General features: G+C 56.4%; 4 protein-coding genes and 1 pseudogene across 4 annotated transcripts; all 5 read right to left on the reverse strand.

The window, feature by feature from the left end:
- Nucleotides 1-3763: 3763 nt before the first annotated feature.
- On the reverse strand, nucleotides 3764-6525 carry LOC141929204 (protocadherin alpha-3-like). Its single transcript, XM_074838385.1, has one exon. It carries the CDS (start codon nucleotides 6488-6490, stop codon nucleotides 3764-3766), a length of 2727 nt encoding a protein of 908 aa, XP_074694486.1. The 5' UTR covers nucleotides 6491-6525.
- A 9512-nt stretch (nucleotides 6526-16037) lies between these two features.
- On the reverse strand, nucleotides 16038-19057 carry LOC141929205 (protocadherin alpha-2-like). Its single transcript, XM_074838386.1, has one exon. It carries the CDS (start codon nucleotides 19035-19037, stop codon nucleotides 16038-16040), a length of 3000 nt encoding a protein of 999 aa, XP_074694487.1. The 5' UTR covers nucleotides 19038-19057.
- Nucleotides 19058-28579: 9522 nt separating this feature from the next.
- LOC141929206 (protocadherin alpha-3-like) lies at nucleotides 28580-31341 on the reverse strand. Its single transcript, XM_074838388.1, has one exon. It carries the CDS (start codon nucleotides 31304-31306, stop codon nucleotides 28580-28582), a length of 2727 nt encoding a protein of 908 aa, XP_074694489.1. The 5' UTR covers nucleotides 31307-31341.
- Nucleotides 31342-41196: 9855 nt separating this feature from the next.
- LOC141929207 (protocadherin alpha-5 pseudogene) lies at nucleotides 41197-44292 on the reverse strand (annotated as a pseudogene).
- Nucleotides 44293-55062: 10770 nt separating this feature from the next.
- Nucleotides 55063-58244, reverse strand: LOC141929208 (protocadherin alpha-8-like). The gene is made up of 3 exons (XM_074838389.1): nucleotides 55589-58244; nucleotides 55266-55411; nucleotides 55063-55083 (listed from the first exon to the last, which is right to left on the reverse strand). Exons 1-3 carry the CDS (start codon nucleotides 58242-58244, stop codon nucleotides 55063-55065), a joined length of 2823 nt encoding a protein of 940 aa, XP_074694490.1.
- Nucleotides 58245-60948: the final 2704 nt, after the last annotated feature.

Raw genomic sequence — 60948 nt, forward strand, 5'->3', positions numbered from 1 at the left:
TGAAAAGCTGGACATGAGCCACCAGTGTGCACGTGCAGCCCAGAAGCCAACCGTGTCCTGGGCTGCATCACGAGAAACATGAACAGCAGGTCAAGGGAGGGGATTCTGCCCCTCTACTCTGCTCTGGTGAGACCCCACCTGCAGTGCTGTGTCCAGCTCTCGGGTCCTCAGCACAGGATAGACACGGACCTGCTGGAGTGCGTCCAGAGGAGGATCAAAAATGATCAGAGGGATGGAACACCTCTCCTATGAGGACACGCTGAAAAAGTTGGGGGTGTTCACCCTGGAGAAGAGAAGGCTCACGGCAGACCTTATTGTGGCCTTGCAATACTGAAAGGGGCTTATCAGAAAGATTTGGAAAGACCTTTTAGTAGAGTCTGTTGAGATAGGATAAGGGGTAGTAGTTTTAAACTATAAGAGGGCAGATTTGGACCAGATATAAGATGACATTTTTTACAGTGAGGATGGTGAAACACTGGAACACGTGCCCCAGAAAAGTGGTAGATGCCCCCACCCCCCACCCCGGAAACATTCAAGGTCAGGTTGGACGGGGCTCTGAGCAATCTGACTGAGCTAACGATGACCCTGCTCATTGCAGAGGGGTTGGACAAGATGATCTTTAAGGGTCCCTTCCAACCCAAACTGTTCTACGATTCCCTGGACACCCAACACATCTACTCCAAGGAAAACATCAGGGGCCTTCCTCTACCCGTGCTTGCTGCCACCTGTCCCAGCTGTGCTGGGAGCAGCAGGAAAGGAATGAGAGCAGGCAGTGGTGCTTTGCTGCTCCAATACAGTCAACATTCGGTCAATCCAGCATTAAGTTACCTCGACTAACCAGGAACAAGAGTACACCTGTCTCTCAAACACAGCCCCTTCAGGTACGAGCGACTTTCCTGAGTGACAACCATCACTGGTGGCTTCTTGAGAAAAGAAACATTTTGAGGACAGGAGAGTTGCTTCTAAGGAACTTCCTGGGAAGATGAGCAGAAAAAAAATACTGAAGTTCCCCAAAAGCTTTGAAATTTCTGTACATGGTGTCATGCTCCCTCGGGGCACCCAAGAGCTAATGATAGTCTCACAATGTCACCCTCAGCTTGGTATAGTGGAGAAAACCATCCCCCACACCGATGGCCAACCACCCAATCCTCTGCAACCCGAGAGCTGACAGAATTCTGCCATCTGCATCTCATCCACTGGTACCAACACCTTGCCAATGTGAGAGAAGGAAAAAGAAAAGAGTGGGAGTTTTGGGTAAGAGCAAAGAAGAAAACCAAGGGGTCCCATTCAGTGTATTGAAACTCCAGCTCTGCCAACATCTCGGATATGCAGAGCGCTTCTTCCCCTCCCTAGCAAGAGAGGGAGCAGAGAGATGACCAAGGAGCGCTTCAGAGAAGGCTGGCAGCGTGGTGCAACTTTGGAAAAGCTTCTGTTTGACCAACAATATTCCAGATCAAAACCAATCTCTCAAAGGCAAGTATGGCAGCTGTCATCACATCGGGCAGGAATATCGCAAAGAACAAGAGTGCCCCAAGATATGCAGAACTTCTGGAGGGCCCGAGAGGATCGCGGGCAAGTACCACTGTGATTGGGGACATTTCTCAAGGTTTTCTGCTGGCATCCTCTATTTCGTGCCATGGGGAACAGAACAGCTAAGCAGCTGTTGTCCGATTCTTCCCCAATGACACAGATCAGGTTCTCTCCAGCATCTCCCTTTCCCTCAGGCAACACTCTTCCCTGCTCAAGGTCACACTCCCCATGACCCATACCCAGGCCCGAGTCACTGCCACTCAGAGCCATCACTGCCACAATACCCACACATTGCTCCAACACAAGAACATGCCCCAGCTCTAAACCCCTTTCTGAGCATGACCCAGGCCTTTGCACGTCCTCACCTTCCCTCACCATTGGCACAAGGAATATACGGAGCAATGCAAAGGCTCTCTCTGACTCTTAGACTCTTCCCAGCTGCCTGGATGCTTTGTGACTTCTCAGCAATTTCAAAGAGAAATGGAGTTCTTAAAGATTCTGTGATCAGAGCTGTGACTGCTCCCATCTCAGTCCACACAGCTCTTATTCTTCAAGAAGACCACACCAAATGCTGAAGTGTAATTGCACTCACGGTGTCAGCTCGGTGGGAGAATTTGTACCACAGAAAACCAGAGCTGGGCTGCTCTGGATGGTTTGGTGTGTCCATTCAGACATGAGAAGGAGCCATGCGTCATAACAGGACCCACCACCTCTACTGTAACCGGGTCTGTAAGCACACACCTAAGCGAAGATGTGTGCACAAAGACTGCACCCACCTCCTCGTGTGCCCTTAAAATCCTGCCTGAGGAGGACCAATGAACCATCATGGCAACATCGACGGCTGTGGAAGCTGCTATGGATGCCCACCACCACACAAGGACAGCAGGCTGAAGCGCTACCCTCCCACCACCCCCTGCCCAGAACAAGAGGGAAAAGCTCCATCAGACAGTATTCAGCAGTCACCATCTCACCAACTCTTATCCAGCACATTTCCTATGTCAGGTACGTGCCAGCACAGGGGACTGTCTCTGGTGGGAAATTGTCATAACCTCAAAAGACTCTGTGGGCATTTCAATACCACACACTATCCCAAGATCCAGAAGGCCTCCAACTGCAGAAACTTGGAGCCTGGGAAAGGATCCTGGGCAGTAAGACTCTGTGCCCTTCCTGCCTCATGCTTTCCTCTGGGCAACTGCCACTCCCCACTCTGGGACATGCGTTCTCAGGACAAGCACAGCATCTCCCATTCTTGTCTTCTTATGACATGGCCCATGGTCTCCCCAAGGATTTCCAGTTCCCACAAACAAGTCATCCCCCTGCACAAGGTCACCCTTCACATAAGGACACAGCCAGGCCCTGCTCAGTGCCACTGCCACATTCACCTCCACAACATGCCACAATTTCCTTTCCCACCTCAAGGCTCAACCCGACTTTTGCTTGACCCTTCCTGTCCATGAGAGCACCACGAAAAACCATAGAGATGGCATCTCATGGACGGAGCCCAGCAAAGTCTCTGCAGCTGACCCTTCAGGTGTGGCAATCCTTCAGAAATTTCAAAGGGAAAATACTACAAGTCTGAGATCAACACTCAGTAGAAGTGCTGTCGGGAACACGCCAATGACAAAGGGCACTGATTTCATGCTGAGAGAAACCAACCCACATGTTGACGATCACACCAGTACAGCGAATGCTATCTGTTGTGTAGCAGGATTTGGTTGAGGGAGTTTTTGTTGTTGAAAAAAGGATTTCCAGGGAATTTTCTAATGCAAATATTGACAGATTATCAAAACACTTCAGGGCACATCAAGCCACGTCTGCAGCAAGGAATGCAACTTCACAACATGGGCAGGAGAGTGGGAGCAAAAAACATATTTGTCCAAAAAGCCTCTTATAGAGAAGAATGAAAGAAGAAGAGGACAGAGAAGGAACTACAACTCATAACCACACAGTCACCAGTCAGAAAAGATAAAAAAGCAGTAGATAGGGCCTGGGGGACCATCACCACTTCCACAGCCGGCGTGTCCTGCACTCCTTCAGCAAGCTCGGGTGCAAATGCCACACATCAGCAAGCAAGAGCGGCCCCAAAGCCCACGTCGTGGCACCTCTCCCCGCAAGCGGCAGTGACTTTACTGAACGGGACGACAACTGCCACCCACAACAGCAAAGCCCAGCGGAGGATGGGAACTGCTGATGCTGCTGGCGGCGGCAACACCTTCACTTCCCCCCCACACCCTCAGCCCCAGCAAGAGCCCCGGGGCTGCGGGGAGGACGCGAGGGCAGAGGCAAAGGTGCCACCACCACCCTTCAGCCCCCGCCACGCACCCACCGCCCGCAGGCCCCGCGGGATGAGCCCGGCTCCCACCAGCGCCTGCCCACGGGACGCGCCAGAAGGGCGGCAGCGGGCAAGGGGCGTCGGGGGAAGGGCCGGCAGGCGACAGAGGGACGGAGAGAGGGAGGGAGAGAGGGAGGGAGGGAAGGAGGGAGGGCCACTGACCGTGTCCAGCAGAGCGGGCGGCTCCGGCTGCGTCTCCTTCGCCGCGGGGCCGGGCGGCGGCGGGAAGTTGGGGCTGAAAACCATCAGGTCGCTCTTGCCCGCGCCGTCCGCCACGCACAGGCTCCGGCTCTGCCGCTGCGAGTACGACCAGCTCCCCACTTCGCTGGCGCACACCAGCGTCGCCGGCCCGGGCCCCGACAGCACGGCCGCCCGCGGCGCCCACCGCGACGCCCCGTACAGCACCACCGCCAGCAGGAACAGGCTCGACACCGCGCAGATGGCCACCACCAGCCACACGTTCGTCGCCGCCGCCGCCGCCGCCGCCGCCGCCGCCGGGCCGCCCTCCGCCGCCCGCAGCCCCGACCCCGACGAGGACGACGAGGACGAGCCCGCGGCCGCCAGCGCCGCCTCGGCGCCCTCCACCAGCGACACGCTCAGCGTGGCCGTGGCCGAGCGCGCCGGCTCCCCGTGGTCCCGCACCACGATCACCAGCCTCTGCCGCGGGCCGTCCGCCTCCTCCAGCGCCCGCGCCGTGCTCACCTCGCCGCTGTACAGCCCCACGCGGAACGGGCCCTTCCCCCGCGGCTCCCACAGCTCGTAGCGCAGCCACGCGTTGTAGCCCGAGTCCGCGTCCACCGCGCGGATCTTCGCCACCACCTGCCCCGCCGGCGCCCCCCACGCCGCCCACGCCCACCACGCCCCCGAGCCCGGCCCCGACGCCGCCGAGCCCGCGGCCCCGGGCCCCGGCCCGCCGCCGGCTGCCGGCAGCAGCGCCGGCGCGTTGTCGTTCTCGTCCACCACGAAGAGCTGCACCGTGGCGTTGCCGCACAGCGGCGGCTCCCCCGCGTCCACCGCCCGCACCTCGAACTGCAGCACCTGCACCTCCTCGTAGTCCAGCGGCTGCAGCGCCCACAGCCGCCCGCTCTCCGCGTCCACCGACACGTAGCTCGACGCCGCCCGCCACCCGCCGCCCGCCGCCGCGCCCCCGCCGCCGCCCTCCCACACCGAGTAGCTCACGCGCCCGTTGCCCGCCTCGTCCGGGTCCCGCGCCCACAGCCGCGCCAGCTCCGCGCCCGCCGCGTTGTTCTCCCGCGCCAGCACCGTGTACACGGCCTGCGCGAACGCCGGCGCGTTGTCGTTCACGTCCGACACCGGCACCCGCACCCCGCGCCTGGCGCGCAGCGGCGGCGCCCCGCCGTCCTCCGCCCGCACCTCCACCTCGTACTCCGACACCCGCTCCCGGTCCAGCGCCTCCCGCAGCACCAGCGAGTACGAGCCCGCGAACGTCGCCACCAGCCCGAACGGCGCCGCCGGCCACACCGCGCAGCGCACCCGCCCGTTCGCCCCCGAGTCCCGGTCCGACACGCTCAGCAGCGCCACCACCGTCCCCACCGGCGCGTCCTCCGCCACCGGCACCGACAGCGACGTCACCCACACCTCGGGCGCGTTGTCGTTCACGTCCAGCACCTCCACCACCACCTTGCAGTGACCCGACAGCGGCGGCGTCCCCTTGTCTCTCGCTTCGATTTGTATCTCGTATGACCGAGCGTCTTCAAAGTCCAGAGCGCCCGTCAGACGGATCTCCCCCGTCATCGGATTTAAGAGGAAAAGATTTAATCCCTTTGCAGGAAAGGTATTGATCGCACTGAACGTCATTTCGCCGTTTGTCCCCTCGTCCGGATCCGTCGCGTTCACACGCGCCACCAGCGTCCCCTCTGCAGCGCTCTCCGGCAGCTGCACTTTATACACCGACTGGTTGAACTGGGGCGCGTTGTCGTTGGCGTCCAGCACCGACACCACCAGCTCCATCGTGCCCGTCAGCGACGGCCGGCCCCCGTCACTCGCCGTCACCACCAGCCGGTGCACGGGCACCGTCTCGCGGTCCAGCGCTTTCGCGAGTACCAGGAACAGGGATTCTCGGTATTCTTCACTCCGCTGTAAATCCAGGGAGAAGTGCTCGCTGGGGCTGAGGGTGTAGGAGAGCTGCGCGTTGGCCCCGATATCCGCATCCGACGCGCCCTCCAGCGGGAACCGAGAGCCCGGCAGCGACGATTCCGCGATGCTGAGGTTTCTGCGGGCGGCGGGGAAGAGCGGGGCGTTGTCGTTGATGTCGGTGACCTCCAGCTCCACGTGGAAGACGCGCAGCGGCCGCTCCACCAGCACCTCCAGGCGCAGGGCGCACGGCGCGCTCTTCCCGCACAGCTCCTCCCGGTCCAGCCGCGAGCTCACCACCAGCGCCCCGCTCGCCCCGCTCACCTCCACGCTCGCCCGCCGGCCCTGCGCCACCAGCCGCAGCCGCCGCGCCTCCGCCTCGCCCGCCTCCAGGCCCAGGTCCTGCGCCAGCCGGCCCACCACCGTCCCGGCCTTGGCTTCCTCCGGCACCGAGTAGCGCACCTGCCCGCCGCCCAGCGCCCAGGCCGCCGCCAGCACCAGCACCCGCACCGCGGGGCCCCCGCACACGCCCATCGCCGCCGCCGCCGCCGGCACCCGCCCGGGCCCCGCACGGCTCCCCGCCGCCGCCCGCACGCCCCGGCTCTCCTGCCCGCCCCGCGCCGCCCCCCCGCGCTCACAGCCGGGCTCTCCGCCGCACCGGGGCGGAGCCGCCCTCGCCGAGCCGCCGTTTCTGAGCCTGCAGCGACACCGTGTGCTGCTCCACCGCCTCACGCGACACGGTTCGTCTCTTTCCACCATCGTCCCTCTCCTCCTTCTCTTCGCTCTTTCTTCTCTCCCGTCTTCCTCTTCTCTTCCTTCTCCTGCTCGGGCTTGCCCTGCCGCCCCCCGCTCTCTCCGCCCCTTGCCCTTCTCTTTCCACCCTTCTCTCTTCTTTCCCCCCGATCGCAGCTCACCAGCCGCCGCCTCCGCGGCCGAGACCAGCAGAGTCGCACCCATCGGCGCTAATGACGGGGCAGCAGCGCCGGAGCGCGGGATCGAGCCAAGGCCGAGGCTCTCAGGGACCAGCTCTGTTCAGCGCCGAGAGCTCAGGTCGGTGCGTGCCGCTCATCGCCTTTACGGTTCCATTCTCACTCCTCCGTGTCATCGTCCTCCCTTCCTTCCTGGCTTGCTTTTTACTTGCATAGTGTCGGACCTTCCGTTCTTTTTCCTTTCCATGTGCATTTCCTTCTGACATTTTATTTTTCTCGCCCTTGTTCTCCCTTCCCCTTCTCTTTCCTTCTTTCCCCTGTTTCAGTTTTGCCTACCCTCCTTTTCTGTTTCCATCCTTGTCTCCTCTGTTCTTCTTATTTATCAAATTCTTGCCCAAATGTCTACACCATGCTCGCAATGAAGCATGGACATGTCCCGTGGAAAGAGCTCTCCTTCCTCTTCCTCACCACCCTTCACCAAGCCTTGCAGAGTGCCCCGCAGTACCGAGGATGCCGAGTTCCTCAACTCCATTCAGCATCTCGAGATAACAACAGTGCATGCTGGGAATCTTCCTCAATCATCTCTTCTTGCTTGCTCGCTTGCAAGGAGTCCTTCCTTTCCTTCCTTTTTGTTTGCTCCTCTTTCATATTTCTTTCCTGCTTTCTCTTCTCTTCTCTTCTTTCTCTTCTCTTCTCTTCTCTTCTCTTCTCTTCTCTTCTCTTCTCTTCTCTTCTCTTCTCTTCTCTTCTCTTCTCTTCTCTTCTCTTCTCTTCTCTTCTCTTCTCTTCTCTTCTCTTCTCTTCTCTTCTCTCTCTCTCCTCTCCTCTCCTCTCCTCTCCTCTCCTCTCCTCTCCTCTCCTCTCCTCTCCTCTCCTCTCCTCTCCTCTCCTCTCCTCTCCTCTCCTCTCCTCTCCTCTCCTCTCCTCTCCTCTCTTCCTTTCTCTCTGCCTTTTCCCTTTTGCCCCGCTCTGACCTTTCTTTGTCTCTCCTTCTCTTCTGCTTCCATCCTTGTCTCTTCTCTTCATTTCTTCCTTTACCAAAACGTTTTTAAAAATAGCTGCACCACGCTCGCCATGAAGGAGGGACACGCCCTTTGGCAAGAGCTCTCGTTCCTCTTCCCTAGCACCTTCCTACAGTCCATGCACCTGCAACTTCCCCTCCCCTCGGGAGGAAGGCCACACTCCTCAGCCTCCAGTCCTCTCCGGGACCCGGCAGATTACACAGCAAGGCAATCACATGGCAAAGAACAGCTCCATGACATCCGAACACAATCCACCACCCTCTGAAACACAAGCCCAAGCCCCAGGTACTTCAAAATCCAATAAAACAGGAGCAAACAGTCCCAACAGCCCAGGGGAGTCTCTCAGTTGGGAACTCAAACCCATCACAGCCCACCACGACAACCCTCCAGGAAGGCTCACAAAGCACGGGGCAACCACAGCTCCCCACTGAGAACATCTTCTGGATGCCCAACACATCCACTCCCAGAAACGCATTAAGGTCCCTCCTCCACCTGTCCCGGCTGCTGCCTGCTCCCACCGTGCCTGGAAGCAGCAGTAGAGGAACGAGAGCAGGCAGTGGTGCTTTGCTGCTCCAACCCTACAGGCATTACAACCCAGGCAACCTTCGCTCGATCCAACAGGAAAATGCCGCAGCTGAGCAAGAACAAAAGCACATCTGTCTCTCAAACACATCCACTGTAGGTGTGAGCGACTTACCTGGAGCATCACTGGGTGCTTCTTCAGAAATGAAACACTTTCAGGGGAGGGGAATTGGTTTTAAGGGACATGCTCCCTTAAGTTTATCAGCAATTTCGGGGGATGCTGGACAGAAAAATATTACTCATGTTCTTCAAAAGCTTTGAAAACCCTGGACAGTGTGCACTGCTCCCTCATGCACTTCTGTCACAGGGGAAGCAGGAGGGACACCTCAAAGCTCAGCACGTTCTCTCAACATCAACCTCAGCTCAGGAGACTCAAAAAGCCATTCCCAAAAGTAATGGCCAATTACCTGAAAGTCTGCCACCCAACAGCTGCCCAAATTCAGCAGTCTGCATTTCATCTATGTTACCAATGTGAGAAAAGGGGGGAAAAAACAAAAAAAGGATGGAAGTTTTTGGTAAGAGGGGAGAAGAAAAGCAAAGGATCCCACTCTGCTCTGTTGAAACACAAGTTTTCACAACTTCTTTAACACACAACACTTGTTCCTCTCTGTAGCAGGACTAAGAGCAGACAGGTAACCAAGGAGAGGCTCAGAGAAGGCTGGCCAAATGTGATTGAAATTTGGAAAAGCTCCAGTTTGACCAACACCATTCCCCATCCAAGGGGAGGGCTCCAAGCTGAGTATGGCAGATGTCTGCTCATCTGACAGGAACCGTACAGAGAACACCAAGGCACGAGGACATGCAGCGCTTCTGGAGGTCCTGAGAGGATCCCAGGCAAGCAGCACGGTGCGCCGGGCGTCTTCCCAAGGCTTTCTACTGCAATCCTCTAGCCCAAGCCCTGGGAAACGGCATCTCCACAGCTGAGCACACATCCTCCAGTTCTTCCCCAGTGACACACTCCATGTTCTACACACCATCTCCATTTCCTCAGGAAAGACGCTTCCCCACTCAAAGTCACCCTCCCCCTGATTGCCCCAAGCCCTACTCCGTGCCACTCGGAGGATCGCGGCCACAGTACCCACACATTTCTCCACCACAACACCAAGCCCCAGCACTAAAGCCCACACTGAGCATGACCCAGGCCTTCGCACGCCCTCACCTTCCCTCACGACTGGCACAAAGAACATCTGGAGGGATGCAAAGCCACACAGTGACTGGCAGGCTCTTCCCAGCTGCTGGAACTCCACCACGAATGCCTTGTGCCTCTTCAGCAATCTCAGATGGAAACACCACAGAGCTGCACAGCAGAGGTCTTAACGATTCTGTGATGGGAGTTGGGACAGCTTGTGCTGGGTTTGTGTGTGTGCCGGGGTTTTGATAGCGGCAGAGGCTGCAACAGTGGTGGCCCCTGTGAGAAGCTTCTCGAAGCTCCCCTGGCTCCAAGTTGACCCGCCTCTGGCCAAGGCTGAGCCAATTAGCGATGGTGGCTGTGCCTCTCTGATAACATATGTAAGGAAGGGAATGTGTGAGGAAGAGTTGTGAGAAGGACACCTGTGTGAACACCGAGGTCAGAGGAATAAAGGAGGAGGAAGGGGGGAGGTGAGCCAGTGCAGAGACACCGCCCCTGTATCCCGGGGTGAGATGCAGGGCCCCCCCCCCGCCACCCATGGAGGTCCATGGTGGAGCAGAGATCTGCCTGCGGCCTGGGAAGGACTCTGATTTGTGGAAACAGACTCTACGCTCAGAGAGTTATACAGCAGGTATGGTTACTCCGGCACTGGGGTGCAAGGGGATTTCTCCACAAAGCTTGCACCCCCCCAGCACATTTTACCAAAAACTTATCGAGTGTGCATATACATATTCATTGGTTACATAACACAAATATCCACATGCATGAGTGAGGCTGGGTTAGCTCTAGAGGCTGGTGTCAGCAGTTTATATTCCCTTTGCACCTGCATGTTGCCTCCTGGGGGGCGTCTCCGGGGTCTGTTGGAGGAAGGCTCACAGTCCTCCTCACCTTGTACTTTTCCTCGGAGCATGTGCAGATTCTCTCAGCCAATTTCTTGAATAACAAGAGTGTTTTCAGCCGGTTTACTCATTCGATCTTATCTAAAAGTACCAGTGTATCCATTTCGACCGTCCATATATGGCTATCTTATTCATTACCAAAGACTAAACTAGTTAGAGCACATCTGCTTTCCAAGCACAAGAAGCATATTTTTGCTGAACATGGTAATTCTTGGTAAGTTTCCACAGAAAACTGCTTTGTTTTGATGAACACAGTAGTCCTTGGTGAGCTTCCACAGAGCACTCAGGGCAAGCAGGATTATTAAGCAATACTCAGAAATCATTATAAGTTGCTATAAGTAAATACATTGCAAAGAAGGTGAGCGTTTCCTTGTATCAACTCATGTTGGAGAAACCTCACAGAACACTGTCTCCTGTGAGAGAGACACCACGCACGAGCAGGGGAATGTGAGGTTTCTGCCCTCTGAGGAGGGAGGAGCGGCGGACTGGCTGTAAACCCCCCATTCCCTGCCCCCTGCGCCACTGGGGGGGAGAAGGTAGAGAGGTCGGGACCAAAGCTGAGCCCAAGAAGAAGGGAGGGGGGCAGAAGGTGTTTTTTAAGATGTGTTAATGCCTTTCACTGTCCCACTCTCTCTGTTAAGTGTTGTCATTTTTAGTGTTTGAATGCAAGTGATGGTTTTTCTTCCCCTAACAAGTCTGTCTTTTGCCTGTAACCATAATGGTCGAGTCAGCCCTCTCTGACTTTATCCCAATTCCCGAGCCTTTCACTTTATTTCCTCCTTCCCATTCCTGAGGGGGAAGGGCTGAGTGAACAGCTGCCTGGTGCTCAGTTTCCCTCTGGGCTCAAACCATGACACAGCTCTGATTCCAGTCCACACGGGTTTCATTCTTCAGGACAACCACACCAAACGCTGAAGCACCAGCGCACCCACGATGTCAACTGGGTGGGGGAATTTGTACCACAGAAAACCAGAGCTGGGCTGCTGTGAAGGATTTGGCACCAACGTGCACATATCGGAGTTAAGCATGACAAGGGGACACACCATCTCTGCCGAGGCCGACTGTGCAAGTGCAGAAGGAGGGGAAATCAAGCACACACAGATTACACCCACCTCCTCCTCACACCCGCTTACAAATCCTGCCCAAGGAGGAGCAAGGAACCATCACGGCAACATCAACGCATGTGGAAGCTGCTATGGATGCCCACCACTACACAAGGACAGCGGGCTGAAGCGCTGCCCGCCCACAACACTCTTCTCAAAACCAGCAGGATTTGTTCATCAGACAACAGCCAGTACTCTGCATCTCATCTCCTCTTACCAGGACATTCCCTACGGCAACCACGTAGCAGCACGAGGGACTGTCTCTGGTGGAGATCTTCATAACCTCAAAGGACATTGTAGACATTTCAATACCATGTAACCTTCTCCAGATCCAGGAGGTCTCCAAGTCTGCACCTTAGAGCCTGGGAAAGGGTCTTGCAAAGGAACACTCTCTGCCCATCCTGCCTCATGCTTTCCTCCAGGCATCCTCCATTCCACAGTCTGCGACACGCGTTCTCAACACAAGCACATCATCTCTCATTCTTGGTTTATGTCATGGCCCATGCTCTTCCCAAACATTTCCACTTCCGTCAGGGAACTCTTCCCACTGCTCCAGGTCACCCTTCACATCAGGAGATGCCCAGGCCCTACTCACTGCCACTGACACATTCACCTCCATGAACATGCCACCGTTTCCTTTCAGTCCAGCTTTTGTGGGCCCTTTCATCAATGATGGCACCACAGAAGTACATACAGCTGGTATCGCATGGACGGTGTCCAGCAGACTCTCCGCAGCTCACCCTTCGTGTTTGGCAATGCTTCAGTAATCTCAGATGGAAATCTTACAGGGGTATCTTACCAGGGGAAAAGAGGATGACAGCTGTGGGGTTGGCTTTAAGCCCTTATAAGGGAAATTTATTCGGGTTTGATGTGTTGGCAGTTAAAAAATGGTATTTACCACATGGTAGAGTGTGGAGTTTTGGAGGAAGAGGAACAGGGGTGACTCCTGTAAGAATTTTGCAGGTTGCTCCTTTACTACCACGATCTAAAGTAACCTGTGTCTCTCAATATCCATTGCCAACTGCTGCCAAAGTGGTATTTTAGAGGTAATTACAGATCTTGAGAAAAGAGTGTTTATAAGTCGCACCCATTCCCCTTACAGTTCTCCAGTTTGGCCAGTCTGTAATCCAGATGGGCGGTGATGGCTAATGATTGACTACTGGAAATTGAGTAGTTACACCCCACCTTTAACAGCTGCTGTCCCAAATATAACATCACTAGTAACAGCAATACAGGCAGCAGCTCGCCCATGGATGGCTGCTGTAGAGGTTAAAGACATTTTCTATGATTCCCCTAAGGGACGAGGATAAGCCCCAGTTTGCCTTTACTTGGGAAGGGACACAATACACCTTTAATTGCCTCCCACAGGATATAAACATTCCCCCACTACTGCTCAGAACGCTTTGGCCAAACTTCTCGACACGGTGGAGATGCCATTGGGTGTCCATATATATCTGTATACAGATGACATTTTGGTTGGTGGAGATAGTAAAGAACAGGTAGGGCAAGTGGCTGAAACCATCTGGGACCTGTTAACTAAGAAGGGACTAGATATTCTGCCCTCTAAATGTCAAGGTCCTGGGCAAGCAATTACATTTTAGGAGCTTGGTGGGTGGCTGGAGCAGTTGCAGTACCTGATGATACCCTATCAGCTATTGAAAAGGGGCAAATTCCAGGTAATAAGGCAGAATTACAGCACCTGCTAGGTACAGAATCACAGAATCACAGAATCGTCTAGTTTGGAAAAGACCTTGAAGATCATCTAGTCCAACCATTAGCCTAACATTGACAGTTCTCAACTACACCATATCCCTAAGTGCTATGTGAAACTGACTCTTAAATACCTCCAGGGATGGGGACTCCTCCACCTCCCTGGGCAGCCCATTCCAACACCTGACTACCCATTCTGAAAAGAAATACTTCCTAATATCCAGTCTGAACCTTCCCTGGCGTACCTTGAGGCCATTACATTGGGTTACTGGAGAAAGCATATACTGGGGTTGTCGGTGATTGCTCGTCCTTTATATGTTCTGCTTTGAAAAAATAGAGAGGGACTGGACTCCACAACATACAGAGGCCCTGAGTATTTTAAAGGAGGAACTTAAGACCTGCCAGAAGTTGCGGCCCTTATACCCACAGGATCCGTTGAGGGTGGAGTGGGGATTTGCAGAACATGCCTCCTTTTGCGGTGTGTTTCCAAAGGGACTGTGGGGACCAGCTAGATCTTTGCTATTTTCTTCCACTTCGTTTAAGGAAACGGCAGTTAAGGAAGCAGAGAGGTTGCGTACCATGCAGGATATTGTAGGGTATTTTCTTCTTTTAAGTTTGAGGGGTCGCCCAGGCCGCCACAGCATGCTTATTTAGAGGGAGATAGTCAGTTACTGCCATTAAGAGAGGGTCCAGTCAAAATCTCCAAGCTGCAACAGCCTATAAACCCAGATTTGGGTTTGTTAGGCCAACCCTGTAAACCTTCCCCAGTCAAGGAGGCACCTGAACTGACTGCAGGTTCAGGGACACAAGGAGTGTGCTTTACTGAGGCCTCCACCTGCCGAGTGGGATTAAAATGGCAATATAAAGCAACAGCCTTGGAAACTGGTACAGTAAAAAGAACACAGAGGAGGGAGAACAGAGCGCGCAGGCGCGAGAGTTGCGTGCCCTCTTGCTGGTGGCAGAGAATGGTGCCGCTGTGATTTACACCAACGCCTGCGCAACTTATAAGGGTGCTACAGAGTGGATATGCTGTGGGAATCTGCTCGGGGGGAAGTGGGCCGAACAGAGGTTTGGAGGGCCAAGGACTGGCAGCAGTTGTTAGAAACAGGTCAGTCACAACCCCTAAAGGTGGGGTGGATAAAGGGCCATGCAAGACATGGGACCCTCGCTGCAACATGGAAGCAACGGGTAGATCACTTGGCCCAAATTAGGGTAGTTGACAGTGATAAAGAAGATTTAGATCCGCTGGCTGAGGGGCTACATATTAAGCGAGGCCACTCAGGGAAATTAGATCTGTTATGGGTGTCGGTCCCGGGGACGGCCTGTGTCATGAGAACATGTGAAGCAGTTCTTAAGGCTTGTCCACAATGTCGAATGAGGCTTAAGGCTAATCACCCAAATCAAGCGCTGGCCCAGCATATCAAACAAGGCAAGGGGCCCTGGAGCACCTGGCAAGTTGGTTATATCGGTCCTTTGAAGACACCTCATGGAAGGAGATATATCTTGGTAGGAGTAGAGGTGGTGTCAGGATTAACTATGGCCACAGCTGTTAGCACAGCTACTGGAGACCAAACATTCTTCTGCGAGGATGGTTTAGTATGTTGCCCATTCCTCAATGAACTCAAAGTGACAACGGCTCACATTTCATGGCCACAGTGGTGAAACACTGGACACGAAGAGAAGGTACTATGTGCGTGATCAAACACACACAGATTACACCGGCCCCCTCAAACCATCCACTTACAAATCCCACCTGAGGAGGAGCAACGAACTGTCATGGCAACATCAATGGATTTAAAAGCTCCTATGGATGCCCATCACCACACAAGGACAGCAGGCTGAAGCGCTACCCTCCCACAACCCCTTTCTCAAAACAAGAAGGAAAAGGAAAAGGTCAATCACAGAATCACAAAATCATCCAGATTGGAAAAGACCCTTGGGATCATCGAGTTCAACCATCAGCCCTATTCTACAAAGTTCTCCCCTACACCACATCCCCCAGCATCTCATTTAAATGACATCTTGTCAAAGGACAATCGTCCTTGAATGAAGTCAAAGTGACAACGGCTCACACTTCATGGCCACAGTGGTGAAACACTGGACACGAGGGCAAGGTATTAAGTGCGTGATCAAACACACACAGATTACACCGGCCCCCTCAACCCATCCACTTACAAATCCCACCTGAGGAGAAGCAACGAACCATCAATGGCTGTAGAAGCTGCTATGGATGCCCACCACTACACAAGGACAGCAGGCTGAAGCGCTACCCTCCCACAACCCCTTTCTCAAGACAAGAAGGAAAAGGTCAATCAGACAGGATTCAGAAGTCTGAACATCACCCCCCTTACCAACACATTCCTACGTCAGGCAGGCAGCAGCACAAGGGACTGCTCTGCTGCAAGATCTTCATAACCTCAAGAGACTCTGTGGGCATTTCAGTACCACACACTATACCAAGATCCAGAAGGCCTCCAACTGCAGAACCTTGGAGCCTGGGAAAGGATCCTGGGCAGGAACATTCTGTGCCCTTCCTGCCTCATGCTCTCCTCTGGGTATCCTCCATTCACCACGCAGGGACATACGTTCTCAAAACAAACACATCATCTCCCATTCTTGTCTTCTTCTGATATGCAGAGGGAATCAAAGAATGAGATGAGAGATGAGGAGAGGGAACAACAGGAAACCAAAACTGATACCAGCCCACTCAGCACCGGTAACAAGACAGTACAGAGTGCCTGGGGACCATCACCACCACAGCCGGCGTGTCCTGCACTCCTTCAGCAAGCTCGGGTGCAAATGTCACACACCAGCAAGCAAGAGCGGCCCCAAAGCCCACGTCGTGGCACCTCTCCCCGCAAGCGGCAGTGACTTGACTGAACGGGACGACAACTGCCACCCACAACAGCAAAGCCCAGCGGAGGACGGGAACTGCTGCTTCTGCTGGCGGCAGCAACACCTTCACTTCCCCCCCACCACCGCAGCCCCAGCAAGAGCCCCGGGGCTGCGGGGAGGACGTGAGGGCAGAGGCAAAGGTGCCACAACCACCCTTCAGCCCCCGCCACGCACCCACCGCCCGCAGGCCCCGCGGGATGAGCCCGGCTCCCACCAGCGCCTGCCCACGGGACGCGCCAGAAGGGCGGCAGCGGGCAAGGGGCGTCGGGGGAAGGGCCGGCAGGCGACAGAGGGACGGAGAGAGGGAGGGAGAGAGGGAGGGAGGGAAGGAGGGAGGGCCACTGACCGTGTCCAGCAGAGCGGGCGGCTCCGGCTGCGTCTCCTTCGCCGCGGGGCCGGGCGGCGGCGGGAAGTTGGGGCTGAAAACCATCAGGTCGCTCTTGCCCGCGCCGTCCGCCACGCACAGGCTCCGGCTCTGCCGCTGCGAGTACGACCAGCTCCCCACTTCGCTGGCGCACACCAGCGTCGCCGGCCCGGGCCCCGACAGCACGGCCGCCCGCGGCGCCCACCGCGACGCCCCGTACAGCACCACGGCCAGCAGGAACAGGCTCGACACCGCGCAGATGGCCACCACCAGCCACACGTTCGTCGCCGCCGCCGCCGCCGCCGCCGCCGCCGGGCCGCCCTCCGCCGCCCGCAGCCCCGACCCCGACGAGGACGACGAGGACGAGCCCGCGGCCGCCAGCGCCGCCTCGGCGCCCTCCACCAGCGACACGCTCAGCGTGGCCGTGGCCGAGCGCGCCGGCTCCCCGTGGTCCCGCACCACGATCACCAGCCTCTGCCGCGGGCCGTCCGCCTCCTCCAGCGCCCGCGCCGTGCTCACCTCGCCGCTGTACAGCCCCACGCGGAACGGGCCCTTCCCCCGCGGCTCCCACAGCTCGTAGCGCAGCCACGCGTTGTAGCCCGAGTCCGCGTCCACCGCGCGGATCTTCGCCACCACCTGCCCCGCCGGCGCCCCCCACGCCGCCCACGCCCACCACGCCCCCGAGCCCGGCCCCGACGCCGCCGAGCCCGCGGCCCCGGGCCCCGGCCCGCCGCCGGCTGCCGGCAGCAGCGCCGGCGCGTTGTCGTTCTCGTCCACCACGAAGAGCTGCACCGTGGCGTTGCCGCACAGCGGCGGCTCCCCCGCGTCCACCGCCCGCACCTCGAACTGCAGCACCTGCACCTCCTCGTAGTCCAGCGGCTGCAGCGCCCACAGCCGCCCGCTCTCCGCGTCCACCGACACGTAGCTCGACGCCGCCCGCCACCCGCCGCCCGCCGCCGCGCCCCCGCCGCCGCCCTCCCACACCGAGTAGCTCACGCGCCCGTTGCCCGCCTCGTCCGGGTCCCGCGCCCACAGCCGCGCCAGCTCCGCGCCCGCCGCGTTGTTCTCCCGCGCCAGCACCGTGTACACGGCCTGCGCGAACGCCGGCGCGTTGTCGTTCACGTCCGACACCGGCACCCGCACCCCGCGCCTGGCGCGCAGCGGCGGCGCCCCGCCGTCCTCCGCCCGCACCTCCACCTCGTACTCCGACACCCGCTCCCGGTCCAGCGCCTCCCGCAGCACCAGCGAGTACGAGCCCGCGAACGTCGCCACCAGCCCGAACGGCGCCGCCGGCCACACCGCGCAGCGCACCCGCCCGTTCGCCCCCGAGTCCCGGTCCGACACGCTCAGCAGCGCCACCACCGTCCCCACCGGCGCGTCCTCCGCCACCGGCACCGACAGCGACGTCACCCACACCTCGGGCGCGTTGTCGTTCACGTCCAGCACCTCCAGCTCCACGCTGCAGTGCCCCGATAAGGGAGGGGAGCCTCTGTCTTTCGCCTTAACGTGCAGTTCGTAGAAATTCACCGTCTCAAAATCCAGCGCGCCCGTCAGACGGATCTCCCCGCTTTTCGCATCGATGCTAAATACGTCTGAGGCCGAGGGAGGAACAAAGGTATCAATTTCGTAAATCACTTCTCCATATATTCCCAAATCCGTGTCCGTCGCGTTCACCCGCGCCACCAGCGTCCCCTCTGCAGCGCTCTCCGGCAGCTGCACTTTATACACCGACTGGTTGAACAGGGGCGCGTTGTCGTTCACGTCCAGCACCGACACCACCAGCTCCATCGTCCCCGTCAGCGACGGCCGGCCCCCGTCACTCGCCGTCAACACCAGCCGGTGCACGGGCACCGTCTCGCGGTCCAGCGCTTTCGCGAGCACCAGAAACAGGGTTTTCCGATTTTCATCAGCGGTTTTAACATCGAGCGTAAAGTGCTCGCTGGGGCTGAGGGTGTAGGAGAGCTGCGCGTTGGCCCCGATATCCGCATCCGACGCGCCCTCCAGCGGGAACCGAGAGCCCGGCAGCGTGGTGAATTCCGCGATGCTGAGGTTTTTGCGGGCGGCGGGGAAGAGCGGGGCGTTGTCGTTGATGTCGGTGACCTCCAGCTCCACGTGGAAGACGCGCAGCGGCCGCTCCACCAGCACCTCCAGGCGCAGGGCGCACGGCGCGCTCTTCCCGCACAGCTCCTCCCGGTCCAGCCGCGAGCTCACCACCAGCGCCCCGCTCGCCCCGCTCACCTCCACGCTCGCCCGCCGGCCCTGCGCCACCAGCCGCAGCCGCCGCGCCTCCGCCTCGCCCGCCTCCAGGCCCAGGTCCTGCGCCAGCCGGCCCACCACCGTCCCGGCCTTGGCTTCCTCCGGCACCGAGTAGCGCACCTGCCCGCCGCCCAGCGCCCAGGCCGCCGCCAGCACCAGCACCCGCACCGCGGGGCCCCCGCACACGCCCATGGCCGCCGCCGGCACCGGAACCCGCCCGGGCCCCGCACGGCTCCCCGCCGCCGCCCGCACGCCCCGGCTCTCCTGCCCGCCCCGCGCCGCCCCCCCGCGCTCACAGCCGGGCTCTCCGCCGCACCGGGGCGGAGCCGCCCGAGCCGAGCCGCCGTTTCTGAGCCTGCAGCGACACCGTGTGCTGCTCCGCCGCCTCACGCGCTGCCCACGAGCGCCCGCGCCGCCGGCCCCGACCTGCTCAGCCCCTCTCCCGGCCCTGACCGCCCTTCTGCCCGCTCCTTCGCTCTTGCTTTCTCCTCCTGCAGCGCTCTCTGCTTGCACACAGCCCTCGCTCGCCCTCGCCCGCTTTCCTCTTGCCGCCTCCCGCTCCCTTTTCCTGACCGTTTCTTCCTTTCTCTTCCGACTCGGTTCGTCTCTTTCCACGACCGTCCCTCTCCTCCTTCTCTTCGCTCTTTCTTCTCTCCCGTCTTCCTCTTCTCTTCCTTCTCCTGCTCGGGCTTGCCCTGCCGCCCCCCGCTCTCTCCGCCCCTTGCCCTTCTCTTTCCACCCTTCTCTCTTCTTTCCCCCCGATCGCAGCTCACCAGCCGCCGCCTCCGCGGCCGAGACCAGCAGAGTCGCACCCATCGGCGCTAATGACGGGGCAGCAGCGCCGGAGCGCGGGATCGAGCCAAGGCCGAGGCTCTCAGGGACCAGCTCTGTTCAGCGCCGAGAGCTCAGGTCGGTGCGTGCCGCTCATCGCCTTTACGGTTCCATTCTCACTCCTCCGTGTCATCGTCCTTCCTTCCTTCCTGGCTTGCTTTTTACTTGCATAGTGTCGGTCCTTCCGTTCTTTTTCCTTTCCATGTGCATTTCCTTCTGACATTTTATTTTTCTCGCCCTTGTTCTCTCTTTCCTTCTTTCCCCTGTTTCAGTTTTGCCTACCCTCCTCTTCTGTTTCCATCCTTGTCTCCTCTGTTCTTCTTATTTATCAAAATCTTTCCCAAATGTCTACACCATGCTCGCAATGAAGCATGGACATGTCCCGTGGAAAGAGCTCTCCTTCCTCTTCCTCACCACCCTTCACCAAGCCTTGCAGAGTGCCCCGCAGTACCGAGGATGCCGAGTTCCTCAACTCCATTCAGCATCTCGAGATAACATCAGTGCATGCTGGGAATCTTCCTCAATCATCTCTTCTTGCTTGATTGCTTGCAAGGATTCCTTCCTTTCTTTGTTTTTTACTCCTTCTTTCCTCCTTTCTCTTCTCTCTTCTTTCCTCTCTTCCTTTCTCTCTGCCTTTTTCTTTTTGCCCCGCTCTGACATTTCTTTGTCTCTCCTTGTCTTCTGCTTCCATCCTTGTCTCTTCATTTCTTCCTTTACCAAAATGTTTTTAAAAATAGCTGCACCAGGCTCGCCATGAAGGAGGGACACGCCCTTTGGCAAGAGCTCTCGTTCCTCTTCCCTAGCACCTTCCTACGGTCCATGCACCTGCAACTTCCCCTCCCCTCGGGAGGAAGGCCACACTCCTCAGCCTCCAGTCCTCTCCGGGACCCGGCAGATAACACAGCAAGGCAATCACATGGCAAAGAACAGCTCCGTGACATCCGAACACAATCCACCACCCTCTGAAACACAAGCCCAAGCCCCAGGTACTTCAACATCTAATAAAACAGGAGCCAAACAGCCCAGGGGAGTCTCTCAGTCGGGAACTCAAACCCATCACAGCCCACCACGACAACCCTCCAGGAAGGCTCACAAAGCACGGGGCAACCACAGCTCCCCAGCACTCTTCATGTACCTTGGGGAAGAACTCTTCTTCCTCACTCATTTCCCACCTGTGCAATGACTGTCCAGCTCTCGCTTCCCCTTTCAGGCAGGCAGGCTCTGCCAGAACAACACAGCAAGAACCTCCGTACCCAGGGGCATTGGTCCCCACGGAATATCTCTCAGCATTAGCATGATCCACTCATCACACAGCCAAACAAAAACCACCCAGGAAACACCGCGGCATTTTCACTGAGAACATCTTCTGGATGCCCAACACATCCACTCCCAGAAACGCATTAAGGTCCCTCCTCCACCTGTCCCGGCTGCCGCCTGCTCCCACCGTGCCTGGAAGCAGCAGCAGAGGAACGAGAGCAGGCAGTGGTGCTTTGCTGCTCCAACCCTACAGGCATTACAACCCAGGCAACCTTCGCTCGATCCAACAGGAAAATGCCGCAGCTGAGCAGGAACAAAAGCACATCTGTCTCTCAAACACATCCACTGTAGGTGTGAGCGACTTACCTGGAGCATCACTGGGTGCTTCTTCAGAAATGAAACACTTTCAGGGGAGGGGAATTGGTTTCAAGGGACATGCTCCCTTAAGTTTATCAGCAATTTCGGGGGACGCTGGACAGAAAAATATTACTCATGTTCTTCAAAAGCTTTGAAAACCCTGGACAGTGTGCACTGCTCCCTCATGCACTTCTGTCACAGGGGAAGCAGGAGGGACTCCTCAAAGCTCAGCACGTTCTCTCAACATCAACCTCAGCTCAGCAGAGGGGAAAGATCTTCCCACACACAGTTGGAAAACTGCCCAAACATCTGCAACCTGACAGCTGCCAGAATTCCACCCTCTGCATCTCATCCAGCACATCGCCAGTGTGGGAGAAGAAAAAACAAACCGGTGGGGGCTCTCACTAACACCAGAGAAGAAAACCAAAGGAACCCCTTCCACTGCACTGAAACGCCAGGTCTGCCAACATCTGGAACACAGAGACCACTTCTTCCCCTCCCTAGCAAGACTACGACCAGAGAGATGGCTGAGGAGACGTTCAGAGAAGGCTGCCAGAGGGATTCAAATTTCAAAGAGCTTCTCTTTGACCAACAGCATTCCCTGTCAAAACCAAGGCATTAAAAATGCGTACGGCAGTCATCTTCAAAAGCAGTAATACCTCAGAGAACAACAGGGTGCGAGGATACGGGGAACCCCGTGCGCTGGGGCTTTTCTCAAGGTTTTCTCCTGGCATCCTCTATACTGCGCCATGGGAAATGGCATCTCCACAGCTAAGCAGACATTCCCCAGCCCTCCCCCAGCGACACAGACTGTGTTCTACCCAGCAGCTCCGTTGCCCTCAGGCAAGACTCTGCCGCACTCCAAGTCACCCTCCCCGTGACACATGCCCAGGCCCTACCTGGAGCCACTCGCACGATCACTGCCAAAATACTCAGACACTGCTCAGCCCCAACAACATGCCCAGCTCTAAACCCCGCTCTGCGTCTGAGCCAGGCCTTTGCACATCCTCACCTTCCCCCCAGTCGGCACAGAGAACATAAGGAGGGATGCAAAGCCACACAGCATTCGGCAGGCTCTTCCCAGCTGCATAAAATTCTCCAGCAAATGCTTTTTGCCTTTTCAGCAATCTCACATGGAAACACCACAGAGCTGCACGTTAGAGTTCTTAAGGATTCTGTGATGAGGGTTGTGACAGCTCTGATCCCAGACCACACGGATTTTGTTCTTCGAGAGAACCACACCAAATGCTGAAGCACAAGCGCACTCACAATGTCAACTGGGTGGGAGAATTTGTACCAGAGGACAACAGAGCTGGGCTGCTGTGCAGGGTTTGGCGTGTACGTGCACATGTCAGAAGGAGCCATGTGTGACAACAGGACACACCATCTCTACCAAGGCCACCTGTGCAAGTGCACAAGTAGGGGAAGTCGAGAGTACAAAGATTACACCCACCTCACCGCGTGTCCTCACAAATCCTGCCTGAGGAGGAGCAAGGAATCACCCTGGCAACATCAACGCATGTGGAAGCTGCTATGGATGCCCACCACTGCACAAGGACAGCGGGCTGAAGCGCTGCCCTCCCACAACCCCTTTCCCAAAACAAGCGGTTCATCAGATGACATCGAGCAGTGGGCACCTCACCCCTTGTTACCAACACATTGCCTACGTCAGGCAGGCACCAGCACAAGGGACTGCCTCTGGTGGGAGCTCTTCATGACCTCAAAAACTCTGTGGGCATTTCAATATCTCAAGATTTAGGCGGCCTCCAGCTCCAGACCCTGAGAGCCTGGGAGTCAATCCTGGGCAAGAAGACTCTGTGTCCATCTTGCCTCATGCTTTCCTCCAGGCATCCTTTGTTTCCCACTCTGTGACATGCTTTCTTAAGACAAGCACAGCATCTCCCATTCTTCTCTTCTTATGACATGGCCCATGGTCTTCCCAAGGATTTCCAGTTCCCACAGACAAGTCTTCCCACAGCTCATTGTCACCCTTCACATCAGCACATGGCTCAGCCCTACTCAGTGCCACTGCCACATTCACCTCCGTGACATGTCACAGTTTCCTCTCGCACCTCAGGGCTCACTCCAGCTCTTGTAGACCCTTCCCATAGATCAGAGCACCACAGAAAGACATTGAGATGATATCACAGTGTCCTCCAGACTCTCCGCAGTAAACCCTTCACGTTTGGCAATGCTTCAGCTGTCTCAGGTGGAAATGTCATGCACTGGGGAGCAATAATCCTTCTAAAGGTGATGTCGGGACAGCTCTAAATGGCAATGGCACTGGTTTCCTTCTGTGAAATAACAACCCAAATTTTGATGAGCACAGCACTGTAATGGATGATATCTACTGTGTAGGACAAGTTGGTTTGTGGTTTGGTTTGGTTGGTTTGTTTGGTTTGTTAGGGTCTTTTAATCCAACAGAAGATTTCTGAGTTTTCATACACCGCGATGAAGATCTATTCCTCCTGCCTCACTTTCCACCTGCATGATGAATGGCAAGCCCTTGCTTTTCCTTTCAGCAAGACATGTACTGCCAGAGCAACATGGCAAGAACCCACGTACCCAGGGGCATTAATCCCCACAGAGCACCTCTCCTTCATTAGCATGAGCCACCCAGCACCCATACAAACAAAAGCCATGAAAGTAACACTACGGCATTTTCACTAAGAACATTCTCAGGGTCCTGAGGGCATTGGCTGATGTAGTACCAAGTCACCCTCCAGGATTCTGGAAAAGACACAGCAGTCCAGGGAAGTCCCCCATGTCTGGAAGAAGGGAAGCATTGTGGCCATTTTCAAAAAAGGTATCCTGGAGGACCCTGGGAACTACCAGCCTGTCAGCATCACCTCTGTGCCTTGAAGCTCATGGAACGGATCCTCCTAGAAGCTACGCTCAGGCACCTGGAGGACAGGGAGGTGATTGGAGACAGCCAGCACAGCTTCCCCAAGGGCAAGTCTTGCCTCAGCAATGTGGTGGCCTTCTGTGATGGAGTGACTGCATCAGGGGACAAGGGAAGAGCTTTGGGTGTCACCTATCTGGGCTTCTGTAAGGCCTTTGACACAATCCCCACAACATCCTTCACTCCAATTTGGAGAGATATGGATTTCATGGATGGACTGTTCAGTGGATGAGGAATTGGCTGGATGGTCACAGCCAGAGGGTAGTGGTCAATAACGTCCAGGTGAAGATCAGTGACAAGTGGTGTCCCTCAGGGGTCCGTATGGGGACCAGCACTGTTTAACATCTTCATCAGAGACATAGACAGTGGGATCGAGTTCACCCCCAGCAAGTTTCCCAACGACACAAAGCTGAGTGGTGCGGTTGACGTGCCTGAAGGATGGGATGCCATTCAGAGCGACCTGGACAAGCTCAAGAAGTGGGCCCATGCAAAATTCAAGAGGTTCAACAAGGCCAAGTGCAAGGTCCTGTACCTGGGTCTGGGCAGCCCCCTGTATCAACACAGGCTGGGGGATGAAGGGATTGAGAGCAGCCTGGGCAAGAAGGACCTGGGGATATGGGTGAATGAAAAGCTGGACATGAGCCACCAGTGTGCACGTGCAGCCCAGAAGCCAACCGTGTCCTGGGCTGCATCACGAGAAACATGAACAGCAGGTCAAGGGAGGGGATTCTGCCCCTCTACTCTGCTCTGGTGAGACCCCACCTGCAGTGCTGTGTCCAGCTCTCGGGTCCTCAGCACAGGATAGACACGGACCTGCTGGAGTGCGTCCAGAGGAGGATCAAAAATGATCAGAGGGATGGAACACCTCTCCTATGAGGACACGCTGAAAAAGTTGGGGGTGTTCACCCTGGAGAAGAGAAGGCTCACGGCAGACCTTATTGTGGCCTTGCAATACTGAAAGGGGCTTATCAGAAAGATTTGGAAAGACCTTTTAGTAGAGTCTGTTGAGATAGGATAAGGGGTAGTAGTTTTAAACTATAAGAGGGCAGATTTGGACCAGATATAAGATGACATTTTTTACAGTGAGGATGGTGAAACACTGGAACACGTGCCCCAGAAAAGTGGTAGATGCCCCCACCCCCCACCCCGGAAACATTCAAGGTCAGGTTGGACGGGGCTCTGAGCAATCTGACTGAGCTAACGATGACCCTGCTCATTGCAGAGGGGTTGGACAAGATGATCTTTAAGGGTCCCTTCCAACCCAAACTGTTCTACGATTCCCTGGACACCCAACACATCTACTCCAAGGAAAACATCAGGGGCCTTCCTCTACCCGTGCTTGCTGCCACCTGTCCCAGCTGTGCTGGGAGCAGCAGGAAAGGAATGAGAGCAGGCAGTGGTGCTTTGCTGCTCCAATACAGTCAACATTCGGTCAATCCAGCATTAAGTTACCTCGACTAACCAGGAACAAGAGTACACCTGTCTCTCAAACACAGCCCCTTCAGGTACGAGCGACTTTCCTGAGTGACAACCATCACTGGTGGCTTCTTGAGAAAAGAAACATTTTGAGGACAGGAGAGTTGCTTCTAAGGAACTTCCTGGGAAGATGAGCAGAAAAAAAATACTGAAGTTCCCCAAAAGCTTTGAAATTTCTGTACATGGTGTCATGCTCCCTCGGGGCACCCAAGAGCTAATGATAGTCTCACAATGTCACCCTCAGCTTGGTATAGTGGAGAAAACCATCCCCCACACCGATGGCCAACCACCCAATCCTCTGCAACCCGAGAGCTGACAGAATTCTGCCATCTGCATCTCATCCACTGGTACCAACACCTTGCCAATGTGAGAGAAGGAAAAAGAAAAGAGTGGGAGTTTTGGGTAAGAGCAAAGAAGAAAACCAAGGGGTCCCATTCAGTGTATTGAAACTCCAGCTCTGCCAACATCTCGGATATGCAGAGCGCTTCTTCCCCTCCCTAGCAAGAGAGGGAGCAGAGAGATGACCAAGGAGCGCTTCAGAGAAGGCTGGCAGCGTGGTGCAACTTTGGAAAAGCTTCTGTTTGACCAACAATATTCCAGATCAAAACCAATCTCTCAAAGGCAAGTATGGCAGCTGTCATCACATCGGGCAGGAATATCGCAAAGAACAAGAGTGCCCCAAGATATGCAGAACTTCTGGAGGGCCCGAGAGGATCGCGGGCAAGTACCACTGTGATTGGGGACATTTCTCAAGGTTTTCTGCTGGCATCCTCTATTTCGTGCCATGGGGAACAGAACAGCTAAGCAGCTGTTGTCCGATTCTTCCCCAATGACACAGATCAGGTTCTCTCCAGCATCTCCCTTTCCCTCAGGCAACACTCTTCCCTGCTCAAGGTCACACTCCCCATGACCCATACCCAGGCCCGAGTCACTGCCACTCAGAGCCATCACTGCCACAATACCCACACATTGCTCCAACACAAGAACATGCCCCAGCTCTAAACCCCTTTCTGAGCATGACCCAGGCCTTTGCACGTCCTCACCTTCCCTCACCATTGGCACAAGGAATATACGGAGCAATGCAAAGGCTCTCTCTGACTCTTAGACTCTTCCCAGCTGCCTGGATGCTTTGTGACTTCTCAGCAATTTCAAAGAGAAATGGAGTTCTTAAAGATTCTGTGATCAGAGCTGTGACTGCTCCCATCTCAGTCCACACAGCTCTTATTCTTCAAGAAGACCACACCAAATGCTGAAGTGTAATTGCACTCACGGTGTCAGCTCGGTGGGAGAATTTGTACCACAGAAAACCAGAGCTGGGCTGCTCTGGATGGTTTGGTGTGTCCATTCAGACATGAGAAGGAGCCATGCGTCATAACAGGACCCACCACCTCTACTGTAACCGGGTCTGTAAGCACACACCTAAGCGAAGATGTGTGCACAAAGACTGCACCCACCTCCTCGTGTGCCCTTAAAATCCTGCCTGAGGAGGACCAATGAACCATCATGGCAACATCGACGGCTGTGGAAGCTGCTATGGATGCCCACCACCACACAAGGACAGCAGGCTGAAGCGCTACCCTCCCACCACCCCCTGCCCAGAACAAGAGGGAAAAGCTCCATCAGACAGTATTCAGCAGTCACCATCTCACCAACTCTTATCCAGCACATTTCCTATGTCAGGTACGTGCCAGCACAGGGGACTGTCTCTGGTGGGAAATTGTCATAACCTCAAAAGACTCTGTGGGCATTTCAATACCACACACTATCCCAAGATCCAGAAGGCCTCCAACTGCAGAAACTTGGAGCCTGGGAAAGGATCCTGGGCAGTAAGACTCTGTGCCCTTCCTGCCTCATGCTTTCCTCTGGGCAACTGCCACTCCCCACTCTGGGACATGCGTTCTCAGGACAAGCACAGCATCTCCCATTCTTGTCTTCTTATGACATGGCCCATGGTCTCCCCAAGGATTTCCAGTTCCCACAAACAAGTCATCCCCCTGCACAAGGTCACCCTTCACATAAGGACACAGCCAGGCCCTGCTCAGTGCCACTGCCACATTCACCTCCACAACATGCCACAATTTCCTTTCCCACCTCAAGGCTCAACCCGACTTTTGCTTGACCCTTCCTGTCCATGAGAGCACCACGAAAAACCATAGAGATGGCATCTCATGGACGGAGCCCAGCAAAGTCTCTGCAGCTGACCCTTCAGGTGTGGCAATCCTTCAGAAATTTCAAAGGGAAAATACTACAAGTCTGAGATCAACACTCAGTAGAAGTGCTGTCGGGAACACGCCAATGACAAAGGGCACTGATTTCATGCTGAGAGAAACCAACCCACATGTTGACGATCACACCAGTACAGCGAATGCTATCTGTTGTGTAGCAGGATTTGGTTGAGGGAGTTTTTGTTGTTGAAAAAAGGATTTCCAGGGAATTTTCTAATGCAAATATTGACAGATTATCAAAACACTTCAGGGCACATCAAGCCACGTCTGCAGCAAGGAATGCAACTTCACAACATGGGCAGGAGAGTGGGAGCAAAAAACATATTTGTCCAAAAAGCCTCTTATAGAGAAGAATGAAAGAAGAAGAGGACAGAGAAGGAACTACAACTCATAACCACACAGTCACCAGTCAGAAAAGATAAAAAAGCAGTAGATAGGGCCTGGGGGACCATCACCACTTCCACAGCCGGCGTGTCCTGCACTCCTTCAGCAAGCTCGGGTGCAAATGCCACACATCAGCAAGCAAGAGCGGCCCCAAAGCCCACGTCGTGGCACCTCTCCCCGCAAGCGGCAGTGACTTTACTGAACGGGACGACAACTGCCACCCACAACAGCAAAGCCCAGCGGAGGATGGGAACTGCTGATGCTGCTGGCGGCGGCAACACCTTCACTTCCCCCCCACACCCTCAGCCCCAGCAAGAGCCCCGGGGCTGCGGGGAGGACGCGAGGGCAGAGGCAAAGGTGCCACCACCACCCTTCAGCCCCCGCCACGCACCCACCGCCCGCAGGCCCCGCGGGATGAGCCCGGCTCCCACCAGCGCCTGCCCACGGGACGCGCCAGAAGGGCGGCAGCGGGCAAGGGGCGTCGGGGGAAGGGCCGGCAGGCGACAGAGGGACGGAGAGAGGGAGGGAGAGAGGGAGGGAGGGAAGGAGGGAGGGCCACTGACCGTGTCCAGCAGAGCGGGCGGCTCCGGCTGCGTCTCCTTCGCCGCGGGGCCGGGCGGCGGCGGGAAGTTGGGGCTGAAAACCATCAGGTCGCTCTTGCCCGCGCCGTCCGCCACGCACAGGCTCCGGCTCTGCCGCTGCGAGTACGACCAGCTCCCCACTTCGCTGGCGCACACCAGCGTCGCCGGCCCGGGCCCCGACAGCACGGCCGCCCGCGGCGCCCACCGCGACGCCCCGTACAGCACCACCGCCAGCAGGAACAGGCTCGACACCGCGCAGATGGCCACCACCAGCCACACGTTCGTCGCCGCCGCCGCCGCCGCCGCCGCCGCCGCCGGGCCGCCCTCCGCCGCCCGCAGCCCCGACCCCGACGAGGACGACGAGGACGAGCCCGCGGCCGCCAGCGCCGCCTCGGCGCCCTCCACCAGCGACACGCTCAGCGTGGCCGTGGCCGAGCGCGCCGGCTCCCCGTGGTCCCGCACCACGATCACCAGCCTCTGCCGCGGGCCGTCCGCCTCCTCCAGCGCCCGCGCCGTGCTCACCTCGCCGCTGTACAGCCCCACGCGGAACGGGCCCTTCCCCCGCGGCTCCCACAGCTCGTAGCGCAGCCACGCGTTGTAGCCCGAGTCCGCGTCCACCGCGCGGATCTTCGCCACCACCTGCCCCGCCGGCGCCCCCCACGCCGCCCACGCCCACCACGCCCCCGAGCCCGGCCCCGACGCCGCCGAGCCCGCGGCCCCGGGCCCCGGCCCGCCGCCGGCTGCCGGCAGCAGCGCCGGCGCGTTGTCGTTCTCGTCCACCACGAAGAGCTGCACCGTGGCGTTGCCGCACAGCGGCGGCTCCCCCGCGTCCACCGCCCGCACCTCGAACTGCAGCACCTGCACCTCCTCGTAGTCCAGCGGCTGCAGCGCCCACAGCCGCCCGCTCTCCGCGTCCACCGACACGTAGCTCGACGCCGCCCGCCACCCGCCGCCCGCCGCCGCGCCCCCGCCGCCGCCCTCCCACACCGAGTAGCTCACGCGCCCGTTGCCCGCCTCGTCCGGGTCCCGCGCCCACAGCCGCGCCAGCTCCGCGCCCGCCGCGTTGTTCTCCCGCGCCAGCACCGTGTACACGGCCTGCGCGAACGCCGGCGCGTTGTCGTTCACGTCCGACACCGGCACCCGCACCCCGCGCCTGGCGCGCAGCGGCGGCGCCCCGCCGTCCTCCGCCCGCACCTCCACCTCGTACTCCGACACCCGCTCCCGGTCCAGCGCCTCCCGCAGCACCAGCGAGTACGAGCCCGCGAACGTCGCCACCAGCCCGAACGGCGCCGCCGGCCACACCGCGCAGCGCACCCGCCCGTTCGCCCCCGAGTCCCGGTCCGACACGCTCAGCAGCGCCACCACCGTCCCCACCGGCGCGTCCTCCGCCACCGGCACCGACAGCGACGTCACCCACACCTCGGGCGCGTTGTCGTTCACGTCCAGCACCTCCACCACCACCTTGCAGTGACCCGACAGCGGCGGCGTCCCCTTGTCTCTCGCTTCGATTTGTATCTCGTATGACCGAGCGTCTTCAAAGTCCAGAGCGCCCGTCAGACGGATCTCCCCCGTCATCGGATTTAAGAGGAAAAGATTTAATCCCTTTGCAGGAAAGGTATTGATCGCACTGAACGTCATTTCGCCGTTTGTCCCCTCGTCCGGATCCGTCGCGTTCACACGCGCCACCAGCGTCCCCTCTGCAGCGCTCTCCGGCAGCTGCACTTTATACACCGACTGGTTGAACTGGGGCGCGTTGTCGTTGGCGTCCAGCACCGACACCACCAGCTCCATCGTGCCCGTCAGCGACGGCCGGCCCCCGTCACTCGCCGTCACCACCAGCCGGTGCACGGGCACCGTCTCGCGGTCCAGCGCTTTCGCGAGTACCAGGAACAGGGATTCTCGGTATTCTTCACTCCGCTGTAAATCCAGGGAGAAGTGCTCGCTGGGGCTGAGGGTGTAGGAGAGCTGCGCGTTGGCCCCGATATCCGCATCCGACGCGCCCTCCAGCGGGAACCGAGAGCCCGGCAGCGACGATTCCGCGATGCTGAGGTTTCTGCGGGCGGCGGGGAAGAGCGGGGCGTTGTCGTTGATGTCGGTGACCTCCAGCTCCACGTGGAAGACGCGCAGCGGCCGCTCCACCAGCACCTCCAGGCGCAGGGCGCACGGCGCGCTCTTCCCGCACAGCTCCTCCCGGTCCAGCCGCGAGCTCACCACCAGCGCCCCGCTCGCCCCGCTCACCTCCACGCTCGCCCGCCGGCCCTGCGCCACCAGCCGCAGCCGCCGCGCCTCCGCCTCGCCCGCCTCCAGGCCCAGGTCCTGCGCCAGCCGGCCCACCACCGTCCCGGCCTTGGCTTCCTCCGGCACCGAGTAGCGCACCTGCCCGCCGCCCAGCGCCCAGGCCGCCGCCAGCACCAGCACCCGCACCGCGGGGCCCCCGCACACGCCCATCGCCGCCGCCGCCGCCGGCACCCGCCCGGGCCCCGCACGGCTCCCCGCCGCCGCCCGCACGCCCCGGCTCTCCTGCCCGCCCCGCGCCGCCCCCCCGCGCTCACAGCCGGGCTCTCCGCCGCACCGGGGCGGAGCCGCCCTCGCCGAGCCGCCGTTTCTGAGCCTGCAGCGACACCGTGTGCTGCTCCACCGCCTCACGCGACACGGTTCGTCTCTTTCCACCATCGTCCCTCTCCTCCTTCTCTTCGCTCTTTCTTCTCTCCCGTCTTCCTCTTCTCTTCCTTCTCCTGCTCGGGCTTGCCCTGCCGCCCCCCGCTCTCTCCGCCCCTTGCCCTTCTCTTTCCACCCTTCTCTCTTCTTTCCCCCCGATCGCAGCTCACCAGCCGCCGCCTCCGCGGCCGAGACCAGCAGAGTCGCACCCATCGGCGCTAATGACGGGGCAGCAGCGCCGGAGCGCGGGATCGAGCCAAGGCCGAGGCTCTCAGGGACCAGCTCTGTTCAGCGCCGAGAGCTCAGGTCGGTGCGTGCCGCTCATCGCCTTTACGGTTCCATTCTCACTCCTCCGTGTCATCGTCCTCCCTTCCTTCCTGGCTTGCTTTTTACTTGCATAGTGTCGGACCTTCCGTTCTTTTTCCTTTCCATGTGCATTTCCTTCTGACATTTTATTTTTCTCGCCCTTGTTCTCCCTTCCCCTTCTCTTTCCTTCTTTCCCCTGTTTCAGTTTTGCCTACCCTCCTTTTCTGTTTCCATCCTTGTCTCCTCTGTTCTTCTTATTTATCAAATTCTTGCCCAAATGTCTACACCATGCTCGCAATGAAGCATGGACATGTCCCGTGGAAAGAGCTCTCCTTCCTCTTCCTCACCACCCTTCACCAAGCCTTGCAGAGTGCCCCGCAGTACCGAGGATGCCGAGTTCCTCAACTCCATTCAGCATCTCGAGATAACAACAGTGCATGCTGGGAATCTTCCTCAATCATCTCTTCTTGCTTGCTCGCTTGCAAGGAGTCCTTCCTTTCCTTCCTTTTTGTTTGCTCCTCTTTCATATTTCTTTCCTGCTTTCTCTTCTCTTCTCTTCTTTCTCTTCTCTTCTCTTCTCTTCTCTTCTCTTCTCTTCTCTTCTCTTCTCTTCTCTTCTCTTCTCTTCTCTTCTCTTCTCTTCTCTTCTCTTCTCTTCTCTTCTCTTCTCTTCTCTTCTCTTCTCTTCTCTCCTCTCCTCTCCTCTCCTCTCCTCTCCTCTCCTCTCCTCTCCTCTCCTCTCCTCTCCTCTCCTCTCCTCTCCTCTCCTCTCCTCTCCTCTCCTCTCCTCTCCTCTCCTCTCCTCTCCTCTCTTCCTTTCTCTCTGCCTTTTCCCTTTTGCCCCGCTCTGACCTTTCTTTGTCTCTCCTTCTCTTCTGCTTCCATCCTTGTCTCTTCTCTTCATTTCTTCCTTTACCAAAACGTTTTTAAAAATAGCTGCACCACGCTCGCCATGAAGGAGGGACACGCCCTTTGGCAAGAGCTCTCGTTCCTCTTCCCTAGCACCTTCCTACAGTCCATGCACCTGCAACTTCCCCTCCCCTCGGGAGGAAGGCCACACTCCTCAGCCTCCAGTCCTCTCCGGGACCCGGCAGATTACACAGCAAGGCAATCACATGGCAAAGAACAGCTCCATGACATCCGAACACAATCCACCACCCTCTGAAACACAAGCCCAAGCCCCAGGTACTTCAAAATCCAATAAAACAGGAGCAAACAGTCCCAACAGCCCAGGGGAGTCTCTCAGTTGGGAACTCAAACCCATCACAGCCCACCACGACAACCCTCCAGGAAGGCTCACAAAGCACGGGGCAACCACAGCTCCCCACTGAGAACATCTTCTGGATGCCCAACACATCCACTCCCAGAAACGCATTAAGGTCCCTCCTCCACCTGTCCCGGCTGCTGCCTGCTCCCACCGTGCCTGGAAGCAGCAGTAGAGGAACGAGAGCAGGCAGTGGTGCTTTGCTGCTCCAACCCTACAGGCATTACAACCCAGGCAACCTTCGCTCGATCCAACAGGAAAATGCCGCAGCTGAGCAAGAACAAAAGCACATCTGTCTCTCAAACACATCCACTGTAGGTGTGAGCGACTTACCTGGAGCATCACTGGGTGCTTCTTCAGAAATGAAACACTTTCAGGGGAGGGGAATTGGTTTTAAGGGACATGCTCCCTTAAGTTTATCAGCAATTTCGGGGGATGCTGGACAGAAAAATATTACTCATGTTCTTCAAAAGCTTTGAAAACCCTGGACAGTGTGCACTGCTCCCTCATGCACTTCTGTCACAGGGGAAGCAGGAGGGACACCTCAAAGCTCAGCACGTTCTCTCAACATCAACCTCAGCTCAGGAGACTCAAAAAGCCATTCCCAAAAGTAATGGCCAATTACCTGAAAGTCTGCCACCCAACAGCTGCCCAAATTCAGCAGTCTGCATTTCATCTATGTTACCAATGTGAGAAAAGGGGGGAAAAAACAAAAAAAGGATGGAAGTTTTTGGTAAGAGGGGAGAAGAAAAGCAAAGGATCCCACTCTGCTCTGTTGAAACACAAGTTTTCACAACTTCTTTAACACACAACACTTGTTCCTCTCTGTAGCAGGACTAAGAGCAGACAGGTAACCAAGGAGAGGCTCAGAGAAGGCTGGCCAAATGTGATTGAAATTTGGAAAAGCTCCAGTTTGACCAACACCATTCCCCATCCAAGGGGAGGGCTCCAAGCTGAGTATGGCAGATGTCTGCTCATCTGACAGGAACCGTACAGAGAACACCAAGGCACGAGGACATGCAGCGCTTCTGGAGGTCCTGAGAGGATCCCAGGCAAGCAGCACGGTGCGCCGGGCGTCTTCCCAAGGCTTTCTACTGCAATCCTCTAGCCCAAGCCCTGGGAAACGGCATCTCCACAGCTGAGCACACATCCTCCAGTTCTTCCCCAGTGACACACTCCATGTTCTACACACCATCTCCATTTCCTCAGGAAAGACGCTTCCCCACTCAAAGTCACCCTCCCCCTGATTGCCCCAAGCCCTACTCCGTGCCACTCGGAGGATCGCGGCCACAGTACCCACACATTTCTCCACCACAACACCAAGCCCCAGCACTAAAGCCCACACTGAGCATGACCCAGGCCTTCGCACGCCCTCACCTTCCCTCACGACTGGCACAAAGAACATCTGGAGGGATGCAAAGCCACACAGTGACTGGCAGGCTCTTCCCAGCTGCTGGAACTCCACCACGAATGCCTTGTGCCTCTTCAGCAATCTCAGATGGAAACACCACAGAGCTGCACAGCAGAGGTCTTAACGATTCTGTGATGGGAGTTGGGACAGCTTGTGCTGGGTTTGTGTGTGTGCCGGGGTTTTGATAGCGGCAGAGGCTGCAACAGTGGTGGCCCCTGTGAGAAGCTTCTCGAAGCTCCCCTGGCTCCAAGTTGACCCGCCTCTGGCCAAGGCTGAGCCAATTAGCGATGGTGGCTGTGCCTCTCTGATAACATATGTAAGGAAGGGAATGTGTGAGGAAGAGTTGTGAGAAGGACACCTGTGTGAACACCGAGGTCAGAGGAATAAAGGAGGAGGAAGGGGGGAGGTGAGCCAGTGCAGAGACACCGCCCCTGTATCCCGGGGTGAGATGCAGGGCCCCCCCCCCGCCACCCATGGAGGTCCATGGTGGAGCAGAGATCTGCCTGCGGCCTGGGAAGGACTCTGATTTGTGGAAACAGACTCTACGCTCAGAGAGTTATACAGCAGGTATGGTTACTCCGGCACTGGGGTGCAAGGGGATTTCTCCACAAAGCTTGCACCCCCCCAGCACATTTTACCAAAAACTTATCGAGTGTGCATATACATATTCATTGGTTACATAACACAAATATCCACATGCATGAGTGAGGCTGGGTTAGCTCTAGAGGCTGGTGTCAGCAGTTTATATTCCCTTTGCACCTGCATGTTGCCTCCTGGGGGGCGTCTCCGGGGTCTGTTGGAGGAAGGCTCACAGTCCTCCTCACCTTGTACTTTTCCTCGGAGCATGTGCAGATTCTCTCAGCCAATTTCTTGAATAACAAGAGTGTTTTCAGCCGGTTTACTCATTCGATCTTATCTAAAAGTACCAGTGTATCCATTTCGACCGTCCATATATGGCTATCTTATTCATTACCAAAGACTAAACTAGTTAGAGCACATCTGCTTTCCAAGCACAAGAAGCATATTTTTGCTGAACATGGTAATTCTTGGTAAGTTTCCACAGAAAACTGCTTTGTTTTGATGAACACAGTAGTCCTTGGTGAGCTTCCACAGAGCACTCAGGGCAAGCAGGATTATTAAGCAATACTCAGAAATCATTATAAGTTGCTATAAGTAAATACATTGCAAAGAAGGTGAGCGTTTCCTTGTATCAACTCATGTTGGAGAAACCTCACAGAACACTGTCTCCTGTGAGAGAGACACCACGCACGAGCAGGGGAATGTGAGGTTTCTGCCCTCTGAGGAGGGAGGAGCGGCGGACTGGCTGTAAACCCCCCATTCCCTGCCCCCTGCGCCACTGGGGGGGAGAAGGTAGAGAGGTCGGGACCAAAGCTGAGCCCAAGAAGAAGGGAGGGGGGCAGAAGGTGTTTTTTAAGATGTGTTAATGCCTTTCACTGTCCCACTCTCTCTGTTAAGTGTTGTCATTTTTAGTGTTTGAATGCAAGTGATGGTTTTTCTTCCCCTAACAAGTCTGTCTTTTGCCTGTAACCATAATGGTCGAGTCAGCCCTCTCTGACTTTATCCCAATTCCCGAGCCTTTCACTTTATTTCCTCCTTCCCATTCCTGAGGGGGAAGGGCTGAGTGAACAGCTGCCTGGTGCTCAGTTTCCCTCTGGGCTCAAACCATGACACAGCTCTGATTCCAGTCCACACGGGTTTCATTCTTCAGGACAACCACACCAAACGCTGAAGCACCAGCGCACCCACGATGTCAACTGGGTGGGGGAATTTGTACCACAGAAAACCAGAGCTGGGCTGCTGTGAAGGATTTGGCACCAACGTGCACATATCGGAGTTAAGCATGACAAGGGGACACACCATCTCTGCCGAGGCCGACTGTGCAAGTGCAGAAGGAGGGGAAATCAAGCACACACAGATTACACCCACCTCCTCCTCACACCCGCTTACAAATCCTGCCCAAGGAGGAGCAAGGAACCATCACGGCAACATCAACGCATGTGGAAGCTGCTATGGATGCCCACCACTACACAAGGACAGCGGGCTGAAGCGCTGCCCGCCCACAACACTCTTCTCAAAACCAGCAGGATTTGTTCATCAGACAACAGCCAGTACTCTGCATCTCATCTCCTCTTACCAGGACATTCCCTACGGCAACCACGTAGCAGCACGAGGGACTGTCTCTGGTGGAGATCTTCATAACCTCAAAGGACATTGTAGACATTTCAATACCATGTAACCTTCTCCAGATCCAGGAGGTCTCCAAGTCTGCACCTTAGAGCCTGGGAAAGGGTCTTGCAAAGGAACACTCTCTGCCCATCCTGCCTCATGCTTTCCTCCAGGCATCCTCCATTCCACAGTCTGCGACACGCGTTCTCAACACAAGCACATCATCTCTCATTCTTGGTTTATGTCATGGCCCATGCTCTTCCCAAACATTTCCACTTCCGTCAGGGAACTCTTCCCACTGCTCCAGGTCACCCTTCACATCAGGAGATGCCCAGGCCCTACTCACTGCCACTGACACATTCACCTCCATGAACATGCCACCGTTTCCTTTCAGTCCAGCTTTTGTGGGCCCTTTCATCAATGATGGCACCACAGAAGTACATACAGCTGGTATCGCATGGACGGTGTCCAGCAGACTCTCCGCAGCTCACCCTTCGTGTTTGGCAATGCTTCAGTAATCTCAGATGGAAATCTTACAGGGGTATCTTACCAGGGGAAAAGAGGATGACAGCTGTGGGGTTGGCTTTAAGCCCTTATAAGGGAAATTTATTCGGGTTTGATGTGTTGGCAGTTAAAAAATGGTATTTACCACATGGTAGAGTGTGGAGTTTTGGAGGAAGAGGAACAGGGGTGACTCCTGTAAGAATTTTGCAGGTTGCTCCTTTACTACCACGATCTAAAGTAACCTGTGTCTCTCAATATCCATTGCCAACTGCTGCCAAAGTGGTATTTTAGAGGTAATTACAGATCTTGAGAAAAGAGTGTTTATAAGTCGCACCCATTCCCCTTACAGTTCTCCAGTTTGGCCAGTCTGTAATCCAGATGGGCGGTGATGGCTAATGATTGACTACTGGAAATTGAGTAGTTACACCCCACCTTTAACAGCTGCTGTCCCAAATATAACATCACTAGTAACAGCAATACAGGCAGCAGCTCGCCCATGGATGGCTGCTGTAGAGGTTAAAGACATTTTCTATGATTCCCCTAAGGGACGAGGATAAGCCCCAGTTTGCCTTTACTTGGGAAGGGACACAATACACCTTTAATTGCCTCCCACAGGATATAAACATTCCCCCACTACTGCTCAGAACGCTTTGGCCAAACTTCTCGACACGGTGGAGATGCCATTGGGTGTCCATATATATCTGTATACAGATGACATTTTGGTTGGTGGAGATAGTAAAGAACAGGTAGGGCAAGTGGCTGAAACCATCTGGGACCTGTTAACTAAGAAGGGACTAGATATTCTGCCCTCTAAATGTCAAGGTCCTGGGCAAGCAATTACATTTTAGGAGCTTGGTGGGTGGCTGGAGCAGTTGCAGTACCTGATGATACCCTATCAGCTATTGAAAAGGGGCAAATTCCAGGTAATAAGGCAGAATTACAGCACCTGCTAGGTACAGAATCACAGAATCACAGAATCGTCTAGTTTGGAAAAGACCTTGAAGATCATCTAGTCCAACCATTAGCCTAACATTGACAGTTCTCAACTACACCATATCCCTAAGTGCTATGTGAAACTGACTCTTAAATACCTCCAGGGATGGGGACTCCTCCACCTCCCTGGGCAGCCCATTCCAACACCTGACTACCCATTCTGAAAAGAAATACTTCCTAATATCCAGTCTGAACCTTCCCTGGCGTACCTTGAGGCCATTACATTGGGTTACTGGAGAAAGCATATACTGGGGTTGTCGGTGATTGCTCGTCCTTTATATGTTCTGCTTTGAAAAAATAGAGAGGGACTGGACTCCACAACATACAGAGGCCCTGAGTATTTTAAAGGAGGAACTTAAGACCTGCCAGAAGTTGCGGCCCTTATACCCACAGGATCCGTTGAGGGTGGAGTGGGGATTTGCAGAACATGCCTCCTTTTGCGGTGTGTTTCCAAAGGGACTGTGGGGACCAGCTAGATCTTTGCTATTTTCTTCCACTTCGTTTAAGGAAACGGCAGTTAAGGAAGCAGAGAGGTTGCGTACCATGCAGGATATTGTAGGGTATTTTCTTCTTTTAAGTTTGAGGGGTCGCCCAGGCCGCCACAGCATGCTTATTTAGAGGGAGATAGTCAGTTACTGCCATTAAGAGAGGGTCCAGTCAAAATCTCCAAGCTGCAACAGCCTATAAACCCAGATTTGGGTTTGTTAGGCCAACCCTGTAAACCTTCCCCAGTCAAGGAGGCACCTGAACTGACTGCAGGTTCAGGGACACAAGGAGTGTGCTTTACTGAGGCCTCCACCTGCCGAGTGGGATTAAAATGGCAATATAAAGCAACAGCCTTGGAAACTGGTACAGTAAAAAGAACACAGAGGAGGGAGAACAGAGCGCGCAGGCGCGAGAGTTGCGTGCCCTCTTGCTGGTGGCAGAGAATGGTGCCGCTGTGATTTACACCAACGCCTGCGCAACTTATAAGGGTGCTACAGAGTGGATATGCTGTGGGAATCTGCTCGGGGGGAAGTGGGCCGAACAGAGGTTTGGAGGGCCAAGGACTGGCAGCAGTTGTTAGAAACAGGTCAGTCACAACCCCTAAAGGTGGGGTGGATAAAGGGCCATGCAAGACATGGGACCCTCGCTGCAACATGGAAGCAACGGGTAGATCACTTGGCCCAAATTAGGGTAGTTGACAGTGATAAAGAAGATTTAGATCCGCTGGCTGAGGGGCTACATATTAAGCGAGGCCACTCAGGGAAATTAGATCTGTTATGGGTGTCGGTCCCGGGGACGGCCTGTGTCATGAGAACATGTGAAGCAGTTCTTAAGGCTTGTCCACAATGTCGAATGAGGCTTAAGGCTAATCACCCAAATCAAGCGCTGGCCCAGCATATCAAACAAGGCAAGGGGCCCTGGAGCACCTGGCAAGTTGGTTATATCGGTCCTTTGAAGACACCTCATGGAAGGAGATATATCTTGGTAGGAGTAGAGGTGGTGTCAGGATTAACTATGGCCACAGCTGTTAGCACAGCTACTGGAGACCAAACATTCTTCTGCGAGGATGGTTTAGTATGTTGCCCATTCCTCAATGAACTCAAAGTGACAACGGCTCACATTTCATGGCCACAGTGGTGAAACACTGGACACGAAGAGAAGGTACTATGTGCGTGATCAAACACACACAGATTACACCGGCCCCCTCAAACCATCCACTTACAAATCCCACCTGAGGAGGAGCAACGAACTGTCATGGCAACATCAATGGATTTAAAAGCTCCTATGGATGCCCATCACCACACAAGGACAGCAGGCTGAAGCGCTACCCTCCCACAACCCCTTTCTCAAAACAAGAAGGAAAAGGAAAAGGTCAATCACAGAATCACAAAATCATCCAGATTGGAAAAGACCCTTGGGATCATCGAGTTCAACCATCAGCCCTATTCTACAAAGTTCTCCCCTACACCACATCCCCCAGCATCTCATTTAAATGACATCTTGTCAAAGGACAATCGTCCTTGAATGAAGTCAAAGTGACAACGGCTCACACTTCATGGCCACAGTGGTGAAACACTGGACACGAGGGCAAGGTATTAAGTGCGTGATCAAACACACACAGATTACACCGGCCCCCTCAACCCATCCACTTACAAATCCCACCTGAGGAGAAGCAACGAACCATCAATGGCTGTAGAAGCTGCTATGGATGCCCACCACTACACAAGGACAGCAGGCTGAAGCGCTACCCTCCCACAACCCCTTTCTCAAGACAAGAAGGAAAAGGTCAATCAGACAGGATTCAGAAGTCTGAACATCACCCCCCTTACCAACACATTCCTACGTCAGGCAGGCAGCAGCACAAGGGACTGCTCTGCTGCAAGATCTTCATAACCTCAAGAGACTCTGTGGGCATTTCAGTACCACACACTATACCAAGATCCAGAAGGCCTCCAACTGCAGAACCTTGGAGCCTGGGAAAGGATCCTGGGCAGGAACATTCTGTGCCCTTCCTGCCTCATGCTCTCCTCTGGGTATCCTCCATTCACCACGCAGGGACATACGTTCTCAAAACAAACACATCATCTCCCATTCTTGTCTTCTTCTGATATGCAGAGGGAATCAAAGAATGAGATGAGAGATGAGGAGAGGGAACAACAGGAAACCAAAACTGATACCAGCCCACTCAGCACCGGTAACAAGACAGTACAGAGTGCCTGGGGACCATCACCACCACAGCCGGCGTGTCCTGCACTCCTTCAGCAAGCTCGGGTGCAAATGTCACACACCAGCAAGCAAGAGCGGCCCCAAAGCCCACGTCGTGGCACCTCTCCCCGCAAGCGGCAGTGACTTGACTGAACGGGACGACAACTGCCACCCACAACAGCAAAGCCCAGCGGAGGACGGGAACTGCTGCTTCTGCTGGCGGCAGCAACACCTTCACTTCCCCCCCACCACCGCAGCCCCAGCAAGAGCCCCGGGGCTGCGGGGAGGACGTGAGGGCAGAGGCAAAGGTGCCACAACCACCCTTCAGCCCCCGCCACGCACCCACCGCCCGCAGGCCCCGCGGGATGAGCCCGGCTCCCACCAGCGCCTGCCCACGGGACGCGCCAGAAGGGCGGCAGCGGGCAAGGGGCGTCGGGGGAAGGGCCGGCAGGCGACAGACGGACGGAGAGAGGGAGGCAGGGACAGAGGAAGAGAGAGAGGGAAGGAGGGAGGGCCACTGACCGTGTCCAGCAGAGCGGGCGGCTCCGGCTGCGTCTCCTTCGCCGCGGGGCCGGGCGGCGGCGGGAAGTTGGGGCTGAAAACCATCAGGTCGCTCTTGCCCGCGCCGTCCGCCACGCACAGGCTCCGGCTCTGCCGCTGCGAGTACGACCAGCTCCCCACTTCGCTGGCGCACACCAGCGTCGCCGGCCCGGGCCCCGACAGCACGGCCGCCCGCGGCGCCCACCGCGACGCCCCGTACAGCACCACCGCCAGCAGGAACAGGCTCGACACCGCGCAGATGGCCACCACCAGCCACACGTTCGTCGCCGCCGCCGCCGCCGCCGCCGCCGCCGCCGGGCCGCCCTCCGCCGCCCGCAGCCCCGACCCCGACGAGGACGACGAGGACGAGCCCGCGGCCGCCAGCGCCGCCTCGGCGCCCTCCACCAGCGACACGCTCAGCGTGGCCGTGGCCGAGCGCGCCGGCTCCCCGTGGTCCCGCACCACGATCACCAGCCTCTGCCGCGGGCCGTCCGCCTCCTCCAGCGCCCGCGCCGTGCTCACCTCGCCGCTGTACAGCCCCACGCGGAACGGGCCCTTCCCCCGCGGCTCCCACAGCTCGTAGCGCAGCCACGCGTTGTAGCCCGAGTCCGCGTCCACCGCGCGGATCTTCGCCACCACCTGCCCCGCCGGCGCCCCCCACGCCGCCCACGCCCACCACGCCCCCGAGCCCGGCCCCGACGCCGCCGAGCCCGCGGCCCCGGGCCCCGGCCCGCCGCCGGCTGCCGGCAGCAGCGCCGGCGCGTTGTCGTTCTCGTCCACCACGAAGAGCTGCACCGTGGCGTTGCCGCACAGCGGCGGCTCCCCCGCGTCCACCGCCCGCACCTCGAACTGCAGCACCTGCACCTCCTCGTAGTCCAGCGGCTGCAGCGCCCACAGCCGCCCGCTCTCCGCGTCCACCGACACGTAGCTCGACGCCGCCCGCCACCCGCCGCCCGCCGCCGCGCCCCCGCCGCCGCCCTCCCACACCGAGTAGCTCACGCGCCCGTTGCCCGCCTCGTCCGGGTCCCGCGCCCACAGCCGCGCCAGCTCCGCGCCCGCCGCGTTGTTCTCCCGCGCCAGCACCGTGTACACGGCCTGCGCGAACGCCGGCGCGTTGTCGTTCACGTCCGACACCGGCACCCGCACCCCGCGCCTGGCGCGCAGCGGCGGCGCCCCGCCGTCCTCCGCCCGCACCTCCACCTCGTACTCCGACACCCGCTCCCGGTCCAGCGCCTCCCGCAGCACCAGCGAGTACGAGCCCGCGAACGTCGCCACCAGCCCGAACGGCGCCGCCGGCCACACCGCGCAGCGCACCCGCCCGTTCGCCCCCGAGTCCCGGTCCGACACGCTCAGCAGCGCCACCACCGTCCCCACCGGCGCGTCCTCCGCCACCGGCACCGACAGCGACGTCACCCACACCTCGGGCGCGTTGTCGTTCACGTCCAGCACCTCCAGCTCCACGCTGCAGTGCCCCGATAAGGGAGGGGAGCCTCTGTCTCTCGCTTCAATACGAAAATCAAATACGCTGACTTCTTCATAATCTAGCGCGCCCGTCAGACGGATCTCCCCCGTCTTCGCGTTGACAGCAATCACATCTCTTCCACTCAGGGGAATGAAGTTGGTCGCCGTGTAGGTCACCTCACTGTTAATTCCCTCGTCCGGATCCGTCGCGTTCACCCGCGCCACCAGCGTCCCCTCTGCAGCGCTCTCCGGCAGCTGCACTTTATACACCGACTGGTTGAACTGGGGCGCGTTGTCGTTGGCGTCCAGCACCGACACCACCAGCTCCATCGTGCCCGTCAGCGACGGCCGGCCCCCGTCACTCGCCGTCACCACCAGCCGGTGCACGGGCACCGTCTCGCGGTCCAGCGCTTTCGTTAGAACAAGATCAGGGATAATATTCCGGTCATTCGATTTTTGTAAATCCAGGGAGAAGTGCTCGCTGGGGCTGAGGGTGTAGGAGAGCTGCGCGTTGGCCCCGATATCCGCATCCGACGCGCCCTCCAGCGGGAACCGAGAGCCCGGCAGCGACGATTCCGCGATGCTGAGGTTTCTGCGGGCGGCGGGGAAGAGCGGGGCGTTGTCGTTGATGTCGGTGACCTCCAGCTCCACGTGGAAGACGCGCAGCGGCCGCTCCACCAGCACCTCCAGGCGCAGGGCGCACGGCGCGCTCTTCCCGCACAGCTCCTCCCGGTCCAGCCGCGAGCTCACCACCAGCGCCCCGCTCGCCCCGCTCACCTCCACGCTCGCCCGCCGGCCCTGCGCCACCAGCCGCAGCCGCCGCGCCTCCGCCTCGCCCGCCTCCAGGCCCAGGTCCTGCGCCAGCCGGCCCACCACCGTCCCGGCCTTGGCTTCCTCCGGCACCGAGTAGCGCACCTGCCCGCCGCCCAGCGCCCAGGCCGCCGCCAGCACCAGCACCCGCACCGCGGGCGCCCCGCACACGCCCATCGCCGCCGCCGCCGCCGGCACCGGCACCCGCCCGGGCCCCGCACGGCTCCCCGCCGCCGCCCGCACGCCCCGGCTCTCCTGCCCGCCCCGCGCCGCCCCCCCGCGCTCACAGCCGGGCTCTCCGCCGCACCGGGGCGGAGCCGCCCGAGCCGAGCCGCCGTTTCTGAGCCTGCAGCGACACCGTGTGCTGCTCCGCCGCCTCACGCGCTGCCCACGAGCGCCCGCGCCGCCGGCCCCGACCTGCTCAGCCCCTCTCCCGGCCCTGACCGCCCTTCTGCCCGCTCCTTCGCTCTTGCTTTCTCCTCCTGCAGCGCTCTCTGCTTGCACACAGCCCTCGCTCGCCCTCGCCCGCTTTCCTCTTGCCGCCTCCCGCTCCCTTTTCCTGACCGTTTCTTCCTTTCTCTTCCGACTCGGTTCGTCTCTTTCCACCATCGTCCCTCTCCTCCTTCTCTTCGCTCTTTCTTCTCTCCCGTCTTCCTCTTCTCTTCCTTCTCCTGCTCGGGCTTGCCCTGCCGCCCCCCGCTCTCTCCGCCCCTTGCCCTTCTCTTTCCACCCTTCTCTCTTCTTTCCCCCCGATCGCAGCTCACCAGCCGCCGCCTCCGCGGCCGAGACCAGCAGAGTCGCACCCATCGGCGCTAATGACGGGGCAGCAGCGCCGGAGCGCGGGATCGAGCCAAGGCCGAGGCTCTCAGGGACCAGCTCTGTTCAGCGCCGAGAGCTCAGGTCGGTGCGTGCCGCTCATCGCCTTTACGGTTCCATTCTCACTCCTCCGTGTCATCGTCCTTCCTTCCTTCCTGGCTTGCTTTTTACTTGCATAGTGTCGGTCCTTCCGTTCTTTTTCCTTTCCATGTGCATTTCCTTCTGACATTTTATTTTTCTCGCCCTTGTTCTCTCTTTCCTTCTTTCCCCTGTTTCAGTTTTGCCTACCCTCCTCTTCTGTTTCCATCCTTGCCTCCTCTGTTCTTCTTATTTATCAAAATCTTTCCCAAATGTCTACACCATGCTCGCAATGAAGCATGGACATGTCCCGTGGAAAGAGCTCTCCTTCCTCTTCCTCACCCCTCCTCACCAAGCCTTGCAGAGTGCCCCGCAGTACCGAGGATGCCGAGTTCCTCAACTCCATTCAGCATCTCGAGATAACATCAGTGCATGCTGGGAATCTTCCTCAATCATCTCTTCTTGCTTGCTCGCTTGCAAGGAGTCCTTCCTTTCCTTCCTTTTTTTTTACTCCTTCTTTCCTCCTTTCTCTTCTCTCTTCTTTCCTCTCTTCCTTTCTCTCTGCCTTTTCCCTTTTGCCCCGCTCTGACCTTTCTTTGTCTCTCCTTGCCTTCTGCTTCCATCCTTGTCTCTTCATTTCTTCCTTTATCAAAATGTTTCGAAAAATAGCTGCACCACGCTCACCATGAAGGAGGGACACGCCCTTTGGCAAGAGCTCTCGTTCCTCTTCCCTAGCACCTTCCTACGGTCCATGCACCTGCAACTTCCCCTTCCCTCGGGATGAAGGCCACACTCCTCAGCCTCCAGTCCTCTCCAGGACCCGGCAGATTACACAGCAAGGCAATCACATGGCAAAGAACAGCTCCGTGACATCCGAACACAATCCACCACCCTCTGAAACACAAGCCCAAGCCCCAGGTACTTCAACATCCAATAAAACAGAAGCCAAACTGTCCCAACAGCCCAGGGGAGTCTCTCAGTTGGGAACTCAAACCCATCACAGCCCACCACGACAACCCTCCAGGAAGGCTCACAAAGCACGGGGCAACCACAGCTCCCCACTGAGAACATCTTCTGGATGCCCAACACATCCACTCCCAGAAACGCATTAAGGTCCCTCCTCCACCTGTCCCGGCTGCCGCCTGCTCCCACCGTGCCTGGAAGCAGCAGCAGAGGAACGAGAGCAGGCAGTGGTGCTTTGCTGCTCCAACCCTACAGGCATTACAACCCAGGCAACCTTCGCTCGATCCAACAGGAAAATGCCGCAGCTGAGCAGGAACAAAAGCACATCTGTCTCTCAAACACATCCACTGTAGGTGTGAGCGACTTACCTGGAGCATCACTGGGTGCTTCTTCAGAAATGAAACACTTTCAGGGGAGGGGAATTGGTTTCAAGGGACATGCTCCCTTAAGTTTATCAGCAATTTCAGGGGACGCTGGACAGAAAAATATTACTCATGTTCTTCAAAAGCTTTGAAAACCCTGGACAGTGTGCACTGCTCCCTCATGCACTTCTGTCACAGGGGAAGCAGGAGGGACTCCTCAAAGCTCAGCACGTTCTCTCAACATCAACGTCAGCTCAGCAGAGGGGAAAGATCTTCCCACACACAGTTGGAAAACTGCCCAAACATCTGCAACCTGACAGCTGCCAGAATTCCACCCTCTGCATCTCATCCAACACATCGCCAGTGTGGGAGAAGAAAAAACAAACCGGTGGGGGCTCTCACTAACACCAGAGAAGAAAACCAAAGGAACCCCTTCCACTGCACTGAAACGCCAGGTCTGCCAACATCTGGAACACAGAGACCACTTCTTCCCCTCCCTAGCAAGACTACGACCAGAGAGATGGCTGAGGAGACGTTCAGAGAAGGCTGCCAGAGGGATTCAAATTTCAAAGAGCTTCTCTTTGACCAACAGCATTCCCTGTCAAAAACAAGGCATTAAAAATGCGTACGGCAGTCATCTTCAAAAGCAGTAATACCTCAGAGAACAACAGGGTGCGAGGATACGGGGAACCCCGTGCGCTGGGGCTTTTCTCAAGGTTTTCTCCTGGCATCCTCTATCCTGTGCCGTGGGAAATGGCATCTCCACAGCTAAGCAGACATTCCCCAGCCCTTCCCCAGCGACACAGACTGTGTTCTACCCAGCAGCTCCGTTTCCCTCAGGCAAGATTCTGCCGCACTCCAAGTCACCCTCCCCGTGACACATGCCCAGGCCCTACCTGGAGCCACTCGCACGATCACTGCCAAAATACTCAGACACTGCTCAGCCCCAACAACATGCCCAGCTCTAAACCCCGCTCTGCGTCTGAGCCAGGCCTTTGCACATCCTCACCTTCCCCCCAGTCGGCACAGAGAACATAAGGAGGGATGCAAAGCCACACAGCATTCGGCAGGCTCTTCCCAGCTGCATAAAATTCTCCAGCAAATGCTTTTTGCCTTTTCAGCAATCTCACATGGAAACACCACAGAGCTGCACGTTAGAGTTCTTAAGGATTCTGTGATGAGGGTTGTGACAGCTCTGATCCCAGACCACACGGATTTTGTTCTTTGAGAGAACCACATCAAATGCTGAAGCACAAGCGCACTCACAATGTCAACTGGGTGGGAGAATTTGTACCAGAGGACAACAGAGCTGGGCTGCTGTGCAGGGTTTGGTGTGTACGTGCACATGTCAGAAGGAGCCATGTGTGACAACAGGACACACCATCTCTACCAAGGCCACCTGTGCAAGTGCACAAGTAGGGGAAGTCGAGAGTACAAAGATTACACCCACCTCACCGTGTGTCTTCACAAATCCTGCCTGAGGAGGAGCAAGGAATCACCCTGGCAACATCAACGCATGTGGAAGCTGCTATGGATGCCCACCACTGCACAAGGGCAGCGGGCTGAAGCGCTGCCCTCCCACAACCCCTTTCCCAAAACAAGCGGTTCATCAGATGACATCGAGCAGTGGGCACCTCACCCCTTGTTACCAACACATTGCCTACGTCAGGCAGGCACCAGCACAAGGGACTGCCTCTGGTGGGAGCTCTTCATGTCCTCAAAAACTCTGTGGGCATTTCAATATCTCAAGATTTAGACGGCCTCCAGCTCCAGACCCTGAGAGCCTGGGAGTCAATCCTGGGCAAGAAGACTCTGTGTCCATCCTGCCTCATGCTTTCCTCCAGGCATCCTTTGTTTCCCACTCTGTGACATGCTTTCTTAAGACAAGCACAGCATCTCCCATTCTTCTCTTCTTATGACATGGCCCATGGTCTTCCCAAGGATTTCCAGTTCCCGCAGACAAGTCTTCCCACAGCTCATTGTCACCCTTCACATCAGCACATGACTCAGCCCTACTCAGTGCCACTGCCACATTCACCTCCGTGACATGTCACAGTTTCCTTTCACACCTCAGGGCTCACTCCAGCTCTTGTAGACCCTTCCCATAGATCAGAGCACCACAGAAAGACATTGAGATGATATCACAGTGTCCTCCAGACTCTCCGCAGTAAACCCTTCACTTTTGGCAATGCTTCAGCTGTCTCAGGTGGAAATGTTATGCACTGGGGAGCAATAATCCTTCTAAAGGTGATGTCGGGACAGCTCTAAATGGCAATGGCACTGGTTTCCTTCTGTGAAATAACAATCCAAATTTTGATGAGCACAGCACTGTAATGGATGATATCTACTGTGTAGGACAAGTTGGTTTGTGGTCTGGTTTGTTTGGTTTGTTAGGGTTTTTTAATCCAACAGAAGTTTTCTGAGTTGTGGGTAATACGGGATGTGATACACCCACTCAATGCCGTGTTTCTTTGCCCAGGAGTTTATGAGATTATTTCGAAAATGGGTCCCATTGTCTGATTCGATTCTTTCAGGAGTACCATGTCACCATAAAATTTGCCTTTCAAGACCTAAGATGGTATTTTGGGCAGTGGCATGATTTACAGGGTACGTCTCAAGCCAACCAGTAGTTGCTTCCACCATGGTGAGTATGTAGCGCTTGCCTTGGCGTGTTCGTGGCAATGGTCCAATATAGTCAATTTGCCAGGCCTCACCATATCGAAAACTCAGCCATCGCCCTCTGTTCCAGGGAGACTTTACTCGTGTGGCTCGCTTGATTGCAGCACATGTTTCGCATTCATGAGTGACCTGTGAGATGGCCTCCATGGTCAGGTCCACCCCTCGATCACGAGTCCATCTGTCCGTTGCATCTCTCCCGAGATGCCCGGATGTTTCATGGGCCCATCGAGCTACAAATAGCTCACCCTTGCGCTCCCAGTCCAGGTCCAGCTGAGCTACTTCAATTTTAGCAGCCTTGTCTACTTGCTCATTGTTTTGATGTTCTTCGGTGGCATGGCTTTTGGGCACGTGGGCATCTACATGACGTACCTTTAGAGCCACGTTTTCCACTCGGGCAGCGATGTCCTGCCACAGTGCAGCAGCCCAGATGGGTTTACCTCTGTGCTGCCAATTGGTCTTCTTCCACTCCTGTAGCCACCCCCACAGGGCATTAGCCACCATCCAGGAGTCAGTGTAGAGATACAGTACTGGCCACTTTTCTCGTTCAGCAATCTTTAGGGCTAGTTGGATCGCTTTTACTTCTGCAAACTGACTTGACTCGCCCTCTCCTTCAGTGGCATCAACGACTTGTCTTGTGGGGCTCCACACAGCAGCTTTCCACTTTCGATGGTTTCCTACCACACGACAGGATCCATCAGTAAACAGAGCATACCGCCTTTCATCTTCTGGTAATTCGTTATATGGTGGTGCTTCTTGGGCACGAGCCACCTCCTCAGGCAGTGTTCCAAAATCTCTACCTTCTGGCCAGTCCATGATCTCTTCCAGGATTTCTGGACGGTTGGGTTTTCCCAGTCGAGCTCGTTGCGTGATTAGCGCTACCCATTTACTCCAGGTAGCACTGGTTGCATGGTGTGTAGAAGGAATGTTTCCTTTGAACATCCAATGTAGTACAGGCAATCGCGGTGCCAAGAGGAGCTGTGCTTCTGTACCAACAACTTCGGAAGCGGCTCGAATCCCCTCATATGCTGCCAGTATCTCCTTTTCAGTTGGAGTGTAGTGGGCTTCTGATCCTCCATATCCCCGGCTCCAAAATCCTAATGGTCGACCCCGAGTTTCACCTGCTATCTTCTGCCAGAGGCTCCATGTGAGGCCATGCTCCCCAGTTGATATGTAAAGTACATTTTGCACAGCTGGTCCTGTCCGAACAGGCCCAAGAGCTACCGCCCGAGCTATCTCCTGTTTGATGTGCTCAAAGGCTTGTTGTTGCTCAAGATCCCACTCAAAATTGTTCTTCTTTCGGGTTACTTGATAGAGAGGGCTCACCAGCTGACTGTAACCTGGAATGTGCATCCTCCAAAATCCCACAAGTCCTAAGAAAGCTTGTGTTTCCTTCTTGTTGGTCGGTGGAGACATAGCTGCTATCTTGTTGACAACCTCCATAGGCACATGGCGGCGTCCATCTTGCCATTTTATTCCCAAGAACTGAATCTCCTGTGCTGGTCCCTTGACCTTGATTTTCTTTATGGCAAACCCAGCTCTCAGAAGAATCTCAATTACTTTTTGTCCTTTCTTGAACACTTCTTCTGCCTTGTTGCCCCACACAATGATGTCATCGATGTACTGTAGATGTTCAGGGGCATCACCCTTTTCCAGTGCAGTTTGAATTAGTCCATGACAAATAGTGGGGCTGTGCTTCCACCCCTGGGGTAGTCGATTCCAGGTATATTGGACACCCCTCCACGTGAAAGCAAACTGTGGCCTGCACTATTCTGCCAAAGGAATTGAAAAGAATGCATTGGCGATGTCGATTGTGGCGTACCACTTGGCTGCCTTTGACTCTAGTTCATACTGGAGCTCTAACATATCTGGTACAGCAGCACTCAGTGGTGGCATCACTTCGTTCAGGCCACGATAGTCTACTGTCAACCTCCACCCTCCGTCAGACTTTCACACTGGCCATATTGGGCTATTAAAAGGCGAATGTGTCTTACTGATGACACCTTGGGTCTCCAGTTGACGGATCAGTTCTTGGATGGGAGCCAGAGAGTCTCGGTTCGTGCGATACTGCCGTCGGTGCACGGTCCTCATAGCAATTGGCACCTGTTGTTCTTTAACTCGCAACAGTCCTACAACAAAAGGATCTCCTGAGAGGCCAGGCAGATTAGACAACTGTTTGACCTTCTCTGTGTTCACACTGGCCACACCAAAAGCCCATCGGTATCCTTTTGGGTCTTTGAAATACCCCCTCTTGAGGTAGTCAATGCCCAAGATACAAGGGGCTTCTGGGCCAGTTACAATGGGATGTTTTTCCCACTTATCCCCGGTCAAGCTAACCTCGGCCTCCAGTACTGACAGTTCTTGACATCCGCCTGTCACTCCTGAGATCCAGATAGGTTCTGCCCCTCTATAACTTGATGGCATTAATGTACACTGTGCCCCAGTATCGATTAAAGCCTGGTACTTCTGTGGATTTGATGTGCCAGGCCATCGAATCCACACTGTCCAATACACCCGATCATCCCTTTCCTCCTCCTGGCTGGAGGCAGGGGCCCTCTATTCCTGTTCTTGGTCAGAGTATTCACTGTCTGACCCTTGCTGTGCCAGGCTGGAAACTCCTTCATCAGGGCCAAGGGAGGTGATCTCAGTCTTCCTGTATCTGGGAGATCGCTGATTACTTTCTTGCAGTTTCACGCCAGCTACATTAACAACCTTCTTGGATGTCTTTTTCTTGGCAGGTGTCTTTCCTCGCAATTCATGTACACGAGCTTCCAATTTGAAGGTGGGTTGACCATCCCACTTCCTCATGTCCTCCCCCTGGTCACGCAGGAAGAACCAAAGTTCGCCACGTGTCATGCGCCTAGGTTTCCCTTTCCCTCTGACTGGGGTGGAAGAGAACCGATTTCTTGGGGTGCTCCTGACATCTAAGGCACTCGCCCGTAGAGATGAGGAGGTTCCAAGACTCTCTTCAAAGTTCTGAAGCCAGGAAGAGACTGCCTCCACAGTTGGCGTACATCTTAGTCCTTCTCCCATATCCATTTCTGGATAGTACATCGCAGCCAAGCCGGCAGAATACGAGGATGGTGCACCTTTAATCACCTTCCTCCACATGGCCCATGTGCACAGGACATCCTCTGGATTTTTAGGGGCTTCATCATTATCTGGATCACTATAGATGACTTCCAGCACTGCTAGTTCTCTCAGGTACTGGACACCTTCATCCGCAGTAGCCCACTTCCCTGGGGAGTTGTCCGTAAGATCTTCCTTGAAAGGATATCTTGCTTTAGCACTTGAAAGGAGCCGTCTCCACAGACTGCAAATTCCTGTTTCTTTTCCAATTCCCCTTTCAATCCCTCGATCTCTAGCAAGGGAACCCAGCTGTTGGGCTTCCTTACCTTCCAGCTGCTGAGCATCAGCCCCATTATCCCAGCATCGAAGCAGCCAGGCAGCAATCCGCTCACCCGGCTGGCGGCTATAGTCTTTCCGCAGATCTCGCAGTTCTGATGACGTCAGGGACCGGGTAGTTTCTGCCTCCTGTTTGAGTTCTGTTATTCCCTCTTCTGACCCCTTTGCTGAAGGACCCGCTTCTTCCTCCTCTTTTTCGTCCCTTATTAATCGAGGGTATGGACCTGTTGTTCTCCTTGTCCACTGTTTCTTTTTTACTACTGGGGCAATCTCTGCTGTTATTGTTTTTGTTTGAGTTCCCGTTTCCACCACAGTCCTTTGAGAGCACTGAACTGCAGCTCGATAAGCCAGGCCAGGCCCCAGTACAGCACTGGGAGTTGCTGATTTTCATCAGGATAGACAAGGCACCCTTCTATCAGGTGTTGTGTCAATTTTGTGGGGTTGCTTGCCTGTTCAGGGGTAAGATCCCAGGCTACAGGAGGTGATAACCGTCCTAGGAATCTGCCCAAATCCTTCCACTCCCCCTGCCACCCAGGGACAGGCCGCCTCAGGGCACATTTTGGTATTCTCTCACCCAAAATTTGCTTTCTCTTACACCAAAAACCTAACGAGCTCCACACAGCCCACAATAGGCGAATAGCATTAATGAACAGTATCAAAGAGCTAACATAAGGATTAATAAGTACTTCGGGAGCTTGCAGAATAAAACCACTCATGATGTTCCCAATTTCTTCCAGCATGTTCCCGAGCTTAGCAAAATAAAGATAAGCAGAGCAATAAACAAACCCGTGACCAGCACAAGAGCTTGTCGCTTACTAACTGCTATAGCTATAGCACAATTAATATAAAACTGCCGTTGTCCCGCCCCGCGTTGGGCGCCAAAATAGACTGTGGTGGTTTGACCTTGGCTAAATGCCAGGTACCTACCAAGTCGCTCTATCACTTCCCCCCCTTTCCCCTTTTTTTCTCAATAGGGCAAAGAAGGGAAAGAAAATAAGATAGGAAAACAAAACAACCCTTGTGGGTAAACCAACAGCAGTTTTAATATAAGCAAAGCGAAGCAAAGGTCCGCGCGCGGAAGCAAAAAAAAGAAAACAGATTTATTCTCTACTTCCCATTAACAGGCGATGTCGGGCCTTCTCAGGAAGCAGGGCTCCAATACGCGTAGTGGTTGCCTGGGACGACCAAGGGTGACCCCACCCCCTTCCTCCTCTCTCCCAGCTTTATACTGAGCAGACGTCATATGGTATGGAATATCCCTTTGGTCACTTCGGGTCAGCTGTCCTGGTTGTGTCCCCTCCCAAGATCTTGCCCACCCCGTCCCACTGTGGGGGGGGAAATGTCAGAAAGAGCCTTGGTGCTGTGTAAGCACTACTCAGCAGTAGCCACAACACCGGTGTGCTATCAACACCCTGCCAGCTCCCAGCATAAAACACAGCACCATGAGGGCTGCTACAGGGGAAAACCAATTCTGGCTCAGCCAGACCCGATACAATACACCGCGATGAAGAGCTATTCCTCCTGCCTCACTTTCCACCTGCATGATGAATGGCAAGCCCTTGCTTTTCCTTTCAGCAAGACATGTACTGCCAGAGCAACATGGCAAGAACCCACGTACCCAGGGGCATTAATCCCCACAGAGCACCTCTCCTTCATTAGCATGAGCCACCCAGCACCCATACAAACAAAAGCCATGAAAGTAACACTACGGCATTTTCACTAAGAACATTCTCAGGGTACTGAGGGCATTGGCTGATGTAGTACCAAGTCACCCTCCAGGATTCTGGAAAAGACACAGCAGTCCAGGGAAGTCCCCCATGTCTGGAAGAAGGGAAGCATTGTGGCCATTTTTAAAAGCAGTACTGACGAGGACCCTGAGAACTACCAGCCTGTCAGCATCACCTCTGTGCCTGGGAAGCTCATGGAATGGATCCTCCTAGAAGCTACGCTCAGGCACCTGGAGGACAGGGAGGTGACTGGAGACAGCCAACATGGCTTCACCAAGGGCAAGTCTTGCCTCAGCCACGTGGTGGCCTTCTGTGATGGAGTGACTGCATCAGGGGACAAGGGAAGAGCTTTGGGTGTCACCTATCTGGTCTTCTGTAAGGCCTTTGACATAGTCCCCCACAACATCCTTCTCTCTAATTTGGAGAGATATGGATTTATGGATGGACTGTTCAGTGGATGAGGAATTGGCTGGATGGTCACAGCCAGAGGGTAGTGGTCAATAACGTCCAGGTGAAGATCAGTGACAAGTGGTGTCCCTCAGGGGTCCGTATGGGGACCAGCACGGTTTAACATCTTCATCAGAGACATAGACAGTGGGATCGAGTTCACCCCCAGCAAGTTTCCCAACGACACGAAGCTGAGTGGTGCGGTTGACGTGACTGAAGGATGGGATGCCATTCAGAGCCTGGGAAAGGATCCTGGGCAGGAACACTCTGTGCCCTTCCTGCCTCATGCTTTCCTCTGGGCAACTGCCACTCCCCACTCTGGGACATGCGTTCTCAGGACAAGCACAGCATCTCCCATTCTTGTCTTCTTATGACATGGCCCATGGTCTCCCCAAGGATTTCCAATTCCCGCAGACAGGTCATCCCCCTGCACAAGGTCACCCTTCACATAAGGACACAGCCAGGCCCTGCTCAGTGCCACTGCCACATCCACCTCCACAACATGCCACAGTTTCCTTTCCCACCTCAAGGCTCAACCCGACTTTTGCTTGACCCTTCCTGTCCATGAGAGCACCACGAAAAACCATAGAGATGGCATCTCATGGACGGAGTCCAGCAAAGTCTCTGCAGCTGACCCTTCAGGTGTGGCAATCCTTCAGAAATTTCAAAGGGAAAATACTACAAGTCTGAGATCAACACTCAGTAGAAGTGCTGTCAGGAACACGCCAATGACAAAGGGCACTGATTTCATGCTGAGAGAAACCAACCCACATGTTGACGATCACACCAGTACAGCGAATGCTATCTGTTGTGTAGCAGGATTTGGTTAAGGGAGTTTTTTGTTGTTGAATAAAGGATTTTCAGGGAATTTTCTAATGCAAATATTGACAGATTATCAAAACACTTCAGGGCACATCAAGCCACGTCTGCAGCAAGGAATGCAACTTCACAACATGGGCAGGGGAGTGGGAGAAAAGAAGATACTTGTCCACAAAGTCTCTTATAGAGAAGAATGAAAGAAGAAGAGGACAGAGAAGGAACTACAACTCATAACCACACAGTCACCGGTCAGAAAAAGTAAAAAAACAGTCGATAGTGCCTAGGGTACCGCCACCACTACAGCTGGCTTTTCCTGCACTCCTTCAGCAAGCTCGGGTGCAAATGCCACACACCAGCAAGCAAGAGCGGCCCCAAAGCCCACGTCGTGGCACCTCTCCCCGCAAGCGGCAGTGACTTGACTGAACGGGACGACAACTGCCACCCACAACAGCAAAGCCCAGGGGAGGACGGGAACTGCTGCTGCTGCTGGCGGCGGCAACACCTTCACTTCCCCCCCCACCCCGCAGCCCCAGCAAGAGCCCCGGGGCTGCGGGGAGGACGCGAGGGCAGAGGCAAAGGTGCCACCACCACCCTTCAGCCCCCGCCACGCACCCACCGCCCGCAGGCCCCGCGGGATGAGCCCGGCTCCCACCAGCGCCTGCCCACGGGACGCGCCAGAAGGGCGGCAGCGGGCAAGGGGCGTCGGGGGAAGGGCCGGCAGGCGACAGACGGACGGAGAGAGGGAGGGAGAGAGGGAGGGAGGGAAGGAGGGAGGGCCACTGACCGTGTCCAGCAGAGCGGGCGGCTCCGGCTGCGTCTCCTTCGCCGCGGGGCCGGGCGGCGGCGGGAAGTTGGGGCTGAAAACCATCAGGTCGCTCTTGCCCGCGCCGTCCGCCACGCACAGGCTCCGGCTCTGCCGCTGCGAGTACGACCAGCTCCCCACTTCGCTGGCGCACACCAGCGTCGCCGGCCCGGGCCCCGACAGCACGGCCGCCCGCGGCGCCCACCGCGACGCCCCGTACAGCACCACGGCCAGCAGGAACAGGCTCGACACCGCGCAGATGGCCACCACCAGCCACACGTTCGTCGCCGCCGCCGCCGCCGCCGCCGCCGCCGCCGGGCCGCCCTCCGCCGCCCGCAGCCCCGACCCCGACGAGGACGACGAGGACGAGCCCGCGGCCGCCAGCGCCGCCTCGGCGCCCTCCACCAGCGACACGCTCAGCGTGGCCGTGGCCGAGCGCGCCGGCTCCCCGTGGTCCCGCACCACGATCACCAGCCTCTGCCGCGGGCCGTCCGCCTCCTCCAGCGCCCGCGCCGTGCTCACCTCGCCGCTGTACAGCCCCACGCGGAACGGGCCCTTCCCCCGCGGCTCCCACAGCTCGTAGCGCAGCCACGCGTTGTAGCCCGAGTCCGCGTCCACCGCGCGGATCTTCGCCACCACCTGCCCCGCCGGCGCCCCCCACGCCGCCCACGCCCACCACGCCCCCGAGCCCGGCCCCGACGCCGCCGAGCCCGCGGCCCCGGGCCCCGGCCCGCCGCCGGCTGCCGGCAGCAGCGCCGGCGCGTTGTCGTTCTCGTCCACCACGAAGAGCTGCACCGTGGCGTTGCCGCACAGCGGCGGCTCCCCCGCGTCCACCGCCCGCACCTCGAACTGCAGCACCTGCACCTCCTCGTAGTCCAGCGGCTGCAGCGCCCACAGCCGCCCGCTCTCCGCGTCCACCGACACGTAGCTCGACGCCGCCCGCCACCCGCCGCCCGCCGCCGCGCCCCCGCCGCCGCCCTCCCACACCGAGTAGCTCACGCGCCCGTTGCCCGCCTCGTCCGGGTCCCGCGCCCACAGCCGCGCCAGCTCCGCGCCCGCCGCGTTGTTCTCCCGCGCCAGCACCGTGTACACGGCCTGCGCGAACGCCGGCGCGTTGTCGTTCACGTCCGACACCGGCACCCGCACCCCGCGCCTGGCGCGCAGCGGCGGCGCCCCGCCGTCCTCCGCCCGCACCTCCACCTCGTACTCCGACACCCGCTCCCGGTCCAGCGCCTCCCGCAGCACCAGCGAGTACGAGCCCGCGAACGTCGCCACCAGCCCGAACGGCGCCGCCGGCCACACCGCGCAGCGCACCCGCCCGTTCGCCCCCGAGTCCCGGTCCGACACGCTCAGCAGCGCCACCACCGTCCCCACCGGCGCGTCCTCCGCCACCGGCACCGACAGCGACGTCACCCACACCTCGGGCGCGTTGTCGTTCACGTCCAGCACCTCCAGCTCCACGCTGCAGTGCCCCGATAAGGGAGGGGAGCCTCTGTCTCTCGCTTCAATACGAAAATCAAATACGCTGACTTCTTCATAATCCAGCGCGCCCGTCAGACGGATCTCCCCCGTCTTCGCGTTGACAGCAATCACATCTCTTCCACTCAGGGGAATGAAGTTGGTCGCCGTGTAGGTCACCTCACTGTTAATTCCCTCGTCCGCGTCCGTCGCGTTCACCCGCGCCACCAGTGTCCCCTCTGCAGCGCTCTCCGGCAGCTGCACTTTATACACCGACTGGTTGAACTGGGGCGCGTTGTCGTTCACGTCCAGCACCGACACCACCAGCTCCATCGTGCCCGTCAGCGACGGCCGGCCCCCGTCACTCGCCGTCACCACCAGCCGGTGCACGGGCACCGTCTCGCGGTCCAGCGCTTTCGTTAGAACAAGATCAGGGATAATATTCCGGTCATTCGATTTTTGTAAATCCAGGGAGAAGTGCTCGCTGGGGCTGAGGGTGTAGGAGAGCTGCGCGTTCGTCCCGATATCCGCATCCGACGCGCCCTCCAGCGGGAACCGAGAGCCCGGCAGCGACAGTTCCGCGATGCTGAGGTTTTTGCGGGCGGCGGGGAAGAGCGGGGCGTTGTCGTTGATGTCGGTGACCTCCAGCTCCACGTGGAAGACGCGCAGTGGCCGCTCCACCAGCACCTCCAGGCGCAGGGCGCACGGCGCGCTCTTCCCGCACAGCTCCTCCCGGTCCAGCCGCGAGCTCACCACCAGCGCCCCGCTCGCCCCGCTCACCTCCACGCTCGCCCGCCGGCCCTGCGCCACCAGCCGCAGCCGCCGCGCCTCCGCCTCGCCCGCCTCCAGGCCCAGGTCCTGCGCCAGCCGGCCCACCACCGTCCCGGCCTTGGCTTCCTCCGGCACCGAGTAGCGCACCTGCCCGCCGCCCAGCGCCCAGGCCGCCGCCAGCACCAGCACCCGCACCGCGGGCCCCCCGCACTGCCGTGGTTGTCCACAAATGGCCATGGCAGCCAGCAATTCTATTTTCTCCTCGCCGTGTCGTTACGGATCTTTGTATCGAGTCGCTTTTAGCTGTGCCCTGTGCAGTGATCTTTTCTCAGGGGCTGCGCATCCTCCTCTGTGCTGCTCTTATTCTCATCCCCGTTCTTTTTCTCTGTGTACCGGAAGGTGTTTCCCTGCCCTACCCCCCCGCTTTTTCATACGTTTATTAGGTTAGAGCGGCATCATGTGGCAGTCTGCTGGAATTTCCTCTTACTGTATCGCGCTGGTTTGCTTCATCTTGGTCATTTTCCGTTCTTGCACTTCAATTCTTTCTCACTTCAATTCTTTCTCACTTTGTTTCCCAATACTTATCCCCGACATTTTCATTGTATTGGTTTAGGAGAAGTTCATATGCTTCTCCCCAGCCTCTTTGTAGATCACCCTTCTGAAACAAGGTGCTTTTCGTTAATTGCAACGAATTTTGAGGCCTGAATTTTGTTCTTTGGTTCAAACAGGCAGGAAAATCCCATCGCACTTTTATTTCTTCTCTGAGACGCTTTATTTTCTTTTGAACTGGTGTTTACTGTCACCTCTACTCATCATGATTTTAGCCCGTCATCAGTTCAAGGAGCCGAAGACTAATTTTTCACACTTGTTTCTCCTAGTTAAATTGTTTTGCCATAAATTATATTGAACATATTTTTCAATTAATGGGACAGGTCCCAAGATGACCCTGATTGTGTTCCTCTGTTAGAACTCCTGAGGTTTAATTGAAGTGTTTCCGAAAACATGCGTGTTCCACATACAGTTGATACATTTCTTGCAACAAAATGTATCTGAAAGTGTTTCATAACCGGAGTGAGGGCGTTCACACGTGGTGCTGTGATCAAGTCTTGTAAGGATTGAGGGTAGAAGGCAAAGGGAAGATCGGGAAACAAATCCGTTTCTCGCCGTCGATGTGTGTGTGTGTCGTCCCCCGTCCCCCCCCCAGCATCCCTGTGAGCGAACAGGAGGGTCAAACGGCTCGGCGGTAACCGCTTCACAGGAGATATACCCTGTTACCCATCGGCTCTGCTGACAGCGCGAGTGACCACCCTGCTAGGAAACGCCGAGTGGAAAGGGGACGCAGAAGGACAGCAGACTGCGAAACGCAGGTTACTCCACATTTCCCTCTACTCGGAGCCGAGGGGGACACGGGAGCTCAGAGGTGAGAGGACACGCGGTCAGCTTGGGAGAAAGCAGAAGAGAGCCGTGTCATGGGCGAGATCCTTCCTTTAAAGGAGACAGGGCTGAGTTTTTCCGCTATCTGTGCTCTCCGTTCCGAGGCTCGGCTGTGTCGCAGGATACTGGAATAAATCTTACCGCCCTCCGCTCCCCCTCCCCGGCAAAGCCGGGTGTGCGGCTGGGGGAGGATTTTCGACCACCATTTGAAGCTTTATGGCAAAATCCGCCGCCTGCCCACACAGCTCTGGTCCGCTGCCGTTCACAGTCCCCATCGGCTGCCCCCGCAGGCAGCCGGGCTGCGGCCCCCCGGCCCCGCAGCCGCAGCACCTCCCGCAGCCGCCTGAGAGCAACTTCTGCTGTTACCTCTGCGTCTCACGTACACAGACCACGGTTCAAAACATTATTGAACACGATTGTGCTACTGACCTTGTTGTATTCCTGCCCGACTGATCTCCGCAGCACCGCCGGTTTTTATGGAAATCCACCGCTGCAGGTAGTCAGGCTTTCCGTGGACAGCAATGATGTCTTGATCCCAGATCCGTCCCTAATCCCAGTTATGTCATCAAAAAGCAAAGACGAACTCTTATTCCTACTGCGTTTCCTTATCCCGACCAGTGACAGAGTTTTCTCTCCGAGGAAGGCGTTCAGACACAGAACATTTCATATCCCAAGTCCTTGTGGAAGTTCAGCCTGTGAAGATGAAGAGTGGTCTCTCCCTCCAGCGCTGCTCTTGAGCGAAGCAGCCCACGGGAAACGGCAAAAGGGACTCTGGCAGACACTGCTGCTGCCGGGGACTCGGATTTATTAAGCCCATTTCCACATCCCTATCGCATTCATAACGCCCATACAGGTTTCATAATTCTTTTCCACTGTTGAGATCTACACAGGGATTTTCTGCAGTCTCACACTGTCATTACCATAGACCACAGGTAAACAGAGACAAATCTATCCTATCAAGTAGAACAGCATTTGTTAACTTTTTCCAGGTGCCAGAACTGATCTTTTTGATGACGGAGGACCGATGAGTAAGATTCGACAAGGCACGATTTTTGCCAAGTTAATCTGGAGACATGCTCCTGATCTCTGAAACTCCTGGAGTTTTCTGGAAGTTTGTTTTAATTCATGTAGCGAAAAGAAATAAAGGTAGAGATCACTGTCTTGACTGGTGAATAGGAAGAGATGCTGGGACAGATCTTCTATCAACAAATTCATCACACTCACTCCATGTGAGCCCAGAGGATGAGTGGTGTTTAAGCAGGATAGTTTAGTTTTGTTTTCCCTGCTTATCCACTTGCTAAATTAATCCACTTACCTGGAATAAGTAGATCTTCTCTGCAGGAATATTTCATGCCATATTCATAGGGATGAAAATATGTCTATGTCAGCAAAAAGCACCATTTTATTTTCAAGTATCTTAGAGCCATGCTAGGGTCTAAGTTAAGCTTGCTGTGAAATGTAGTAGGATGCTTTAAATCAGTAAAACAGCTGTTAATGAGATGATAAG

Source organism: Strix aluco, chromosome 13, assembly GCF_031877795.1.
Source record: "Strix aluco isolate bStrAlu1 chromosome 13, bStrAlu1.hap1, whole genome shotgun sequence".
Lineage (NCBI taxonomy): Eukaryota > Metazoa > Chordata > Aves > Strigiformes > Strigidae > Strix > Strix aluco.

Coding starts and splice junctions, on each gene's coding strand:
- LOC141929204 (XM_074838385.1), bottom strand. CDS start 6,490: ATGGGCGTGTGCGGGGGCCCCGCGGTGCGGGTGCTGGTGCTGGCGGCG.
- LOC141929205 (XM_074838386.1), bottom strand. CDS start 19,037: ATGGGCGTGTGCGGGGGCCCCGCGGTGCGGGTGCTGGTGCTGGCGGCG.
- LOC141929206 (XM_074838388.1), bottom strand. CDS start 31,306: ATGGGCGTGTGCGGGGGCCCCGCGGTGCGGGTGCTGGTGCTGGCGGCG.
- LOC141929208 (XM_074838389.1), bottom strand. CDS start 58,244: ATGGCCATTTGTGGACAACCACGGCAGTGCGGGGGGCCCGCGGTGCGG. Junction 55,412..55,588: donor GCGGGGCCTGCGGGCGGTGG/GTGCGTGGCGGG, acceptor TGTGGGTGGCAG/TTGTCGTCCCGTTCAGTCAA. Junction 55,084..55,265: donor AGCCAGCTGTAGTGGTGGCG/GTACCCTAGGCA, acceptor TCCTTGCTGCAG/ACGTGGCTTGATGTGCCCTG.